At 38.3% G+C, this 60,948-nt stretch overlaps 4 protein-coding genes across 4 annotated transcripts in view; 2 read left to right on the top strand and 2 right to left on the bottom strand.

The window, feature by feature from the left end:
- Positions 1–2,075: 2,075 nt before the first annotated feature.
- Positions 2,076–15,700, bottom strand: LOC139741640 (uncharacterized). Its single transcript, XM_071652220.1, has 5 exons — positions 15,351–15,700; positions 12,855–13,098; positions 9,381–9,565; positions 8,605–8,704; positions 2,076–2,344 (listed from the first exon to the last, which is right to left on the bottom strand). The coding sequence occupies exons 1-5, from the start codon at positions 15,492–15,494 to the stop codon at positions 2,076–2,078; spliced, it is 942 nt and encodes a 313-aa protein (XP_071508321.1). The 5' UTR covers positions 15,495–15,700.
- Positions 15,701–17,046: 1,346 nt separating this feature from the next.
- LOC139741638 (centromere protein N-like) lies at positions 17,047–38,593 on the top strand. Its single transcript, XM_071652216.1, has 8 exons — positions 17,047–17,281; positions 21,481–21,526; positions 23,066–23,128; positions 24,205–24,281; positions 24,468–24,644; positions 35,311–35,488; positions 37,205–37,335; positions 38,199–38,593. The coding sequence occupies exons 1-8, from the start codon at positions 17,087–17,089 to the stop codon at positions 38,445–38,447; spliced, it is 1,116 nt and encodes a 371-aa protein (XP_071508317.1). The 5' UTR covers positions 17,047–17,086; the 3' UTR covers positions 38,448–38,593.
- Positions 38,594–51,184: 12,591 nt separating this feature from the next.
- LOC139741648 (uncharacterized) lies at positions 51,185–54,644 on the bottom strand. Its single transcript, XM_071652227.1, has 2 exons — positions 53,560–54,644; positions 51,185–51,943 (listed from the first exon to the last, which is right to left on the bottom strand). The coding sequence occupies exons 1-2, from the start codon at positions 54,513–54,515 to the stop codon at positions 51,733–51,735; spliced, it is 1,167 nt and encodes a 388-aa protein (XP_071508328.1). The 5' UTR covers positions 54,516–54,644; the 3' UTR covers positions 51,185–51,732.
- A 4,586-nt stretch (positions 54,645–59,230) lies between these two features.
- The window catches only part of LOC139741647 (E3 ubiquitin-protein ligase RNF166-like), a 13,203-nt gene continuing 11,485 nt past the window's right edge, over positions 59,231–60,948 (top strand). Inside the window, exon 1 of the mRNA XM_071652226.1 lies at positions 59,231–59,350. Within this exon, the coding sequence (XP_071508327.1) occupies positions 59,259–59,350 (92 nt within the window). The 5' untranslated portion in view covers positions 59,231–59,258. The remainder of the gene's footprint in view (positions 59,351–60,948) is intronic.

Raw genomic sequence — 60,948 nt, 5'->3', positions numbered from 1 at the left:
AAAACTTAACAGTCAGACCGCAGCACCCGATAATTCGCTAGTAGTTATTCAACTCGTATGCAAGCCCACTCGAGGCTTGCATACTAATGAGCTGAGTAAGGGGATTTTGTCCTTTGGCTTTCGGCAACAAAAACACACCTTATTTTCACAAATTTGGTATAAAATTCAAGGAAAATATGTAAACTATCGTCACATGTTACCCAAATTATTGTAAATGAAAAATATCATAGCGTAATTTGAGCTTGAAAAATGATGAAAAAAGTAATTCGTGCAGTACACGTTCAAGACATCAAAAGAATACCAAATTCACTTTGCATCTCAATGAAAATGCATTATTTGGTAGTCTATCTCTTAATCTTTCTATCCATGTAAATATCTTGACAATTTGTTGCTTAAACTGGTCAGGAACCAGTACAATATACATCGAGGTCAGTGCTGATCAGCTTCAAACCGTGCAATCTCAAGAGTAAGCTCTCTCATTGGACAGCACTTGCATTCAGCGCTTGCATTACGTCATTACGCTGCTACAAAATGGTTTGTTGCCACTTGCGGTTTCTTGGCACGCGTGTAGTTCAAGTAAAGTTCAAGTGCTGGATGCAAGCGCTGTTCAATGAGAGAGCTCTTTCGCGCCACTGTACACTTTGTGTGGAGCATACTTCCTGCTAAGGAGTGAATTTTACAGACATTTCAAAACAGAAAAACTAGTATAAATCATGTTTGCATCTCCTTGACTCCAATATATGATGAGTATCTAAGTTTCCTCTCTACGAAAAAGCCAAAATCAGAAACAACAGTTTCTTAATCCGGTCAGGAACCAAAAATAAACTTTAGACGACAAAATCTTCCGTGAAAAGCAGGTAAAATTTACGCAAATTCAAATGATTATATCGTCATGATAAGATCCGATGTTATACGCAAATTTAGTATCAAAATAAAGATCAAAGTCTGCAGAACAATTCAACGTGACTTGTAGCCATGACGAATGTATGCACAAGTCGCTACACTGTGAAAACCATAGCCCTGTCAAACTCTCGCAAAATCTCGCACGACGAGACACCTTTCGAACGCAAAGATCGTCAACGAGATTGCTGAATAAATCTTGCCGGATCGGCTCATTAGCATACATGCTGCGGTCTGACTGTTAAAGTGGAAGGAAATTCCAGCCAAGTAGTTCAAGTATACAGTATCAGCTGGCTCGCCCAATGCTCGGTTGCATCTCTGGGAACAATCTTGGTAACAAAAAGCTTCGTGCCTGTCAGTTTGGTGTACATGTACTGGTATATGTACATGGTAATCTTGGGACTAGGGACCAGGTATGCTTCTTTTAGTTGCTAGAAAAACATGCAATTGCAGGTACAGTACCCTGGGGCATTGACCGAGAATATGTAAATGACATGTATGTACTGTTCAATGAAACTAGTGATGATTTTGGCAAGGTGACTAAGGGACTTTACCCGGCTTTTTTATTACATGCCTCATGGAGGCATTATGCTCTCGTTATCTCTGGGTTAGATGTTCTATGTTGTTTTAAAACTACATGCCAGCTGAATTACAGTCCAAGTCTTGTAGACCATCCATGCCTTGTTATTCATTATATTCATACACAAAATACATGTAAGATGGGAAGACTTATCATGACATGTACCCAGCATGAATGCATACTTAACAGACACCTTGCCCACCTGACATTCTTTTTTAAATCTATTTTGTTGTGTGTGTGTGTGTGTGTCAGTGCAGTACCTCAAGTAGAAATTTCCACTGAAAATTTTTATTGGTGCTTTTTGGTTTCTCCAGCATTCTATGTGTATGAACTGAACACACATGAATTACAATGATTAAATTCATCATGAAATCATCGTCATTGCATTGTTTGGTTTGAGGAGCCCGAGACCGAGGCAGTAGACTCAATGTCAAACTTAATCCTTCTTCTAATACTGATGAAAAGCATAATTCTGTTTTCCTATGAAGTAGGTGCATAGTTTTCATCATATCTATGCAAAGTGTATTAGTTTATAGTGTTAACCTTTCACAACTTATACCAAAGATGAGCAGCATCCTGACTGGTAAACTATTCCTTATTTCTCCTGCACATCATCACACACAGTTTCACTCTTAGCTATTGCCTTGTCATCCAGTGTCACATCAAGAAGAGGTAAGTCTGGTGCATTTCTCAGGGCATCATAGCTGGCTTGATTGTCTGTCCTTGCACACAATGTGATGCCAGACTGGTAGGCAGCAGGAATCTTGACATGTCTGGTGAACAAGTGTTGCTTTAAGATTCTCAACATTTCTGATGGTGGCAACGGGATGGCTATCTCTTCATCAATCACATTGTAGACTTGGTCTGTTTAAACAGAATAAACAAATTAGGTCTATCATACAGGAATCCACAGTACAGATGTGCTACCATTATATTCACAAAGCAATGCAAGTCATGATTTAGCACATAAAACAAATAATGGAAAATATAGGCATCTAACGATAGCGCAAAGTCTCAGCTACAACATATTGAAATACGGAAGAAATTCACGGAAGGTTAAGTGAGCTAATGCTCGATAAAGACAATCATGTCAACTTTCACATCTAGAAAAATTCGCTCCCATAGAGATAACACGTCATAACGAAGATACAAAAAGAAGTACATATGACCTTTGACCACCACTTTGCACAGACAAGATGGCATCTGAGCAAAACGTGGTTATTTTGTGAAATGATCCTTGTAACATGGTCTTTGCGTGTGCAAAATATGGGAGAGATAGGACATGTATTCACCAAGATACAGGATGAAACATTTATGACCTTTGACCGTAATTTACATACCCAAGATGGTGTCCGATCAAGTAGTTGTTATTTTATAAAATAATGTATGTGACATGAACTATACATCTGCAAAATATTGGGCTGATAGGCTTTGTTTTTCTTGAGTTATTGCAAAGAAAGTTGCAGAAAGAAAGAAATATCGTAATACATCGAAGATAAGCTTTAATTTCAACCACGTTTTTTGACGTAATGCCGACACCATATGAAAAATAAAGGGAACACTAGCGATAGCGCAAAGTCTCAGCTACAACATATTAAAATCTGGGACAAATTCACCAAAGGGTAAGTGAGCTGGTGCTCGATAAAGACAATCATGTTAATTTTCACATCTAGAAAAATTCCCTCCCATAGAGATAACACGTCATAACGAAGATAAAGAAAGAAGTACATATGACCTTTGACCCCGATCTGCACAGACAAGATGGCATCTGAGCAAAACGTGGTTATTTTGTGAAATGATCCTTGTAACATGGTCTTTACGTGTGCAAAATATGGGAAAGATAGGACATGTATTCACCAAGATACAGGATAAAACATTTATGACCTTTGACCCTCATTTACATACCCAAGATGGTGTCAGATCAAGTAGTTGTTATTTTATAAAATAATGTACGTGACATGAACTATACATCTGCAAAATATTGGGCTGATAGGCTTTGTTTTTCTTGAGTTATTGCAAAGAAAGTTGCAAAAAGAAAGGAATATGAAAATACATCAAAGATAAGCTTTAATTTCAACCAAGTTTTTGGACGTGATCCCGACACCGTATGAAAAAATGAAGGGCACACTAACGATAGCCCAAAGTCTCAGCTACAACATATTCAAAGCTGGGAGAAATTCACCAAAGCATAAGTGAGCTAGTGCTCGAAAAGGACAGTCATGTCAATTTTCATTTCCAGAAAAACTGCACTCCCACAGAGATAACACGTAAACTGGTCAAATTTGACAAGATTACTTTCAATCAATTGTTACGAGGTGATGCCGTCATCCAATCAAAATGTTGTTATCACATTAATGAAAGAGCATTTAATAAGCTACAACATACTGAAAGCTGGGTGAAAATTGGCAAAGGATAAGTGAGATACGCTCGAGTGAACTTGAAATTTGATGACATCATTTTGAAAATTTACTTTTTTTACTTTATCAAGAAATTTGATATCTTTTCATCATTTTTCCATCATCGCCAACCCATGAAATGACATGTACAACTCATCAGCTTTTAGAATATGTCAAGAAAATGGGGGGTCACCGTCCATCCTGACGAGTAAAATCGGATTTAAAATTGGCGGTTTTTTGGCATTGTTGCACTGTATATCGCCATTGACGCGCGCGCGGAATTTCAACTTTGACGGGCCCGTATGACGTCATATTGAGTCGGATTAACTTGAAACTTGGTAGAAATATTCCCTGACATTTCAGAAATCAGATATAAGTGAAAAAACGGGAAATTTCTATTGCATATGAGCTGTGCGTGCGTATATGTGCGTGCGCGTACACGTCCGTCCAATTTTTTCAATTTTTCAAAAAATGCTCCAAATGGTCTGAAACGTGTGCAAAAAAAAATTTGAGCTCGATTGGAACATGTAAATATTTCAACGCGCGCGTACGCGCACGTTTTAAGAGTAGATATGAATTTTGAGAATATGAGTAGAATGCGCATAACTTGAAATATATGTGACGTAAATTTCATTGAAAAATTCCATTCCATTAATGAGATATGATTGAGAATGTGTTTTCATATAATGACGTCATAGTGACGTCACGGTCGACTGATCACATTGATACATTAGATTTGTTGTCTTTGGGACATGATACATACATGGTATAAGTTTGAAATTGATAGTCTCAGGACTTTCTGAGCTTACCTCTGCACAACTTTTGAGGAGAAAGAAGAAAAAGAAAAAGAAGAAGAAGAAGAACAAAGAATCAGTACAGATACAGAAGGTGATCCGAGAGGATACTCGGGATCACCTAATGAGCAAACTATGCACATATCTCTCATGGTAATGACAGTCAGATATCAAAAAGAAAGAAGAAGACAGAGAAAAAAAATATAGGCCCAGTATCACTTGATAATAGTTCAAAGTCATACAATTTATCAAATGATGACATAAAAGGTATCCCGGGGTACCATATAAAAATCAGCCATTTTGTTGAATTATTTATTTTCTTAAAAAGGTTGTACCCTGGGTTGCCAAAAAGTGGAAATTATTTTGGTGCCGAAGCTACCGCGCGCTAGCCACTGCACTGCACTGCACTGCACTGCACTGCACTGAAGCACACGCTATTGCTAGCACAGCGTGCCATGCATGCATAGTATAACATGCAGTGGTATGGGAATGACTATGTACACGCACACACAGAGCATGCATTTCTCTGCGGCTGTCCACGAGTGGACATGAGGTGGCGCTACACAATGTGGTACCCCGGGGTAATGCGTGAGGCATCATATATACCTTAAAAGCATATTAGCTAGGAAATGCTGGCAATGCAAGTCAATCATGCCAATGTTCCTAGCAGGATACATGTATGTCACTTGAACAAATCTGCATTTAGCACAAATGTCATAGTGATCAGCTGCTTGTACAAGGGGTATATCAGAATATACGTCCCATCTTGTTTGGTTCTGTTTTGTTTTGTTTTTGATTTTGTTTTTTGTTTTTTAAATTGACATCAGTCCTGGTAAGCAGAAGTTTCGGTGTGGTTTAAGTTTGGGAAACTTAAATACACAAACACTGCCTTTTTTCATTGTCAAAATCAAAATGAAACAAAATTCATACTTGTCTTGCATAATTGGAACAATTTTGGGTTGTCAAAAGGAAACCTTGCTGGTAAATATTGATATGCAACCTTGAATGACCAAGAAAACATACCAACAATCATTCCTTACCAACACTGCATGAAATAACTTCTGCCAGTAAGAGCTACGATAAAGACCTCAGACTAGAGACAAATGCATTGTTTGCTGACTGTATAATAAATGAAGTATATACAGTCAAACTCGGATACCTCGAATTCGTCGGGACTGAAGAAAATGGTTCGAGGTACGCGAATTTCGAGGTACGCGTATGTCGAATTTTCTTCGACTTATCCGAAGTTTATCGTTGTTCAACATGGTATCTGTTGTAGTGCCTACTGATTGTTTGCATGCTTGTCAATTGGAATTGAATCGACTTTTATATGAATGAATTGAATGAAAATCGGAATTGAAATTAAAATTTCAGAAATAAAGATTTTGGTGGCCCGATCGCGCCACCGAAAAAATTCGGATGTTTGCCTTTACTAACTTTTAAAAATGAATAGCGGTAACAATCGGCTACGTAAGATGCTAAAATAAATGTCAGATGTTTGCTTTTAATTTTGGAAATGAATGACGGTAATATTCGACTCTGTATGATACTAAAATAAATGTCGGATGTTTGCTAATACTTTTGGAAATGAATAACGATAAGACTCAGCTCTGTATGGTGCTAAAACTACTGTCAGATATTTGATTTTGCGTTCGAAAATGAACAAGGATAACATTCGGCTCCGGAAGACGCTGGAATAAATGTCTAATATTTGCTTTGACGTTCGGAAATGAAAAACTAATATTCAACTCCGTACGATGGTTTGATAAATGTCGGGTGTTTCCTTGTACTTTCGAAAGGAAATAGCAATAACATTCGGCTCCGGAAGATGCTAAAATAACTTTCTGATGTTTGCTTTTAAATTTCGAAATGAATAAAAGTAACATTCAACTGCGTTCAATGGTAAAATTAATGTTTGATGTTTGCTTTGACGTTCGTAAATGAGTAACAATAATATTCAACTTCTAACGATGATAAAATAAATGCAGGATGTTCGTTTTTACATTTGAAAGTAAATTGCAATAACATTTAGCTCCGGAAGATGCTAAAATAAATGTCGAATGTTTGCTTTGATGTTCTGAAATGAATTACAATACAGTGTAATATCAAACTCCGTACGATGATAAAATAAATGCCGTATGTTTGCTTTTACGTTAGGAAGTAAATGGTAATAACATTCAGCTCCGGAAGTTATTACAATGCATGTTGAATGATTGTTTTTACGTTTGGCATGTTTGGAAGTGAATGGCGGTAACATTCTGCCCCATACGATGTTGAAAAAATATTGGATATTTGCTATTACATTTCGAAATGAATAACGGTAATTCATCTATGTTTGATGGTAAAATAAATGTCTGATGTTTGCCTTGACGTTCAAAAATGAAAAACAGTAACATTCGGCTCCGTACAATGATAAAATAATTGTCAGATGATTCATTTCACTTTCGGAAGTGGACAGCAGTACCTTCGGCTCCGGATACGATAATGAAATAAATGTCGGATGTTTGAAATGAATAACCGTAAAATTCTGCTCCGGACGATGCAAAAATAGATAACAGATTGTTGCTTTTACATTTGGAAATGATAAACGGTATTAATCCACTCAGTTAGATGCTAAAACAAATAATGGATGTTTGCTTTCACGTTTGGAAATGGATAAGGATATAAAAAAGAATTCAGCTCCGCCAAGATGCTAAAATGAATGTCGGTTGTTTGCTTTTACATTTAAAAATGATTAACGGTTATATTCGGCTCTGTAAGGTGCTAACATACTAATATATGTTGGATGATTGCTTTTACAATAAGAAATGAATAACGATAACTTTCGGATGCTAACAAATGTCAGCAAATGCTCCCACTTTCTCATTTCAAACGTAAGTTTTAACCTAGTATAAGCATCAACTTTTGTAGTAATCTCTACGCCTTTGCAAAATTTGCTAAATCTTAAAACCCGATAAAGTCAGTGTGGAGCCCTGTCTATTCCATTCTTTATTATGCTTGGCCTATACTTCCAGATCATTATACGACACTACATGTATTTCCATAATCGCATTGCTGGAAAAAAAAATCCAGTGCTTGCGTTCTCGGGGAAGAATAAAATCATGAAACAAACTTCGTGAAAGGCCGAAAAAAATTGAAATATAGGCACTACGCAGGAGATTGATATTAGAACAGTGGACCGTGATTAATGCCAAAGATATAACTGTCAACACCTAAGCAGGTGCGCCCCGACGGTTAAGAAATCTACGCGCACGGTATGACTACTCGGTATCACCCACAATCAAAAATCAGAACACAGTGGTTAAAGAAAAGAGCGTAGTGTTAACGTAAGTACTCCATTGGCACGGGTGCTAATCGTGTACGTGTGTAGTAGGTAGGTGTTGGGGTTTTTTCTTGTCAGCTGTGTAGGCCTACTGGTTATGGTTATGGTTAGGGTTAGGGTTAGGGTTGGGGTTAGGGTTAGGGTTAGGGTTAGGGTTTGATGGTTAGGGTTAGGATTAGGATTAGGGTTAGGTTTAGGGATAGGGTCTCTGATAGATTTTTAGTTTCCCCAATCTGTGCCGTCTAAAAAAAAACATGCTACCGGGTACTAGTATTTCTTTGGGCGCGCGATTGTTAAGAATATTTACAGTCCAGTGTGAAAAGATTTGTGACATGTCTCCGCTGTCCACGCGCGCTTAAATCGGAGATTCTGAGTGACGTTGCAATTCGATTCGAGCAACATGCTGGGAAAAACAATAAGTTTATTAAGATCGGGACAGTAGATTTCACTTCGAGGTAACCGAACTTCGAGTTATTTTCTTCGAGCTACGCGAATTTTAATACACGGAAACTCCATAGGAACAATCGGGACTTTCATTTTGCACCCGAGGTAAGTGATATTCGGCTTATCCGACGTCGAGGTATCCGAGGTTGACTGTACATACACTCTTACCCACAACTTTCATCTCTCGCCATCTCACATCATGATGGGCTTCAATCAGCCTAAGGTCTGTGTCTGGTGAATATCTCTTCATGATGTCATCTCGCCTTATCTGTTCAGAAAATTCATGGAAAAATTACCTGACAATGTATTGCATTGGACAAACACAGTTACAGCTGTTTCTGTATCATCCCTAAAACAATTTTAACAATATTCCACCGGAAAATGATAAGTTTGGTCTACATCGGTTCCTAAATATCATCTTATGTCATAATCTTTACTCTCTCTACACTCAAGTGGCAATCTGGGAAATAGGATAACCTTTACTTTAATCATTTGTGCCCAGGTACTAGACTGTACCGTGCTGTGCATTTTCATCAGCAATCTGTTAATTCTCCGAACCTGACGTAATTGTGCGTGTAACAATGTACCTCAGACCAACAATAAGGTGAAGGTGACACAATATGGATAAAGGGATTAGGTAATCTGTATTCACTGACTTTTACTTCTAAACATCTGTTACATCTCTTTCTAAACATTAGGGCCTACTGTAATACTTTGAAAATGACAAAAGCAGTGAAATAATTGCTATGCTGACTAAATAGCATTAAAATGGGTATAGAGACACTGTATCTTGCCCTTGCAAAATGCAAACAGGATTAATAACAGGGTCAATGTGAATTAAAAAATGCTTTCTCTTCACCACAGACTTAACAACTAGCTCTGCAAACTATTTTGTCCTTTTGAAACTGGCTGTCTTTCTAAACAAGGAATGGTGAGCTTAGTACCAAGAGTTCAGAAGGACTGCACAGCTGCTCCATGATGTTGGCTATGGGTTCAGAGATGAGTGGATTGCACATGTACACCTTTTTATTATCCACACCATAGATCATCTGATGGTGCCAGGCATCAGGGATCTCATAACCTTCTGCCACTGCCCGCTGTAAGTTCAGAGTTGCCACTGGAACCACATCTGCAAAACGACATAAATATCAGCAGTGTTTCTTTGATTGTATCTCTGTCACCTGGGATTGATTTCATCTGGCATCTTCTACACATGATTTACTTTCAAACTGACCATGTTTTTTGTATAGGTATACTGCAGGAGGGGAGACAAATAAGACACAATGTACAAAAAAAAAGTACTACGATGTTGGGAAATGTGTGTGTGTGTGTGTTTCTTTTTTGTAAATGTTAGTTGAATAAAACTTATAATTAATGAAAAATGAGAAAAACAATTATGCTGTCCACTACAAACAAACAAGGAGCACAGCATAATGTAAAATATATCACAGGCCAAATACAAGGAGGGATATTTTTTATGAATAGGTGAACACAAAAATTTAGCTTGATATTTGACTGATATTAAATTGAATGCTTCTTTGATTCTATTTCTCTCTGTAAAAGTAGCCTAGGAGCAGGAGGCAAAAAAGAAAGAGGGCAGACAGGTTTGATACATAGAAGGCTATGCTTTACTGTTTACACGTATTCCTTATTCATTCAACTACAAAATAAGTAGGGCCTAATGCCTATAAATATGATTTGATGCTTATATTTAAAGGGAAAAATCTTCACAATGCTGGTAAAGAATATCTTAAGTTTGGTTTCAGATTACACTTGGAAGATTAATGGAAATATTATACTACCATAACTAACAGTCAAAGACCATTTGCCCTTCATACAATGTAGCTGTACTGTATTTCATTCTTTTGGCAGATAAATCTGATATTTGTTAGATTTAGATCAGAATGTTTTGCAAACATGAGTAAAAACAGAGCTCTGGCAATTAATTATCATGAAACAGAGCCAGCGTAAAAGGGGGGAGGGAGTGCACAGCCCCCCCCCCTTTTTAATTTATTATTTTTTTAACCAAGAAGTGACACCAGGGGGAAAAAAAAGAGTTTCCTCTGCATGATGCTCAGGACTGGTATCGTGAAACAAATTATGGGAAACTGTTTTTTTTTTTCCTGGTTTTTCTGTAACTTAAAACAAAAAATGTGACTGGGTATCTCCATGTTTTAAAGGTCCCTCTTCATTTTTTAAAAACCTTGTACTCACTGTTTAATTTCAATCCTTCTGACTTTTGAATGGACAATGCTACTGCTTTAATATCAGTAGGCCTGTAAGTCTTGGATAGAATGTGCTTACAGAGTGGGAAAAATTCAGCTTTTAAAATCTGAAATTCCCTTCATTTGGTTTACAGTATGATGGAGTTTTACATGCACCATGTTTTTTTATCACTTCATTTAAGCAGAGCACATCTCGTTGAGACAGATTGAATAGACCCTGAAGGCGGAACTTTGAAGCCTCTATTCTCAGTAAACACCTTCCAAGAGTGTGTACTTTCTTTCCGTTTTTTAGAAACCGGTACATGTAGGTTAGGTAAGTCCACTTATATCGACTTATACATCATTTCAAAACTTTTAGAATCTGCCCTTATCTAACAAGGCAAGTGCCAAAATGTGTCTCGTCCATTCGCGAAGAAGATATCAATGTTTTTCGAACTATCGGAAGTTCATTGACCCAGCCTATAACCTTGGACCGTGTGGTGACCTTCAACTCCCCAAGGGACATTTACCAGCCAAGTTTGGTCACAAACGGACATAGGGATCAAAAGTTATGAGCCATAATCAAAACACGGCGTAAAAACTGAACACTGGGTCCTAAAAACTCATTGCTCCCGCCTATGACCTTTGACCTTGTGATGAACTTCAACTCCCAAAGGGACATCTACCATCCAAGTTTGGTCACAAACAGACATAGGGATCATAAGTTATAAGCCATAATTGAAATGCACAGTAAGAACCTAACATTGGGCCCTAAAAGTTTGTTGACCCCTGTCTGTGAGCTTGGACCTTGTAGTGACCTTGAAATCCCCAAGAGACATCTACCATCCAAGTTTGGTCACAAACAAACAGACATATGGATCAAAAGTTTTGAGCCATAATCAGAACGCGCCATAAAAACTTAATGGGTCCTAATTGTTCGTTGACCCCTGTCTGTGACCTTTGACCCTGTGGTGACCTTCAAATCCCCAAGAGACATCTACCATCCAAGTTTGGTCACAAACGGACATACACATCAAAAGTTAGGAGCCATAATCGAAACGCGCCATAAAAACTTAATATAGGGCCCTAAAGTTCATTGACCCCTGCCTGTGACCTTTGACCTTGAGGTGACCTTCATGTTTGGTAAAATGTCTTAGTATAACCACTCTTCCCTCCAAGTTTGATTGAAATTGAAGTCCTCAGTAGAGAGTTATTCAAGTTTTTGTAGCATAACGGACGGATGACGGACGGACAGACGCCGCAGGCGATCCCTTAGTCTCCCCAAGGAGGTTCAAGAGAATGGAGTCACAACTGTCTTATTTCCTTTACTAGATGTTCGATGCCGCCGCTCAGAAATATTTGAAGCATGTGCCAAACAGGATCTGCCACGCAGATAGGAAGACAATTGACTCGTGTCTCATTGCATAATCACCAGCCACTTTCTAAGGAAGATATGTCTTTGTGATGGTAATTACTTTTCGCTATCCCTTCTTATACATACATCTACCAAGGAGGTACTAGGGGCCTAGTACCTCCTTGCTTTAAGGTAGGTGGTACAGACACGAGGATGTGCGAATAGAAATTGCGCAAAAAAATGCTGAAATAAAGATGAAAATTACTCGACTGGGCATACCTGGGCACTAATCTGATATATTTATCAATTGGGATAAAGAATTATATTTGAAGATTATTCCAGGTCAGTTTTATTTGTCGGAATTCAGTGGAAAAGTGATAAACCAGCCTTCCAGAATGGTACAGTTTTAAACATTTTCACATGATACAGCTCTGATTTACACTTTTGCACAAATTTCTGCACGGGATTGATTTTTGTTTTACATGCTTTATCATTAAGTGAAATTTCATTTCATTTAATAAATAAATAAGCAAAATATGGCCAATATTATGTTAACATTCAAAATGAATCTTCAGATTGCTCAGCAAGACGGCGGCTTCGAACATCGATCATCAAAGGCACAAATGCACAGCCTGTGAAATTCTTTAGTACATCAAAAGAAATCTGACAACTTTTTGAATAATTACAGCCAGTTGGAACCTCCTTGGTCTCCCCTCACCTCTGGTGGGCTTGACAAAAATCAATGTCTGGCAACATTTTTAATTTTTTTTTTAATGATTTTGTGATGCATGACCTCAGTGTGGAAAAGAAACAGAGAGAGAGAGAGAGAGAGAGAGAGAGATACAAGGGGGAAAATGTACCTCTTTTCATCCAGCTTCTGAGCCAGTCAGACAAGTCCACATCTCTACGTGGATAGAAGGAAAAGAACCTGGCAAACACCTTTGATTGTGTGCTGCCATCCAGACCAGCTATCAGATCCTCATGGGTGGTGCCAGCAACACTCCTGGAGTGCAGATACTCGGGGATCGCAGCATCTTGTGCTCTTAGACGTGTCTGAACATGTTTGCAGATGTCTTCCACTGCATTTGGGAGCTTTAGCACACTCTGAAGGAAACAATATTTCATATTATTCATGAATTCTTTGTCATTCTCCTGGTCGCAGCCATAGCTGTCAAAAGTCCACTTTGTGGCTTTGACAGTGACACTGTTGATCTATTGCCAAATATCAGTACCAGGCTTGTGTCAGGTGAATGTGCCGGCAAGCACCATCTATAAATATGACATGAATAATCATCACATCACAGATTCTTTGCTTGTTGGCTGTATCACACATGTGCTACAGCCCAATCACCCTCAGCATTCTTTAACATAGTGACCCTGCATCACAAAACCAACAAAGTCATCAGACATGAATTTTTAGTTAAAAGCAGATTCTGAAAGAGCACACTAATGATGTATAAACTCGATTCAAATGGACTCTCCCAACCTATCCTAATACAGCTGTATTGGAATGAAAGCACACACTCATGAAAAGTGTGAACTGAGAAAAGAGGCTCTGAAGTACCAGTACAGGTCTATTAAGTGCTTAATCCTTTACCAAGCCATGTGAGCTGTGCGATGAATGGGACCAAAAAACAACAACAAAACAAAACACTAAAAAACAAACAACAAAAAACAAAAAACAAAAACAAAAACCAAACAAACAAAAAACAGGCGTAAACCACTGGAGCAACAACAATGAAGGGATTATCAGATTAAGTTAGCTGAAATTGAGCATGCTTTATAAAACATTCTTTCCATGATTACTGCCAACTTTCAAAGTAGTAGCTGCTAGCATTATCCTTTCTAAAGTTATTAGAGTTGAAAATGAAGAGGATATAGAGAATCTTGAAGAAATGAAAAGGGGACTCACCAAATCACACTATTATACAAAAAGTGTTCAGAAAAATGGCAATTTCCTGTTCATTTTATGATCCCAAACTTTAGCAGCATAATGTAGAAGAAATTTAAAATCATGGGTGTTGTAATTCCTTTCCCAATTTTTTTTCTGGAATTTTCTTTTCTTTTTTTTTTTTGCCTAGCCAAAAGTGTAGGGCCCCCAAGCTCCCCCCCCCCAGGTTCCGCGGCCCCTGTATGTATGAGATAAGTGAAAAATGTTGGATATTAAAGGGATCGTATAGTTTTGGTTGAGGCCTAACTTCAGGTTTCTATCATTTTTTTTTTTTTTTTTTGTGAGATAATGAGAAACCTCTTATGAAATATGAAAGAGCATGTAATTCCAAGAGGAATTCAACGTTTATTTCATGAAAATTGGTTTTGAAATGGCTGAGATATCCAAAACAATGCGATCCTAATAACGGTGGGACCCATCTTTATTACGATCACTTTGTTTTACTTTGTTTTTGGATGTCTCAGCCATTCTTCATCTGATTTTCATCAAATAAACTTTGAATTCCTCTTAAAATAGTACACTCTGTACTAAATTCATACAAGTGGTTTCTTTCCCCAAAAGTTAAAAGCCCAATTATCATCTCCACCATTCTATACCATTTAACCTGTCCATGGCAGCCGGCCATCCGTCTGTATTTAGCCATTCTTTTCTTCTCCTTTGGATGGCTGCTTTAAAAAACAGACAGGTTCGACTGTAGATGTGTGGTGAATCTTACAGTTTTTGCTTACAAGTGAAAACTCCCCACGAGCATGTACCTGGTACTCGGCCAATCACTATGTAGCGTACCAGTATGCTTTTATGATCTCTGCTAAGAACATGCGTTTTGTCTTATTGCTCTTTGGTGGATCTAGTTGATGTGAAAGATTTTAACCTATCGAGGACGAGTCCAAGCATACTTGGCAGGTGCTCTATGGACTATGGGGAATGCGTATTGTAGCAAAATTAGTCCGACGGACTAAGTTTTGGAACGTATGACACTATTGACAGATGTGGATGATTGGCTAAAAAACTTAAATGGTGCTCTCTGGCAGCTAGCACTTGAGGGTTCTTGTTTTTGTATGTTTTACGGAGCAAGCATTTCCATGATGACTAATGGTTAGTTTCTAGACTCGGTTACATCAAAATGATTGACACAAGTAAGATCCCCGAGTGAGAGTGCATGTGAGAGAGACCGTCTAATACAAGGGCGGATTCAGAGGGGGGAGCACCAGGCGCTTGCCCCCTCTTTAATTCTGGTTAAAACAAGAGAAATAAAAAGAAAAAAATGGGAGGGGGTGCATGCGACCCCCTTTAATATTGCAAAGCGCCAAAGGCGCCTCCCCTTTATGAAATTCCTGGATTTGCCCCTGTATTAGAGTTGTCTAATCTAACGTTGATTATAATGATCAGTTAGCGACTGAATTACCAGAACATTTATAACGCCTGTAGCACCACACGCAGACACTCCAATCTGCAACACCTGTTTCTCTTCAGCTTCAGCAGGCGTCCAGAAGAAGAAAGAATCATCAACATTTCTTCCTTGAGCACCATCCTCGTCTGTTTCAGACATAGTGCATCAATTCTGAATTAGACCTCTATTCAGTTCAGTTCAGAGTTCACCAAACTGGGATACGACCCATTTTTGTTTCATTCAGTCACTGGTTGCTTCTACTCAATCTGCTGGTCCAAACGTTGACAGTTAGCTGACAATATTAGAATCTAAAGTCTAGTCAAAATTTAGTTCATGCCTTCCAAGTTCAAGTAAACTCCAGCGAAGAAAGGTGATGGAGACCAGTACTAGTAGTTACAGTAACCCCATCCCATAGTCTGACGAGATACTCCATTCCATAGCATAGGCATTTAACGTTACATGCCCCCGGCCCGGGCCCGGGGTGACGTGCAGCTAACATTCATAATTAATACATCTTGTATACTTGGGTGACCCGCACCTCGTCATAGTTAATGTTTGCCCATAATTGAATCACATTTCGCCACTGAAATTCTTTGAAATCCAACTCCAATACAGGAAAAATGCTGAAAATTCCATTGGAATCGCAAGTTCACTGATCGATATTGAAAATTTGCAGCTATCGTCGTCAAAGGCGAACGATGCGAAAAAGTTGCGCGCTAAGGAAGGGGCCCGCAACTCGTCACCCGCTCTCCCATAGACTTAGCACGTAAAAGACGTGTGCGGGTGACCGTGATGTTCCCATAGACATACACGTAAAAGATGCGTGCGGATGACATATAACACGTATTCCTATAGCCCTATTAAAATTTTAGATTTTCGCGAAAAACTGTTCGGTTTTCACCACAATTTGCTTGGTTGTGGTAATCCTGCCAAGTTTCAAGCGTACAGAACACAGTCCCGGGCATACATTTTTGTTCAGTGCGATCAAAACGATTTTAAGCGGGGTGACGGTATTCGGGCCCCTGACGAGGTGCGGGCACCTGGCTATACATGTACTTCAAAGGTTTCACATAGCCTATGCCAATACATCGCAAATAAATTCGACTCGTTAAACATAAAGCTAGTGTCCTAGTACACTGTACAGTGATTTGGTGATTTCGTACGGCTGTGTACCCGGTGGTATCACCATCAGTAGGCATACGCGATGGGTTGCTGCACGATCGGTGTACAATCGCAACCCACCATAGCAGTTACTTAGTACAAAGTCACGGGCGCGGCGTCCTCCAATATCGGGGCGGGCGGGCATACGGCTAGTTCCGGCGGTGGCGTCTCCGGGATGCGACCGGCGTGCACCAAGCGAGCACCAACTGTTGTGTGTGGGACATTAGGATTTTGATCATTTTCCGAACAGGTTATACCATATTGAGGTGGACAGTATTCATAGTAATCTATATATTTCTATCACATCAAAGAAATCATACAATTACAGGCACAAAAAAAAAATATATTATCCGAAGTTGATGAGTTGGAATTTTACACAAAAATGAATATACGCACCGTAAAATCTTGTAAAAATGAAGCTTTCCTCCCTGGCAAGTAATTTGGAACAATCCATTTCAGCGGCCGATACAAATTTCGGTCAACATTTCGGAGGCGTTAAACCGGACGGACACCACCAACACTTCACTTTCTAAAGTTTTTGACGATCCTGGTCATCTAGCCAGAGTAATGCGACAAGCAAAACTGTCATTATGGTTTCCTCAGATCTCAAAGGTGTTCTTAGTAGAGTTTTGGGATGTATAAAACGGGAGGAACTTGGTAGCATTCTGCAAGAATGGGCAGTGCTAGACGAAGACCGAACACGAGCGATCATCGGTCTCCTGGATCGAGGAAACCGGGCCGTGCCCCGTCGAACGATTGTACAGAAGGTCGTAGAAGAATGCTTGGTAAGATGTGTTTCAAAACACTGTTCGTGTTATGTTTACGACTCGATAACAACGGAGGTGACGCTGGAGCGCATCTTTTAATGTATCAAAATGATTGATAAATCTGTGTGATATCGTTCGTAATTCGTAATTCTTCACTGTTCTGTGAAAAAAAGGAGTTGGCAAGTGCTTTTGAAGAGCCATGTAAAATAGAGTAAATACTATCTACTCAGTATACTACTAGGTGTACGTTACTTCAGTCCCGGAAACCCGCTCGCTTACGAGGCCTGCTCTCCCGTACGAGCACTGCCTCGCCTCACGAGGTCTGCCGAGAGCCTCGCCTCACGAGGTCTGCCGAGAGCCTCAAGAAGCTCCCTATTCACTTTTTATTCATCTCGCATCTGACATATAAATTGTCGCAACTTTTGCACAGTGATTTTTTGTTACACACACATGTCCACTATCCATGATGAAAAGAAGAAAAAATTCTGTATGTTTTTTTTTTTCTTCAAAAATCGAGTTTCAATCAACCGATGCAGAGCGACCCATCAAAACATGGGCGCCAGCGTGTTCGCACAATGCAAGACTGCCGCACCTAGTGGCTTGATCCGACTTAATATTTACATCACATCATGCATCCAGCACATACAGACAGCGCGCAAGCTCGCTCTCAAAATCTCACAGCTTAGTTTGCGTGCTGTCTGTATGTGCTGGATGCGTGATAATGATGTGATGTGACGTCGCATTGCGGGATGATTCCAGAAAAAGTGCCCAAAGGTTAGCAAGCGGTAGAATTGATGAAGAAAGTGAACTCGTCATGCCTACAAAGTGATTAGTTTTCTAACAAACTGGAGAACCCACCTACTCTATCAGTGTGGAATAGTAATTTGGAATAGGGGGGCCTATATGCACAAGATCAGGCTAGTACTGATTTTATTTTTCCCGTTACGAATTTTTGTAAAAAGATGTAAGACTTCAGCTTCACGAGGCTGATTCGTGCGCGGAGAGGTGAGAGCCGCAGAAAAAAGCACCGAAAATATTTAGTCGGATCGTGGATCAGGCCGCTACGTGCGGCAGTCTTGCATTGTGCGAACATGCTGGCGCCCATGTTTTGATGGGTCGCTCTGCATCGGTTGATTAAAACTCGATATTTGAAAACAAAAACAGACAGAATTTTTTCTTCTTTTCATCATGGATAGTGGACATGTATGTGTAAAAAAAAATCACTGTGCAAAGTTGCGACAATTTATATGTCAGATGTGAGATGAATAAAAAGTGAATAGGGAGCTTCTTGAGGCTCTCCCCTGGGAGGCCTCATGAGGCTCTCGGCAGGCCTCGTGAGGCGAGGCAGTGCTCGTTTGGGGGAGCAGGCCTCATGAGCGGGTTTCCCGGACTGACTTTACTACTTATCAAGCTAGTTATCAGGTTGGTTCTATATGGAATGTATCCGTCTGTCCGGAGGAGTCTTTTATTTTTATCGACGTTATCACTCTCCGAGGGGATCCCCGAAGCCAGACGCAGTCTCCGTGGAACATACAATGTATCCCCGACGACCAGATACAGACCGATCTTTCGGTCAAGTATAGTAGCTTCGCTTCGGGTTGCCGAACCCCGGGGCGCTCTTTGTACACAGTATTTAAAATGCCGAACGTTGGTCGCAGTTATAGGTTGGTTGCCTCGTTTAGCCCGACCAGCTTCCAGACGCCTGTCACGACTGTTGTCACTAACGTTATGGCGACACAGGGGGTGTTTCACAAAGAATTTAAGTCGAACTTAAAGGTTAAGATCGACTTTAAATCATGGTATTTTGCTGGTTTCTCTTTTCAGATTTATCTAGTATTTTCAAAATCCTCTTCAAATTGTTAAAAGTTACCAAAATTGACAGAAAAAAAAACCCTTTGAAGTTTGACGTTTTTGTCATTGTTGTCCCTGTTAGGCTTAACATTAGGCCGTACTTTGTTTTGTTAGTTAATTAATAGGAGAGTGGATTGTATCAGCGGACGTTTTTTTTTTTTTTTTTTTTTCATTGCTCAGAATTCCGTACACAGAGAATGAAATTTTACACAAAACAGGCATTCACAAAGTCCTGAAAATTACAAATTTTGCAAAATTATGAAAATTGTTCACTCCGATTTTTGGAATATGGAATTCGAGTGTACCCCTCTACAAAAAGTTATTTTGTAGCACGGTGTAAATCGCATTATAATTCCGGTCACGATTTTTGTAACAGAATAATCGCCGCTTTCACATCTTGTAGTTATCCTTGCACCAAAATCACAATTCATACCCACGATTCACCATATGTCTTTAGACACATTCGTACTGAGCGGATGGCAAAGAGGAAATCGACAAATGAGGCTCAATTTTCGTATTTTGCGTTGAAAGGTCTAACCTGAACATTTCGAACAATTCACGTGATAAAACCTTGTAATAAATTGACATCTTCTAAATCTGAGGTACAATGTGAATTTCTTAGCGTTTTTAAATTTTTATGTTGCCTCCCCCCCCCCCCCCCCCCCCCCCCCCCCTCCCCGATTTCGGCCCATACAGCGTTCTGTGAGGCTACAAGGTCCGGCATGTATTGAATACATGTCATTAGTTTGCAGAGATCTGTGTGTCTGGAATTACCATGCTGTCCGGTAATACCATGGTCTGTAGCTCTATACCTGTATGAAAAAGTCTCCAAAATTTTCATTCTTGTATGAAAGTTAGAATACCGGTACCATTGAAGTCACACACAGCCTACCGTAATTTCAAGTCGAACTTAAAACTTTAATAAGTTCGACTTAAATTCTTCGTGAAACACCCCTGGGCTATGTATAGTTGTTGGGCTGAACGGAGCTCCCCGGGGTTAGATTATGTCTAGAGATAGTATCTAGTTTATGTTTTATTAGGTGATACGCTAACGGCTTAGAATTTTGAACAAACACAATAGGTGATACGCTAACAAACACAATAAGTGATAGGCTAACAAACACAATAGGTGATACGCTAACAGCGTATCTCCTATTGTGTTTGTTCAAAATTCCCATTCTTTCTGATGAATTTTGCGAACAAAATATCTCAATAACGACTTGACCAATTCACATGAAATTTTCAGTCATCATATCTCATGACAATATGTCAGTGCAGTAACATTTTCTTGACGATAATTTATCTGTGACGTCATCTAGGCGCGATTTTGTGATTTTAAATGATCGATCATAACTTCATATTAAACTAAATGCCATTTTTGTACCATTTTCGGTAGACATAAAGTTCAAGTTACGTCTGATTGTCCTGTACTATGCTAATTACCCAGGTCACCATGACGTGGGCGTACGCGCGCGTCAAAATTTTGAAATGCTCAAATCGACATCCCAATGGGTTTTCTCAAAGTTTCAGACAATTCTATATAAAGCATTTCAAAAAATTCCGCGAGTGTGCGTCCGTCTGCACGTTTTCGCGTGCACTGCGCGTAAGCAACATAAAAATACACTTTCTTTTGACTGATTTGGATTCCTGATACATCCAGTGACAATATCCATTGATTTCAGATCGATTTTGACCAATAACAAAGCAATGCACTTGGGTCTATTAAAGTCAAAATTCTGCGCACGCGTCTATGTGCAAATATAGTGAAAAAACATGTCTTTGTTTATTTTGCCAATTTACTAGCTCTTGAAAATGTCCAGCAACCCTATGTTTTTATTGCATATTACAAAAGCATATGAATTGTAAATAACATATTTCAAGTATCAATATTTCCAGGAAAACTTGATGACATCATTACCCTGTACATCGTCATCTGAAATAAAAAAAGTGGAATTGAATTTTTTGAGGTACTGTTTCTGACATTTATTTGCTGGAATCTTGGTAGATTTAGCTCAATATTATCCCAAATTCGGAATGTGTTTCATCAACGTTTGTCAGCGCTGACAACTTGAATCACCACATATAGTAACAGTCAGTGACCAGAGCATCTCAGCCAATCAAAACCAAGGATTTTGCTGAAATGGTCAGCACTGACAGTTGTCAGCGCTGACAAACGTTGATGAAACACCCCCCCAGATTGCACAATTTACCGATTGAAAATGTCCTTATTGTGGGTGGAGGTTAAAAAAGGGGGTCATTGAGTTATCAGTTTTGTGACTTTTATTTGGTGTATTCAAATTTTTTTGAATGTTTTTAAAATGAATATTGTATTTTGCCTTCCTTACATTTATTTCCACTAATTCCAGCGACAGCAGATCAGCAAGAAGCAAATATCACAGTTGGATCTGCTATGTGAGTATAATTTGCAGAGCATCATGTCAAAGATGACTGCATTTATACCACATTCTGTCATATTTCTGTCTGCCAGTTTATAACCCTCTTTGCCTGTACATGTATACTGCTTGCTTTGGTCCCAGTGCTTAGCATATCCTGAATTTATGTCAGTATAAATAGAAATCATTTAGTTCACCTTCTCACCACTGAATTTCTCAATGGCCTTAAGATACATTTCTATACCTGACATGGTTTGTCTGATCCATTTTGCTATATTTGTCTGTTTTGTTTTTGTTTTGCATTGTTCTTCTGTGGTGTTTTGCTTTTCAAACCCAGAGGATTACATTAATATACTTTATGTGTTTACCAATGCATCATTGGCAAAGAAAGTATAAAGTTTGAAGTCCTTACACCCATGAAACTATGTATCACCCTGTGTTACTTCTTTAAGTGTTTTTCCTTAACCGGTAATTAGGATGCAATTCTTATGAATCCTGCATGTAGATGTTAAGGCTTCAAATTCCACTGGAAATCATTGATAACATTCATCTGTATGGATACTTTGTTCAGTATCAATCAGGAGATCAGGAGATCAAGAGAAGAATTTTGAGCTCGATTGGAGCATGTTAAAATTTCAACACGCGTGTTGTATACAATGTACGTGTGCAATCACCATGTCATGATCAAATTTTGACATGAATGGATAGAGCTTGACATGACCTATTTGATACATGTATGTCATTTAAATTTCATTGAAAATTTCCAGTCCATTATTGAGATATGATTACGTATGTGATTTGAGATAATGACATACTGATGTTACGGTTGACTGATCACAATGATACATTAGATTTGTCATCCTTAGGACATGATACATGTACGTAGAAGTTTGAGATTGATAGTTGAAACACTTTTTGAGTTAACTTGTACACAAGATTTGAGGAGAAAGAAGTAAATAAACAAAGAATCAGTACAGAGACAGAATGTGATCTGAGAGGATACTCGGATCACCTAATGAAGCCGTTGAGGACGAGTCCAGAGTATACAGGTGTCTATTGGAAATGTGTGTTGTAGCAAAATCAGACTGTCCTCAATAGGTTAAGGCATCATGATAATCATAATGAGCCTGGATACACCTGCCTGTCTCTTAAAGCCTCTTTCTTTTCTCCTTTTGCTCTTTGTCACATTCTCTATCTGTGAGCTAGTAAATTTGATGTTTCTATTAACCATACAATGCCATTGATGATATTGCTGTGGTACATCCTGATGCTACTGCTGTTCAATATTAAAGTGGACTTTGGTGCAGTGTTTAATAATGAATACTGGTTAAAAGATGAACTTTTCCATATCCCAGCCAGCACTTCAGTAATCAATGTTCCATTAGCTGTGCTGAACATTCCCTCTGATGTATTGTTTCCTTGTTGAATTTGATGGGGATGATAACACTATCATCATTGGTAATTGCAGTTAGATTGAAGAGAGACAGGCAGAGGTAATAATATTGCTGCAATGATTTCAAGATTCTCTTCAATGCTATGACTTTTCCCCGAAATACAGGTAACATTACTCACCCAGAGAGAAAGAAATGGTCAGTTTACAAGCTCATGATGTCTGACTCAGGTAAGGGCTTCATTGTATTGCTGTATACGCATACTACACTGATCTTGGAGGTAGTTAAAAGATGTAGGGTCCTATAACTTACTACGGTACTTTCTATTGGGAAAATGATTGTGATTGCTGTGAAACCAACATGACTATCTTGACATGCTCAAAGACTACCATATTACAATGTATGTAATCATTTGAAATTGTTGGTAAGGTTTAAAGCTACTGGAAAAGAACCTGTAATGATTTTAGCACCCACAGCATTATGGTTGTCTGTTTGTAGATCGAAATACAATGAGCGAGTGCAATGACCCATGGATAATAAATCATAGTACACTGTATTCAATTTCATCTGCTCATTATTCATGGGATACAGTAAAACTCTTGAGTTTTGCCATCTTTCAGTGTTCATGAAGTGTGTGCTTACTGCTGGGTCATTTAAGTTTAAAGTGAGGCAGTCCTCACAAATTTAAAAAAAAAACATGTTGTTGTTGGTACCTCCAATGAACTACTTTCGCCAAAAACAAGCTTTCAAATCATCAAATACGTCTGGTAAATTTTGATTAAAAAGTGTGAATCTGCATGGTGAATATGCTAATGAGCAAGTCTTGGCGGAGAGTCAGACGTCACCGAGGCACAACTCTTCCCTAGTTATTCATAAATTCATGTTTACTATTCATTTTTATATTAATTATAGATATAGATAAGCTTGAGATATTTTTTTTTGAAATAATAAAACCACATATTGTCACATTTTATGACAAAATCAGATATGATCAGTTCGAACACTTAAATTGGTTTTCTGAGGCACGGCTGTCAACTTAGTGAGTTGGGCATCAATGACGTTGCACCTTTTTGCAGGCTCTTCCACGATCGCTTGCAGGAATTATTTTTTATAAATCGCGTACATAGACAGTGTTTGCTTTCCACGTGTATACATTGGTGAAAGGTTATGTCTTTTATTCTCCTAATTATCATACAGTGAAAATTCTCAGGACTGCCTCCCTTTAGATATGACTTCCATGTCCTATTTTATTGTCTCATGCACTTAATTTGATGTGTGATATTTGACATTTGCTTCTCTTGTTTAGAGACACAACAAAAAGCATTTGACACAAAAGTCTACTTCAGCAAGGTAACAACGTGCATGTCGGCCTACTTCAAGCACGTAAGTACCATCAATCCTGTGAAAAGTTAATTAAAAACTGCATACAGACTGATACTTTCTCTGCTGTCATGACTATCACATATTTTGCTATGCTCTGTGAAGTTCAAAGTATCATACAAAAATAAATTCCCAGTGCTTGTATAGATCTCACAGTCACTGTTTGTTTGCACTGTTTGTTTGTCACAGGATCTGTGCATGGATCAAAGAGATGATGCCATCTGGCTTCGCATTGGAGTCTGTGAGGGCATGAGAGATACACCTTCTTCTTTCTTTAGCAACAGTGTCTTTGTTGTCTACCACCCAGGCTCAGACTACATCATCATGTCACGAGCCAGGAAAGGACTGCTTGATTTCATCATGCAGGTATGACTTATTTTGATATTAAATGATTCTTTGCCTCTAAAATCATTGACATTCAAAACTATAGAATTACCTAGTGGTAGCTTGTTTAATAGTGAATTTCATTCTTTTAGTTCCTATTAAAGCTTAGAGTTCAATTACGTGTATTAAAGCTGTTGTGATTGCTTTTTGTCCATCTCATGTCGTCCATCACCTGCAAACTCTTTTAACTTTTATCTTTTTTTCAAAACTCATGATCTGATTCAACCAAACTTGTCAGAAATTGTTCCAAGTAGAATCAGATGCAAAGCTGGTCAGATGGTTCAAGTGTCCTCATGGGAGCCCCATGGGCATAGCCAAAAGAGCCATAGAAGTTAGTAAATATCAAACATCTTCTTCTCCAGATCCAGAAGAAGTATAACCTTGTATTAAGGTTAGATACTCTTAGAAGTGAACATAAGATGTTTATGACAGTGGATAACAGATAACAAGTTGGGGTGACAAATTACAGTGTGGCTCAAGGAATAGAATGAACATGTTCACCTTCAACTGTAAAATTATATGGTCAGATTTTCAAAAAAAAGTTTGCACTTATAATTCTTGTGGGTAGAAGATACAAAGTTGTTCAACAAGTGAGAGTTGGGGTGGGGGGGGGGGGGATCAGCTTAGCTGAAAAAGGCTACCAATTTTCATATACACAGCAAGTTAGTATTTGGCTGGTTAGTGATGTGGGTGTGGCCAGAAGGGTCATGAAGAGGAGCTCCCAAAGTTTGGCTAACTTTGCTGACAAAGTAAACTTGTTATACCCCCGCCACACATAGTGTGAAGGGGGTATATATAGGAATCACCATGATGTTGGTCGAGCGGTCGGTCGGTCTGTCTGTTGCAAAATCTTGCGTCGCGATCTCCTCCCACAGTTTTGAAGCAATTTAAATGAAACTTAGGGTAAATGATGATATTGAGGTATAGATGTGCAAGACATGTTTTTTGTGTTTGTCGGACAATGCGTTGCCATGGTAACCATAATTCTACCAAAACCTTGTGGATTGAATAACTTCCATAGTATTTAAGCAATCAATTTCAAAATTGGTATCTATGATGATCTATAGGTGTAGTTATGCAAGACACTCTTTGTGTTTGTACTTGACAAAGCGTTGCCATGGTAACGGCATGTTTTCTTCGAAATCTTGTGGAGTGAACAACTTCCACAGTTTTGAAGCAATTGAAATCAAATTTGGTAGACAATATGGCCTTAAGGCATAGATGTGGAACACATAATTTTTGTGTTTGTCGGACAAAGCATTGCCATGGTTACCATAATTTTACCAAAACCTTGTGGATTGAATAACTTCCCCATCATTCAAGCAATTAAGGTCAAATGTAGTATGTATGATGATCGGGAGGTGTAGTTATGCAAGACACCAATGTGTTGATATAAGAGAAATGTGTTGCCATGGTAACCATTCATTTTTGTATCAAATTGAACCATTTGATCTATGAAGGTGAAATTTGGTGTGTATGATGCTCTTTAAGTGTTGTTTTGCAAAATGTCCTTTGTATTTGTATCGGACAATGCGTTGCCATGGTAACCACATTTTTTTTTAAATCCTGTGGAGTGAACTTCTTCCACAGTTTTCAAGCAATTGAAACCAGATTTGGTAGGCATTATGGCCCTGAGGTATAGATGTGGAACACCTAATTGTCCCCGCCAAACGAGTTCGAGCAGGGGACTATGAAATGGGCTCCGTACGTGTGTGTGTCCGTGTGTCCGTCCGTGTGTTCGTCCGTCCGTCCGTCCGTCCGTCCGTCCGTCCGTCCGTCCGTGTGTGCGTCCGTGTGTGCGTCCGTGTGTGATCAAAATGTTCAAAATGCTACTCCTTCGCCATTTCTAACCCGATTTTGATTCTGTTTGCTTTATATGATAGCACTACATGGGAGCTTTGAAACTTCTATACAGAATTTCAGGTGTGACCTTTGACCTTGACCTTTGACCTATATTGTACATTTTGCTTCAAAAGCTACTCCTTCGCCATTTCTAACCCGATTTTGATTCCGTTTGCTTTATATGATGGCACTAGGTGAGGGCTTCAAAACTTCTACACAGAATTTTGACCTTAGACTTCTTTGACCTTTGACCTTGATTTTTGACCTATATTGTACATTGCCTACAAAATGCTACTCCTTCGCCATTTCTAACCCGATTTTGATTCCGTTTGCTTAATGTGATGGCACTAGGTGAGGGCTTCAAAACTTCTTCACAGAATTTTGACCTTTGACTTCTTTGACCTTTGACCTTGATTTTTGCCCTATATTGTACATTTTGCTACAAAATGCTACTCCTTCGCCATTTGTAACCCGATTTTAATTCCGTTTGCTTTAAGTGATGGCACTAGGTGAGGGCTTCAAAACTTCTACACAGAATTTTGACCTTTGACTTCTTTGACCTTTGACCTTGATTTTTGACCTGTATTGTACATTTTGCTACCAAATGCTACTCCTTCACCATTTCTAACCCGATTTCGATTCCGTTTGCTTTATGTGATGGCACTAGGTTAGGGCTTCAAAACTTCTACACAGAATTTTGACCTTTGACCTTGATTTTTTTACCTATATTGTACATTGGCTACAAAATGCTACTCCTTCGCCATTTCTAACCCGATTTCGATTCCGTTTGCTTTATGTGATGGCACTAGTAGGCCATGGGCTAGTGGGGGTCAACGTGCACCCCCTCTGCACCTAACATTCATTGTTGTTTCCATGTAGCCCTTGATCTGGAGAGTCAGAAAAGTGATGTTAACAAAAAAAAAGTTGGGTCCCAAGACCCGCCCCGTGACGTTTTGTGACGTCACTTCCGGAACGACCTTTTCGCGAATACGGGGGAATAGCATTTGGGTATTATCCTAATAAAGTGGTCCCCATGCCTTTATTTTTCATTGATAACCAAAGATTTTGGTATTTCTAGATTTCTGAGAAGATGGGAAATATGATGCAAAACAAAGTTTGGCAATATAGGCCCTCAGATTGTCGTCATCGACAACGAAATGGGCAAAGATGTCGACAAAATTCAACAAAATTTTACAAAATTTGGGCAATTTTTCAAGTTTCACCCTTTAAGTTTGTATATTTTTGTGAAGAATTTGTTAAATGACTTGAAATTTGGTCTGGATATTAAATGAATATCCCTTTTTACGAAAACAAAAGATTTTGGCCTAATTGTAATTCGATCTTCTTCTGTAGACATTCAAGCGCGCATGCGCGGTATCTGGAAATAAGCCTCCCAAATGCCTTTTTTGATGTCAGGTATCAAAAATGAGTTACAACGCGTCTCTTTATCATGTAAATTTACAAATTTAATCATATTTTGCAATCAGCAATCACCTGATTGAATAAAAGTTGCCTTAAAATGAGAAATCAAAGGTGACCATGGTTCTCTTTGATGATGACGTTGGTCACGACATCGAAGATGAAGACGACGTCAAAGACTATAGAAATACGACATAGCAGGGATTCGTTTCAAATCTCCATTTCAATTAATTGATTTTAGCGATAAATTTACAGTAAAGGAAATCAAGATAATGAATTTTCAATTCTACTGGCATTTTATTTCTTTGCAATAAACTCAAATCCTGCTTAAAGGGGAAATCCAGTCTAGAAATAAGTTAGTCTGATAAAAAAGAGTAAAATCTTACGAGTTTAACGGTAAGAATTTGACTCAAATCTGATGAAAAATAAGGAAGTAACTATTTTTTTTTTGCTAATTTCTGCAAAACATTTCTTGTACAGTGGATAAGAATATGTAAATGAGTGACCTGACCATGTCATAACCTCACAATTTTCTATTGATCGTGTACAAAACATTAAAAAAAATCAATGTTTCAGTCATTGAAGTCTGACAAATGATGATATTCCTGGTTGCATAACTTGGTTATAGTGATGTTAGATATATCAGGATTTGAGCCTCGAGCATAATTGCGTTTGAATGAAAAACTGGAAATGTCAAAATTTTATGTACAAACTATATGGCAAGATGTGAGGGGATCACATGCTCACTTTAATATTTGCATATTCATATTGACCGTTCAAGAACTATTTCCTCAAAAAATAGCGAAACTTCAAAATGTCGTAACTTCCTTATTTTTCATGCGATTTCGATCACAATTTTACCATTGAACTCGTAATATATTACTTTTTTGTTATCGGACTAACTTTAATTTGGACTGGATTTGCCCTTTAGATAAAGGCTTATAACTAGTTTCACAATTAAAACACTTATCTCAACTACGTTGCACTCACTGGCACAATTCTAAATACTGTACCAGGCATGGATAATATTTTGACATGATTTTTCCTCTATTTTCTTCAGAAATTGCATCTACATTGAACTTGTCACCGAAATGACACTATACATGATGCATAATAGAGACAATGGACTTTTAGGGACCTAAATTGTTTTAATGTCTGGGTTTTTTTTTACTTGGGAATGCTAACCTGTGGGTTCTTGGCGGTTCTGTGGCATAGTGGGTAAAACTTTCGACTCCCGATTGGAGGACCCGAGTTCGAGTCACGATTCAATTACGATGTACATTTCTCGATGGTAATAATTATATTAACATCATTATCTAATTTTTTTTTATTCTTATTTTTCATTTTATTTCGAAAATTTGGGAATATGGACTTGCAGGTCATCGACAATGAAGTGGGCATACATGAGATTGACAAACTTAAAAGTCCACGCAGTTTTTTACAAGTTCTCACGCTAAAACATCTAAATATCCATTATTTGTGTTAAATCATTAAATGAAATTAAACCTAGTCTGGATATTAGATAAATAACCATGTTTGATGAAAAAAGAAAAACAAAAGAAATAAGGCATTATCTTAATTCAGGCATCTTCTGTGGACATTTAACTTAAAGTCAACACATTTGTTAGATCAGGCATGGTGCCTTATGTGGATGTCCAGAAGCTGACGCTGATTCACCGGGTGCACTTCACGAATTCGACACCCACGAATCATACAACCCATGAGTCAGAGAGCCCGCGAGTTACACAGCCGGTGAGTCCCAAAGCCCATGAGTTCGACACCCTTGAGTCCGACACTAGGCAAGCCGGGCTAACGAATTTGACACGTAATAAATGAGACCCACGAGAAAAACATATTTCCGGCCTTGCGATGTAATATCGAACTTGTGGATCGTTTTTAACTTTTTTCTTCTTTTTTTTTTTTGGGGGGGGGGGGTGGGGAGTTGTTGCTTAGAAAAGTGTCAAACTCGTGGATCTTGCTTGCCTAGTGTCAAACTTGCGGGCCTTGTTTGCATACTGTCGGACTCATGGTCCTTATTTGCCTGCTGTCGAAGTCATGGGCTGTACGACTCGTTTGCTGTATAATTCTTGGGTGTCGAACTCGTGGGATGACAACTAATCACTTTGCCATCCTTTCAAAGTCTGAAATTCTTTTGAGCTCTGAATCGAATTCCAATGTCACCATCATTGTCATTTTCTGAGTGTATAGGTTTAATGAATTCATTTTTTGCTCCTGTCACTGCTTTTATGCCAGTATCGGGCTTTGATACATCAGCCATGGTGCCTTTCAGGACGTCCACAAGCTGATGTGGCATCACCTCCCCTGAGGTGAAGTCAACAGAGGTCGCATAAGATCTTCATCCTTCGTTTATCCATGATCTTTATTTTGGTCCGTTGGTAGCTTCCATATTCTTAGTTTGATAATTGCTACGGAGGACGTGCTGTTCAGAGACGTCTCTGAGAAGCCAGATCAAAAGTTTTTGCCTTTGTGACATAAATCATTTTACCGCACTTATAGACTGTATTGTCAAGAATCGCAGAGCATTCACCTCTAAATTCTTCTGTTACCGTGCAAAGCACAGCAAAATATTTTCAGTTCATCCATCACCTCAGCTGTCCTATTTCATGATTCAGCCCTTGTATGTACATCATTTCTAGGACTCCACGCATTTACTGGCTGCAATACCACTAGTGCCTTTTAGGTATAAAGGGGAAGGTAAAAACAATGTCGAGGCTGATGAGTCATTTCATGCTGCATTTCCAAAGTTTGGTGAATCTTGAAATGTTATAGCTGAGATGATGATGAACTGGAACGATTTACCTGTGCATGCCTTGTATGGTAACAGAAGAATTAGGAAGGTGAATGCCCTCCAAACTCTTTACAGTCCAAGTGCGGTGAAATGGCCAATGTCACAAAGGCAAAAACTTTGATCTGACTATGATACCGCCCTGCTGAAAGGTGTTAGAGCAGCATGTCCTATGCAATTATCAAACAAGAATATGAAAGCTAGCAACAAACCCAAACGAAGAACATGGATGGACAAAGTATGAAGATCTAATGCGACCTCTGTGGACCTCAAGGGAGGTGCTGCCGCGTCAGCTTGTGGACATGAATCCTGGAAGTCACTCTGGCTGATGAATCGGAGCCGATACTGGTATGGCAACAGTAACATGAGTAACAATGGTTTAATTCAACATATACCGCACTCAGAAAATGACCATTATGGACATTGGAATTTGATTTGGCTCAGAACTCATGCGCAAATGAATATCAGACACTGACAGGATGGGGAAATGATTCCGCATCAGCTTGGGGACATCTCTTTAGGCACCATGACTTATGAATCGGAGCCCGATACTGATAGTGACAGTGAAAGTAGTGAAAATGAATTCATTCAACCAATAGAATCACAGAGTTACAATGATAGTGACATTGGAATTTAATTGTAACAGTGTTCATGGGCAAACGAGTGTCAGACTTTGAAAGGATAACTTAGAGCTGGTAGATGACTCCATCAATTTCAAACATATCGGTATTAAGCCAGTGGTAATCATTTGAAGCATTTCGATGTTGGACTCTCAATAATTTCATCGGAAGTAAGTAATGCTGTAAAAATACATAATAATTAGCAAATAACTTTTATGAAACATCATATAACCAATAATTCTACTGTGAACAATGTTACATTTAAAAAGTTTCTTTATACTTTCAGATGGAATGAAAATTTTAAAAAGAGGTATCACACATATAATCGTTTAGTGTTGACTAAGTATGAATGCTAATAATATTTTCAAAGCATAAGTTACGAAACCTGACTAAACAAAAGAATACTCTTGAAAAAAAGGCTGGGAATTTGAGTATCTAACAGCAACCAACTTTTATCAAAGTATGAATGTATTATATGCCTCATATGATCTATGACTGAACTATCATTGTCTAATAACCATGTCAGATAATGTCCCATGAATTGGGGGATTGCTTATAATAAACATGCCTCTATAGTCACATTAAACGATTTGTCGCGGTAAATTATGATAGAATTATGTTGTCATTATGATCATCAGAAATGGTGACAAGAGTACTGTATAGTTGCCTCTAAATTTCTCATTTTAAGCCAAATTTCTCTTAGTTATTTTCTTTCATATTTTCGTTAATACAAATAATAATACTTGAAGTTTCTGATCTTTGATGAAAAACTGATTGCTAGACAGCAGAAAAGAACTCACGGCGGCTTGTTTCACACACCTTGCATGCACACTAAACATCTTAAAAGACTTCAGGATTATTAAAAAAACACATACTAAATTCTCTTTAAAGGATTCGAGTTTGTTGACAAGGCAAAATGCAGATGTAATCAAAATCTTCTTTTCCTCGTAGCTAATGGTGTTAATCTTTAAGGGTCGTCTTAAACTAATTGCTAAATTCAGTTGAATTTGGTATTTAGACGAAACTCCAATGTGAATTTTGTCATCGACGTCACTGTCTTTGCCGTCATCACTGAAGTCAATGTATTTCAGCAGGTGTTTGATGATTTAAACAAAATGATTAAAGTTCCGATTTTACTTGAAATATACGAGTTAATATATCACTTTACTAGTCACCAAAAGGGACATTTTGTTGGTTCTTATTTCGCACTCCTCCTGCCCTCTTGAACGTCCACAGAAGAAGCGAGGATTAAAATAATGGCTCATCGGTTCCTTGTTAGTCAAAGATGGCTATTTATTTAAAGGACAAGTTCAACTTCACAGATTTGTGACATGTGGATTGAGTGAATACAGCAATACTAGTAGAACACATGAGTGAGAGTTTGAGGAAAATTAGACAATTCGTTTAAAAGTTATGAATTTTTGAAGTTTCTGCTCGCTCACTGCTGAATGAGAAGACTAATACAGCTTGTGATGTCACAGTCATGTGTAGAACGATATAAAGAAAACAATATAAAGAAAATTCAACATATTTTCACTTTTCTTACAAAATAAAGAACACTTGACTTGTCTCTGTCAGAAGGCAGGAAGAATAACATCCTTAATATAAGTCACTGACATGTCGAAGAAATATGCACGTTTTGCAAAAAAAAAAAAAAAAAAAAAGATTTTGTAGAATTCTCTTAATATTTTCCTTACATTGCATATATCGTTCTACGCATGTGCCATCACACACTATAGTAGTCTTCTCATCCAGCGGTGACAGTACAGATACTTTAAAAATTCAAAACGTTTGAATGGATTGTCCGCTTTCTCCAAACTCTTACTGATGTGGAATTCTACTACTTGCCGCATTTACTTCACCTACATGTACACGAAGCTGGACTTATCCTTTAACATCCAGACTAAATTCCAATTAATATAGTGAATTAACCACAAAGTAATGAATATATAAATTAGCATAAGAATTTGTGCTGACTTAGTTTGTCGACCTCACTAATGCCCATTTCGTTGTTGATGACCTGCAAGGCCCTTTTGCCAAATTCTCGAAAGAAAATAGTAAAAAAAATCAAAATAGTTTTCGTCATACTGCGTATTAATCAAATGAATATCAGTTCAGTGAAATCAACGGAATAAACAAACAATCAGATATTGACATTGATGAAGTCATTACCAGCAAGGAAATGTACATATTTGACTGACCCAATTACAAACATGACTTATAATATTTTCCGAAATTTTAAAAGAGACTAAAAGATATCTAAAATAATCTCTCCCATGTCGTAATTCTAGTCTTTGACGTCGTCTTTATCTTCGATGTCGTGACCAACGTCATGATAAAGAAGAACCATGGTCACCTTTGATTTCTCATTTTAAGGCAACTTTCATTCAATCAGGTGATTGCTGATTGCCAAAATTGATTAAAGTTGTGAATTTACATGATAAAAGATTCGTTGTAACTCATTTTTGATACTGGACATAAAAAAAAGGCATTTCGGAGGCTGATTTCCAGACACCGCGCATGCGCACTTGAATGTCTACAGAAGAAGATCGGATTACAATTAGGCCAAAATCTTTTGTTTTCGTAAAAAGGGATATTCATTTAATATCCAGACCAAATTTCAAGTCATTTAACAAATTTTTCACAAAAATATACAAACTTAAAGGGTGAAACTTGAAAAATTGCCCAAATTTTGTAAAATTTTATTGAATTTTGTCGACATTGTTGCCTATTTCGTTGTCGATGACGACAAACTGAGGACTTATATTGCCAAACTTTGCTTTGCATCATATTTCCCATCTTCTGAGGAATCTAGAAATACCAAAATCTTTGGTTATTATTGAAAAATAAAGGCATGGGGACCACTTTATTAGGATAATACCCAAATGCTATTCCCCCGTATTCGCGAAAAGGTCGTTCCGGAAGTGACGTCACAAAACGTCACGGGGCGGGTCTTGGGACCCAACTTTTTTTTTGTTAACATCACTTTTCTGACTCTCCAGACCAAGGGCTACATGGAAACAACAATGAATGTTAGGTGCAGAGGGGGTGCACGTTGACCCCTACTAGCCCATGGCCTATAGGTGAGGGCTTCAAAACTTCTACATAGAATTTTGACCTTTGACTTCTTTGACCTTTGACCTTCATCTTTTTACCTATATTGTACATTTTGCTACTAAATGCTACTTCCGGCGGGGACATATATTACGCACCGCGTAATTTCTACTTTTCCTTGTTTTTGTGTTTGTCACACAAACCGTTGCCATGGTAACCACAATTTTACCGAAACCTTGCAGATCGAATAACTTTTCCATCATTCAAGCAATTAAAGTCAAATTTAGTATGTATCATGATCTAGAAGTGTAGTTTTGCATGACACCAATGTGTTAGTTTAAGGAAAATGTGTTGCCATGGTAACCACTCATTTTTGTATCAAAATAAACCATTCAAGCTATGAAGGTCAAATTTGGTGTGTATGATGGTCTTTAAGTGTAGTGATGCTGGCGGAAAGCATGTTTCCATTTGCTGTAAGTTTTATACTCAGTGTCAACTCTGTAATTGTACAGTAAACTAAAATTATTCTGTTTCCAATTCGACAAATGCACAAACTTGGTATTAACGTCATTGCCCTCATGACATCACATACTATAAAGCAACACTAGGGGCGGGGGTATTAATCACCTTCAGTGATAATTCTAGTTAAATTTGTGGGATATTATCAGGTAGCCCAAGATTAAAAGGCAAAGTGTTATCATACAAAACAACGTACATTTACATTGCTTAATGGGTTGACATACATTTGTATTGTGTAAAGATATAGGACTATTTGTGTGACAAAGTTTTTGACTGTTTTTGACATTTGTCTGTCTCAATGTTTATTTCTGCTACTGTGAAGTGAGAGTAACCATGGTGTCTTGCAATGTTTGGTCACAAAGACTTTTTTTGGTAATGACCCTGATAGGCTCTGATCCAGGCCCTGGGCTGTACTGGTACCAAGGAAAGCAAGCTGTCTGGATACCACCTGGACTCTTTGTCTGATCTTAGTCTACACCAAGCATCTCAAGGATGGTTCTCCAAATTCAGTCTCAACCAGGTTGACCCTAACCCTCTTGTCAAGACTCAGTCCAGGAAACGAAGAGGTACGTGTATGGTGGACACCTTTAGTATAAAGTGTAGAAAACTGCAAATGGATAATGAAAAGCATGTTCTATTTCTATTGAGATACTTTTATTTGTCATTCTCTCTTCCAACCACCTTTTCAACTTGATATAAACTTTAACAATAGTTACAGATACTGTGAAGTGTCACCATCATCGTTCTTTCCATGAAATAACTGTACAGTCATTTCAAGATTTGCATTTGGACATACCAGTTTATATTAAAAAACAAAACAAAACCAAACTGTGTCAGCATGCTCATTTTGCTTTATATGGAAAGATTGCTGTCTCGTATGACTAGTTTAATCATAAGACAGGACTTGTGATTGTCAAGAGATAGCAGCTCTGACAAGTCAAAAGAAGTTTACAGGTTCTGGAAAAATGGGGGAAGAGTATCGTTGCTAGAGGTATTTCCTATTCCTATTTGATGCCTTTAATTGTAGGTGGCAATGAAAGTATTTCAAAATAGTAATTATTTTATCATTTCTTGAAAGGATTTACCTCAGTGTCATGATATGAATCTATACAGATGCCTCACCAGAGTTGGACAAGAGTGAACTGATCAACATGTTCCTCCTTTGTGACATTTATATAGCACTACTTTCAGGAATTCTCTCAAGAGTTGGGGGGGGGGGGGGGGGGGGGGGACTCGGAGGCCCCCCCTCAACATTCTTCGCAGTGTGTTACCATCACAAAAAGCCATCAGCGCGATGTTTCATGACTTTTTTCTTTCAAGTCTCCACCATCTTTTGACACTAAATTTGCGACCCCCAGGCACATGGTTCCGATATTACGCATAAATATGTACATGCATGTCACACCAAAAAACAATAAAAAATGTGAATTCCTGTACAATTTTGATGCAAATTGCGCTTACAGTCAAACTTCAAAAAAGCATGATTATTTTATGGTTGTATCGATTAAAATCAATTAATAACACATTTTCATGCTTGCAACAATGTCGTGGACAAATTTCATCGAAAAAATAATGAAAACCAAAAGGTCAAAAAACACAGAAATACATAAAATATTCTGAATCAAATCTTAATAAAATACTTAAGAAATTTTTGATGGTACAATTTTTCATACCTACATTTGCTAAGGACACTAGAAAGAATATATACACAAAAAATGTGCCTGTTTGGAGCTTTATTTAGTGATTTATAGGAAAAAGTCTGATTTTGTGCATAAATTAGCATAATTTAGCATAAATGATAATTTTATTAAAAATCAACATCACATTTTTTTACATTACATCACAGGCAATGTCTATGTGTCAATTTTCATCGTGCTCGTGCAGTTGACAGCCAAGATCTGAAGGGGGGTGGGGGTGGGGGCTGGGAGGCCCCCCTCCGGCTTTATCGTCTACTTGAATAGATCAGCCTAGTTGTTACAAACTTTGCACAATTTTCAAACATTATTAAAGGGTTGTTTTGTTTTTTTTAAGTCAAACACAGTAATGTTAAATGTGCTAGAGAAGTAAAGCAGGAATGGAAAGGAAAAATATATGCATTCTCCTTCGCTGTAACCTCAAAGAAACATATCCGGTACATGTGACTGCCTCTCCCTCACACTCTCTGTGTGAATGTGCAAAATCTCTATGCGTTTTATCACAATAGTTACCTCATGAACACCATAAAGTTGGAGATTACTGGTGTAGAGGATTTATCATACTCTTCGTGTTTTCACTTCTTTAAGGTGACTCTTTGGATCTGGAAGAGAAGTCGCTGATTGCTGAAAATGATGCAGAGTTAAGGAAATATGAGATGGAGCTTGAAGAATCCTGTGGACCAAATAAACTTCCAAAGCTGGAAAAAATATGTTATGAGGTATGAAACTTTCCTTTTCCTGGCTTGTGCTAAACATGCCTTGTAGAGGCAGTAGAGCTATTGCTTGTCTCAAGTATTATTTCCTCTGTGGCAAGGTTAAGATTGGAGCAGTCCATTTGAACAAAATACTGTATACGCCATATATTTAGCGACCTTAAATTTTCGCGAATCGGGATTTCCTGACGATTTTGCGAGTGGTTAAATTCACGATGGTAAGGTACTGAACTGAATGGAGAAATGTATACGTGTACGTCGCATTCATATTGGGATCAGAGTCAATGTTTTCGCGTGTCTTTAATTCCGCGATGACTTATTTGGCATATACAGTACAGTGGACTCCCCTCATAATGAAGTCCTCGGGACCGGCAGTTTTCTTTCGTGATGTTGAAATTTTGTTATAACCGAACAAATAAACAATAGAAATACATAGAGTCAGTGGATAATGTGGCCTGAATTTTTAATTCATTGTAACTGGAATTTCGTTATAACGGGAGTGCACTGTAGATGGTCCCAGTTGCATATTTCCAAAGCAGCTTTTGGTATTTCATGTGTGTTTGTAGATGTTGGAGTGTACCAGTATTGCTGTGTTTGATACATTATTACCCTTCAAATTTTTTTAATTTTTTTTAATTTTTTTTTGTTTTAACATGCCAAGCCTAGCAATGGCGCATTGAGAAATTGGGGTTTGACATCCTGTGGAATAAAGTGTACATTGACCAATGTACCTTACTATTTACATTGCATGATTCTGGAATAAGGTGCATGCTGTACAGGTATATACAGTAATCATGTATGGAATGAGCAGGTTGTTGCTTTGAGGGGCTACTCTGGGATGTCTTCCTTTCTCATTTATTTATTCCCAGATGGAAACCAAGTTTCGTGGCACCCATGCTGCTCCTGACATGATGTTGCGTGAGGAGCCCTTTCACTGCACTGTTAAATTTGAAGGACCCAATGTGTTGGATGGCCTTAAGCAGCTACGCCCCCTGGGAGCAGCCTCAGCTACATTTCCACACCTCTTTGAGCAGGTCCTCAAGATGGGCAAAAACCATTTCAAGATTTATGACAAATCTCATCAAGCAGGCAAAAGCTCTCAAAAGGAAATGGTTTAACCTTACATGTTGGACTAAATATCATTTCTACAGTGTCAAATATTTTCTGATATGCTTGTTTGTATTAAGAACAGGAATTGCAGTGTGCAGTGCCTCGCAATATGACTGTATGATATTCTATCACTTTCATCAGTGACTTCAACCTTTAGGATGATACATTTCAATATTCGCCCACAAAGACTGTGAAATGGTCAGCACAAATAACACACATCTCTTTGCTGTAACAGGAATACAACAATTTGTTACTTCTGGTATTAAATTTATGTTAGCCTGCAGAAGTTACTCCTTTGAAAAGACATGAAAGACTGTTAACAGGTAGATATACATGTATAAATGAGAATATTCATTCTAGTGTAAGTCTTGAATGATGTTTTTCAGGCCCGAGATTCAGAGTCTGGGGATTTGGTCAAACAAATTGAAGAAACGAAAAAAAAAGAAAAAAGAAATGATATTACCCTTAACATGTGTTTGTAGCAAGTCGAGGATTATGGATACGTACTTTCATAAAAAATTAGATTACGAAGATTGAGTTCGGTTCACCATGTGATAAGTCCTGAAAAGGACTGTTGGAAGAGGAGAAGGTGAAGAGGAGAGGTGAGATGGAGAGTATGCGAGAGTAGAAATATTCTTTCTTGAAAAGGTGTGAAGTCCTGAAAAGGACTGTGAACCAGAGGAGAGGCACGGAGAGAAGGATCGACGTTCCGGACAGCTTGACTGTCTGTCATCGGTCTTCTACTTTCAAGAAGAATACCTCTACTCTCCCTTACTCTCCATCTCGCCTCTCCTTTTCTCACTTTTCCCTCTTCACTTTATCTCCTATCTTCTCTTTCAACAGTCCCTTTTCAGGACTACCACATGGTGAACGGTAAACTCAATCTTTGTTATCGACACCACCATGCAAACCTCCACAGTCAAAGATCACAAAATTTGATTTCGTGGTATTGTCTGTACATTTTCTTTATACATGTATGGTCCTGCAGTGACGTTATGAACTGTTGTAGTCTTCTCATCTAGCGATAGTGACACCGAAACTTTTAAAGTTCATAACCTTTAAACAGATTGTCAAATTTCCTCAAACTTCACTGATGTGTACTACAATGTGTACTAATTATTGCTGGGTTCACTATTTCAACATACATGTAATACATATGGGTGTCATTGCCCTATATTATATGTGTACCATCATAAACTATGGTTGAGCAACACAGATGTTTATATGTGTGACATGTCAAACATCAGGGATCTGAAAGTTGGAGTCACTGTAATACTGGCTGGGCACCCATTTTTTTTTTAATTGGATGAAAGATTACTTTGACAATAAAAATGTTTGGAAAGTAAAATGCTTGTGAAAGCAACGAGTCAGTTGTCTCCAAATGGATTTCATTCACCTGTTACAGAGGTAAATGGTAGGTTTTTCTAGGTGATTTATGGAAAAATCTTGCTGCTTGTTATTGTAATGACAGTCTCCCACTGTGTGCTTAATTTCAGACCACAGATTAATAATGCCCTGTAGGTTCCATCCCTCCAATAAAATCTTTATATTTGTGTTGGAAATCATGTTGGTCCAGGAATTACATTTTTATTGTGTAGCCACAAACATTTAACTTGTTATTACTGTATATAAATTCTTACCGGTTTTATGTTTAATCCAGATATTGATACATGCAGAAGCTCGTATCTGGCAGAACAAGATCTGAAGCGTTCCTACTGACTGATGTACACATGTCAGTGACGGTCATTGTTCCTCTTCAACCCAGTCTGAAAATTGACTGAGGTCCATAGTCTGGCTTCACTCACTTGATCACTCACTTTAATATTCAGACTACAGTAGGATGTAGAGGAGACTCAAGAAACTGGAGATCAGTCATTGCCAACCAACTGGCTCTGTCCACTGCGCATCGCAACAGTGTGGGGCTGTAAAGTCATTTCCATCTTTCGATAATGTCCATCCAGCATTTGGGCCGTCTACCTCTGCATCTGCCACCTTTCTTGTGTAATTGTCATGGAAAGAGTGTTGTGGTGGTATACATGACCAGCAATGACAGTTTCTTCCCCTTATGATTGCAGTTCAAGGGGAGAATCTTGAGGACCTCCCCAGAGTGTGATTTGTTTGTTAAAACAAACTCATTTGTTTTCCTTTTTGTCCAAGAGATGCCAAAGAGATGCTTGAAACTCTCATTTTTAAATGACTGAATCCTCTTGGTAGACTCAGCTGTCAAGGTTCAGCCTTTGAAGCTGTACAGCAAGAAAGACACAACTTGACTTTAGTAGAATAGAGCTTCTGTTTGGTTGTGAAACTAATGTTCTTGCTTCTCCATATCCTGGTGAGTTTAGCCATAGCTGATGTTTCAGGGCCAGCCTGATCTTGACTTGAGCTGCCATCCTTTGTGAGTGTAGCACTGAGGTACAGTATTCTGTCTTCACCAACAACAAACTACAAGTAACTGTATATTGTATCAGAGAAATTTGATGTAAATCACTTTGAATTAACGCTATTACAAACTGATAAAAACTAGATCAGTAATACCTGCATCATTCCAAGATGGTACTTGTAGTATGTATTCCATATAAATATGTTACTTCATGTACAGGCAAACCTGTCTATAGCAGCCACCCAAGGGAAACGAAAAAAAATTGGTTGATACAGTGCACTCCCGTTATAACGAACACGGTTATAACGAAATTTCGTTATAACGAAGTAAAATTTCTGGTCCCAAAATTATCGCCATTGAAGTCTGTGGTACAAAATTCGCTCATAACGAACACGGTTATAATGAAATTTCCATTATAACGAAATCTTTTCTGAGCACCACTGACAAAGAAAAACAAAAGAAATGTGCTCTGTTATAACGAAATGCGAATCGCTTCTGAAAATACGTAGCGGAATAAGCATTGTGTACGTGTTCGCTTCTTGTGTTCTGCACAGTTTCCGAGAGGGAGTTGCATTATTGTAATACAGTACAATAATCTGAAATTAAACAAGGTTCGTTTTTTATTGTTCCGAAGGTACTTTATTACAAAACACACAGATTCTTATACACCTAAATGTCCGTTGGTTCGGAAATGAAATAGGGTTTGTTATTACGAACATTTTGGCGTTATTCAAACAGTTCGTTATTACTAAAGTTCGTTAAACCGACAATGAGATATAGTTCTTATTACGACGGTTCGTTAGTCAGGAAATGATAGGAATTCTAAACTTTCGTTAATCGCAACATTAAAAAAAGTTTCGTTAGTCCAAAGGTGAAAAAAGGTGTGTCCACTGACAAAACTTGGGAATCGCAATCTTCATAATCGTCTTAAGATAACCGAACCTATGAAATAACTAACCTTTCGCATTTTTTTTTTTCGATTTACAAACCTTCTTCGGAATAACAAACCTTATTTCATTGTCGGATTAAAAAACCTTCGGAACAGTGAACCATTCTCATTTTTTCATTTACAAACCTTTGGAATGACGAAACTCATTTCATTTTCCGATCAACGAGCCTTCGGAAAACGAACAATAAAATATTTATCTCTAAATTATGAACTTTCGAAATAACGAATCGTCGGAAGAGCGAAGCTTCAAAATAATGAACAAACTTTTGGATTCCCGGGAATGGCGAAACTTCGGAACAACGAGTCTTTAGGAGTAACGAACTTTAGTAAGAAACGAATCTTTGGAATAGCGAACTGTAACGGAATCCTATAAACTATCATTTTCTATACGACTTATTGTGTGACAAAAACAACTTTATGCTCTCTTTTAAATGTAATATCCAAACGAAACTAAAAAGGTACCATCCCATTTCACATAGCTTTCCAGTGTATGATGAGTATTCAACAAACATAATATTATATATGCGTGGTTACCTTGTTGTTATATATTGTATTTTTTCGGTTATAAAGAAATTTCGTTTTAACGAAAGAAAACGGCCGGTCGCGAGCATTTCGTTATAACGGGAGTGCACTGTATAGACAGGTGGCCGCTATAGACAGGTTATCTGACTTTTGTGTGCATTGCCTACATGTACAGTACATGTATCATCGTTGTAATCGCCTACTTGTATAAGTACTTACACAATATTGTACATGTACATTCGTATATGCACACATGTATTTCATGCATTGACATCAAGTTGTTGCAAGTAGCATGTGTACAGTCGTGAAGAAAGCTTAACACTACAAGTAGTGTATTATTATGACTGAATGAGTGATGAATGCAGCAGTGGCGATCACTGAACATTGCCCATGAATGACTGGCACGACTACAAAGCAGAAAAACATGCTGAATTATCAGCTTGGTTACAGCTCCATGTTGGTCTGTTGCCGCTTTAGACAGGTTAAAATCTACAGTGGTAAACAAAATGTGTGGCCGCTGGCCGCATTGGACAGGTGGCTGCTATACACAGGGTCTTTAACAGGGCTGTTGTCTGGAAGGGGTGGGGGTTTCAGTGGCTGCATATGGCAGGTGGCTGCTATTAAGGCAGGTTTGACTGTACATGTACAATGTACTGTATTTGACTGAGACAATACACAGTGTGTGTAATACATACTTGCCCCAATACAGTAGTGCTTTACGTTTTTCATTCATTAGGATGATGAGGTAGATCACATTTTTTCTTCACGAGTACTGTAAATCTGAAGATTGGAGAATTGATAGTTTATCTTTACACAGAGTTGATAAGAGGAAACTCCGATATAAAGAGATTTGAAATGACAAAATACATAATATAACAAACTAATTTCTCTGGTCCCGATGAATTTATTTCCTTTGTTTTGTATTATTGACTACTGATATAACAAAATACATTGTATCTGATATAGAGAACACACTGTCTTGGTCCCAAGGATCTCTTTTACCGAGTTTCCACTATGATACACTATAATGACTTACGCTCTGTTTTCATTTTTCACTATTCAGTGAACATTTTAAAAATTTTAGTACATTATGTTTTAAAGTGCATATTTATAGCAAGAGATGTACAATTCTAATTCTTTGTGTAAATAAAACTTGTGTAAAGTCAAACCACTGTATGCATTAGTTTAATCCTTGCTGTGAGGAGTCCAAAGATAGTACATGTACATGTAGTTGCAATTCTTGACTACACTGGTAGACTACATGATGATCATAAGCAAGCCAATTAGCCATTGAAGTTATTCCCTTGTTTGATGCATGGGCAGCCACTTTCAGACTTCACATATACTTCACTTTTTTTTTTGTACCGTTACACATACACTCACACAAGATCTGATTCTGAACTTGTGTCTTCACCTTTTTCTCATCAAATAACATACTTGGCCATCAATAATTCAGATAAATGCTCAATGGAACCGTTTCAGCTCGACATTATTTCCAATGTAAACACAAGTACCAAGTTGAAACTTTTGACACACAAGTGCTCACATCATATGCAGGCCCGAATGCTCACATGTGAGTTTATTACTGGAACTGCTATGTGCACAAGGTGTTGTTTTTAGCAGGGAAAATTGATGGCTCTCAACTATATTACACAAAGTATCCAAAATACTAGTAAATTGATGAATTCTTTGTCTTCATCTTGGGTAGCTGGTTTTCCTGGAACAGGGAGCGATTATGAACATAAATATATTTACCAGTAAAGATATATTGATCATAGTCAGCAGAATTCTGAACTTAGAAATGATCAATGCCAAGCAGTAGGTATACTGTATACGCCGAATATTTCGTGAGGTTTTCGCGAATTTCGCGAGTCAGGTGCTATGTATTCGCGAAATTAAAGACACGTGAAAATATTGACTCTGATCCCGATGTGGATGTCACATACGTGTGTACATTATCTCCGTTCAGTACAGGACTCCACGATCCTGAATTTAACCACTCGCGAAATATATGGCGTATACAGTATTATATACATGTATAGTATATAAATGTATATATTTATATATACATATATATATATATATATATATATACATTACCAAGACCAACTTAAATGATCCTCCTATCAATATTTAACACCCCACAAGAGTCTCGGCTACTGATTTGCAGGTGACCCTTCTGTGGCGTATGTTCAACTATACAAAGTTATTGTCGGCTAGTACACTGTCTTTTTAATGAAAGTTCATGACTTGAAGGGTTTGTTTGCCAAAACCAATAAGTCCATTTTTGAAGATTTTGAAGTACGATCTCTGTCATAATGTACAAAATAATACCTTTTAAATGATATATTGGTCACTACATATAAAGGTATATTTTTGAAGTTATGGTCAAAAGAAGCAAAAATTTTCTTATTATTCTCTTTATTTTCCTTGATCATTAATCGCAAATATCTCCATTTGGCAAATATGGACTTATCGGTTTTTGCAAACAAACTCTACACTTTTAGTCCAACAACCTAGGTCTGATGTGATGCATTTAAGACCTTCCACCATGACATCATGAGCTTTCTGTGCCAGGTACTCTGGAGAGTGCATACAATGCTTGGGGGTTTTCTGGGCCAATCAGCACTCAAAACACAAAGGTTTAAGGTTCAAGAGGTTTTCAAAGTTTGTTTGTTTTTTTCATAGTAAAAGTTCATTGACCCTTTGACATTTGTTGAATTCCTAGTAAACTTGGGCCTACATGACATCTACAAGGGAAAACCCCATTAAGACTAGCTATATAATGAGGTATTGCTTTTAATGAGGTAAATCCCATGGTCCGATTTTCCATCACTGTGTTAATAAGTTTGCAAGGCGCATGTTTTACCACAAGAAGGTAAAATCAGTAGCCTTCATGGTAACCTCATTATAACATGGTTTTCCTGGGACGCTATTCTGCACAAAGTTATTGCAACTAGCATGCCTTCAAGAAATTCCTTAGATCTTTTCCCCTTTACTACAAAGCTGCACATGACTAATATTCATTCTTGCCCTATGCCTTTAGGAGAAGGCGTGACAAGATTTTTGGTAACCCCATCTTAAGGTTGTGAAAAGTTAATGTATCTAGTGTTTTTAAAGAGAAGTTTACAGACACTTGAAGCAGTCTCCTTGGGCTGAGACTCATATTCTTGGTTGGCCTGCACCTATACACAGTGCACCTGTTGCTTGTAAGCAGTTATTGTAAATAGACTGCTTTTCAGGGAAAGGTCATTCACAGTAACATTTTCCATATGCTTGACAGTCTAATTTTACTAAAGTACATGTTGTAATACCAGTAATAATTAAACACAGTGCTGCTTGTTATATGCCATCACTCTAGTAACCTTAGGAGGTGCAGAGGGACATGTAGGCCTACTGAGTGAATGAAGGCTTTGTACATTAAAGTGAAAAGGACAAGGGTGAACCGTAATATGTCATCGCCTGTGAACCAGAAGGGCGCAAATGTGTTCTAGAATTTGAGTGTAAATAAGGGGGGGGGGGGGTATGGCCTTTTTGGCCCCCCCTTCAGATCTCTGTCGTGGATGGCGCGATCCTTGCAAAAATTTGCACTAAGATAGAGGCTAATGTAATCTACAAGACTGTATAGTTAGATTTTTCAAATTTTAATGTTTGTATTTTATATTAATTTATGCTAATTTATGCAAAAACATTTTGCCTATAAATCAAACAAGAGCCAAATTGTGTCTCGCCCATTCGCGTAGAAGAAATTAATGTTAATCTAATTCCCGGAAATTCATTGACCCGCCTATGACCTTTGACCTGGTGGTGACCTTCAACTCCCCAAGGGACATTTACCATCCAAGTTTGGTCCCAAATGGACAAAGGGATAAAAAGTTAAGAGCCATAATCGAAATGTGCCGGAAAAACTTAACATTGGGCCCTAAAAGTTTGTTGAGCCCTCTGTGACCTTTAAACTTGTGGTGACCTTCAACTCCCCAGACATCTACCATCCAAGTTTGGTCACAAATGGACTTATGGATCAAAGTTACGACCCATAATAGGAACGCGCCATAAAAACTTAACATTGGGCTTTAAAAGTTCGTTGACCCCTGCTTGTGATCTTTGACCTTGTGGTGATCATCCACTCCCCAAGGGACATCTACTATCTAAGTTTAGTCACAAACGGACCTATGGATCAAAAGTTATGACCCATATAGAAACGTGCCATAAAAACTTAACATTGGGCTCTAAAAGTTTGTTGACCCATGCTTGTGACCATTGACCTTGTGGAGACCATCCATCCCCTCGGTGGGAATAGTCAGTTTTGGTTGAGATGGGGCTTGACATTTCCAATGTCTTTTGATGATGATTTTTTTGTTGTTGTTGAAATAATGAGAAACCTCTTATGAAATCACATGAAAGAACATATAATTCTATGAGGAATTCAAAGTTCATTTTATGGAAATTGGTTTTGATATGGCCGAGATATCCAAAACGAAGCGATCCTCATTAAAGGTGGGACCCACCTTTGGGTCGCTTTTATTTTACTTTGTTTTTGGATGTCTCAGCCATTCCAAAATAGATTTTCATCAAATAAACATTAAATTCTTGTTAGAACTGTATGCTTTTCAACATTTCATAAAGTGGTTTTTAAGTACATCCGTATCCACGAAAAAAGTTAACACATAATTCTCACCTTCACCAATACTATACTATTTCAGGGTCAAAATAAATTCCAAGATTGCTACAACTTTATGCAGATTGTACATTAACACGTCCTATGGGCAATGACTGACTGCAGGCTTTAGCTACCAGATGTTTTGAGGCAATATTGTTATCATTCATCTGAAGTTTGTTTCATATAGTCCATGATCTCGTATCATCGATACATGCTTCAAGTTTATATATATATGGTAGAGTCCTCACTACTGGATCAGATGGATCAAACGATGTGTATAGTTGGGTATCATCATCAGCGTAGAGATGTATATGGATGCCATGGGTCCATATAATCTCGGCAAGAGCACTGACATAAATACTGAAAAATTATGGACTCCAAACAGACCCCCGGGGGACACCATACACAAGTTCAGCGGAGGTTGACATGTATTCACAATTGTGTCTGACTGCCTGTGAATGGCTGCACAGATAAGAAGGTCTGGATGCACGAGCAGATCCTTCACACCTATTGAACAGAACCTTGTGACAAGAACATTGCTGTTAGTCTGGGTGCCAAAGGCTGAACCTTGTTTTACCGTCCACCCAATGTTTTTTGAAAGTTTCACCCTATTTTGGGGGTGCTGAATCCGAATCTGCATGATGCAGCTCTTACATCCTTGAGGGTTTTGAGATATTCAAGATGGCCGCCAAAATGGCCGCCCAAACCGGAAATTCCCACATATTTCCTTCTAAATGGTGAGAAATTGAAAACAATTCATGGTTTTACCCTATTTCGAGGGTGCTGAATCCAAATCTGGATGATGCAACTACTGCATTCTTAAGGATTTTGAGATATTCAAGATGGCCGCCAAAATGGCCGCCAAAATTGGAAATTCGTATGTATTTCCTTCTAAATGGTGAGAAATTGAAAACAATTGATGGTTATAAGCTATTTCGAGGGTGCTGAATCCGAATCTGGCTGATGCGACTCTTGCATCCTTGAGGATATTGAGATATTCAAGATGGCCGCCAAAATGGCAGCCAAATTACCCGGAAATTCCTATGTATTTCCTTCTAAATGGTGAGAAGTTCAGAACAATTTATGGTTCTAAGCTATTTCGAGGATGCTGAATCCGAATCTGGCTGATGCGACTCTTGCATCATTGAGGATTTTGAGATATTCTACATGGCCGCCAAATTGGCCGCCAAAATGGCCGCCCAAACCGGAAATTCCTATGTATTTCCTTCTTAGTGGTGAGCAATTGAAAACAATTGATAGTTCGAAGCTATTTCGACGGTGCTGAATCCAAATCAGGATGATGCAACTCTTGCATTGTTAAGGGTTCTGAGATATTCAAGATGGCCGCCAAAATGGCCGCCAAAATGGCCGCCAAAACCGGAAATTCCCTTGTATTTCCTTCTAAATGGTGAGAAATTGAAAAACTATTGATGGTTTTACCCTAGTTCGAGAGTGCTGAATCATAATCTTCATAAAACTCTTGTATCCTTAAGGGTTTTGAGATAATAAAGATGGCCAACAAAATGACCGCCAAAAATGGAAACTCACATGTAGAGTAGAGACCCCCTTTTTCCTTCTAAATGGTGTAAAATTGAAAACAAACTGATGGTTTTACCCTATTTTGAGTTTGCTGAATTTGAAGCTGCAGGATCCAGCTCTTGCATCCTTAATGGTTTTGAGATGATAAAGATGGCCGCCAAAATGGCCCCCAAATGGCCGTCAAAAACGGAAATTCCCATGTACGCCCCCTAATTCGGTCTAAATGGTGTAAAATTGAAAACAATTGGTGGTTTTACCCTATTTTGAGGGTGCTAAATCCGAACCTGGTTGATGCAACTCTTGTGTTTTGGGGTTTTTTGAGAATTCCAAGATGACCGCCAAAATAACTGTCAATATTGAAATTTTTGAGACCCTATTCAGCACCCTCGACATTTTGTTGTTGCCACTTTTGCGTTCCTTAGGGTTTTGAGATGTCCAAGATGACCGCCAAAATAATTGGCAGAAATTGAAATTCCAATGTTAATATTTTTTACTTAGTGGTGAAAATTTGAAAATAAATTGATGATCCCTCCCCATTTCGAGGGTGCTGAATGTTTTGAGATATTTGCAAATGTCCTGTATAAACGGAAATTCCTTGATATTTTCTTATAAATTGTGGAATATTGTGCTATCACGTGAAACGAGTGATTAAAAGCAATAATCCGTATTCTTGAATTCAACTCGGTTGAGCAAATTTGTCAAATCAGCCAATAATTAATGGCATCCAAAATGGCTGTCACAATGGTATTGTAATATACTGAGATATTCCGATATGTCTCAAACGGAACTTTAACACGTAATGGAAAGAAAAATGATATTGACATCATACTGAAACGTACAAACACAAAGATAAGACTGAAAATTTCTTTATGCACAATTGTTATAAATTATATGCCTGTGGTAGCCAATAAGGACTCCACAGACTGATGTGAAGTTAATCCTTTTTGGTTATAAGAGTAATATTAAATTATGGCCTGCTGGTATTTGGTGTTCAAATTTGTCTTGTATTCGTATGAGTCTCGCCGTGTACTCTTATGAAACTTGTGGCATATTCTGATTACGTCACTAGAAATGGTTGCATCCATGACCACTATAGTAGATATCAATATAAAGGTAATTTCAAAAGCACTCTGCGTGATTATGATATTCGTAAGTACTGGACTATCAACTATTACCTTACATGTTGTTGTTTGTTTGTTTGTTTGTTTGTTTGTTTTACTGCGCGTTACCTGTGATTTTTCCATCCCCTCGTGTGTATATATGATATCGTCGCTTGGGCGACAAGACCCTGTATCTGAAATTTTTAGTGAAAATGACATTTTTGAATAAACAGATAATCAGTTAATGATGTCCTGTCCAAACCTTTGCTGTCTTACCCAAAAAATGAAGCTACCATGGCATGTCAAAGGAAAGGTTCTCTCATTTGTTATATAAAAGTGCTTTGGCTACCATGTTTGTTTACTTTTGTTTTTGTTTTTGTTTTTCTCTCCTGAACATGTGACATTTTGTAGATACGAGGTTTGTCGCCCCATATATATATAATATTACATCATATTGAAGAAAAATTTGAAGCAGAACTATAAAAATGTCCAACTCTTGTCTTCGACAATGTCATCAAGACCACCAGTGAGTGTTCACGGATGAAACGATTAAAACTGTTCATGGATTAAAACAGGTAATATTGGGAATCTCAATAAACTTCTCTACATCACTATCACAATATGATCGAGATAGGTATGTCTTGTCCACTGATTGTTAGTGTTCAAAACATATCCATGATATGTAGATGAAACAGTATAATCTTTCAAATATTCAACCTCATCTGTAGTCTTGCAGGATTCATTCCTGGCACAGCTGTATCTTACAAACTCCAAGATATCCGGTAAAATTGGTTTCACTGTACAGCAAGTTCAAACTGGGATGTACAATATGCATTCGTTTATCAGCAGAGTATGGTTGGGTTTAGATTTTGCCATTGATGAAAACCTGAAATAGGGTAAAACCATCAATTATCAATTTCTCACCGTTCTGGCGAGCATTTTGGCGGCTATCTTGAATATCTCCAAACTCTCAATGATGCAAGGGTGGTTTCGTCCAGATTCGCATTCAGCACAGTGATCAAAATAGGGTAGAATCATCAATAAAATTGTTCTCAATTGCGAAACATTAACATTGAAATACGTGGAAATTTCCGGCTTGGGCGGCCATTTTGGAATCGGAATAGGATAGAACCATATTGTTCTCAATTTTGAACCATTGAGAATGAAATACGTGAGAATTTCCGGTTTTGGCGGCCATTTTGGCGGCCATCTTGAATATCTCAAAATCCTCAAGGATGCAGGAGTTGTATCATCAAGATTCGGATTCAGCACCCTCCAAACAGGGTAAAACCATCAATTGTTTTCAATTTCTCAACATTTAGAAGGAAATACATCGGAATTTCTGGTTTTAATTGGCGGTTATTTCGGCGGCCACTTTGGCGGCCATCTTGAATATCTCAAAACCCTCAAGGATGCAAGAGTTGCATCATCCAGATTCGGATTCAGCACCCTCGAAATAGGGTTAAACCATCAAACAACATTGGGTGGACGGTAAAACAAGGTTAGGCCCAAAAAGTGGCTTTGGCACCCAGACTATGTCAATTGGAGTTGAAAACTGCTGACAGATCAAGTAGCACCAAGAAAACAGTCTGCCTTTGGTCTGTACTTGATGGATATCACTATGGACTTTAATTAGGGTAGTCTCAGTGCTATGATGTCTCTTATAAAACACTTTACATAATAGGTATCTCCTATGATGACCAGTAACACAAAGTACAGTCAACCTTACCTATTAAAGTGGAATCTATTTGGACTAAAGAAATAGCTTCAACTTACAGAAAATTTGACTTATGAAAAATTATGGAGTACTGTAAAACATGATATATTCGCGGCATGAAATTTTCGCGAATTGCCACTGGTGTTCAATGCATGTAGTGTAGACAAAAACTTTCGCGTGCATTTTAATTTCGCGAATTTTGGCGCTCGCGAAATTCGCAAAATTAAAATGCACGCGAAAATTTCTCGTTTTACAGTATTAGGGGAAGACTTGACAAGACATTCGACTCAGGTGATTATCCAACTTAAGCGAGGTCGACTTAAGCAAGGTTGACTGTAACTCTCATAGGGCAAGTACATGTACTAGTACCTTATTGCATAGTAATTTCAATTGCAAAGTAGAGGTCTATTTGTGATAGCTTTACAATCAGTAAAGCAGAGAACATCGTTTATGTCTAGAGCAGTAGCAACTGGATTTCAAGGCTTCTTCTAAATTTGCTGTGACTGATGACCTCCACTCCTGAGTCAATACACAGTCATTGTAGCGTCGTAGATTTGGAGCTCCAACCTTGAGAATATTATGGAGACAGGACACCTGCAGGGCATCCCGTGACAACATTGGACCATTCCATTTGTTCCTTGTAGAGGAAAGGTGAAGAGAAAATAAATGGCAGTAAAAACTAAATTAGAGGTTCAAGAATTCAAGACAAAACATTTTCATGATACAACAAATACAGTGCACTCCCGTAAACGAAAACTTCAGTACAAACTGGCTGTTTTCTTTTGATGAAATTCCATTATAAATGTTATAACCGAACAAATACAATATATGGTGAAAACAGGTAAAACATGGATGTATTGTTTCAACATTGTTTATTGAGTACTCACCATATGCTGGAAAGCTATGTCAAATAGGATGCTATTTCATCAATTTCATTTTTTTTTTTTAGTTGTTTGTACTTTCATACCTAGTTAGAAAACACATGTATAAAAAGTGATGGTTTAGGATTCTGTTTACAGTTTGATATTCCAAAGGCCCATTATTGGCAAAATTTGCTAAACATATTCCAAAGGTTTGCCATTCCCAGGATTTGCTAATTCCGAAGGTTTGTTAATCCACAAGTGAATGAAAAATAATGTTTGTTATTCTGAAGCTTCATTCTTCTGAAGATTTGCTACTCAGTATTTTGAAAGCTCGTAAATCCACAAGTGAGATAAGATCTGTTGTTCTGAAGATTCATTTATCTGCAAAGAAAATAAGGTTTGCTATTCTGAAGCTCTGCTCTTCCTATAGTTCGTCATTCTGGAAGTGAGACAAGATTTGTTGTTCTGAAGGTTCATTATTCTGAAGGTTCATTCACAGAAGATGACGATTTGTAATTTGGAAGTCTTGTAGTGTACTCACCATTTCTTTTTCTATTTCACTTTTGGATTAACAAACCTCATTTCATGTTCCGATTTTAAAATGAACATTTGGAATACCGAAGATTCCTATTCTTTTGGGATTAAGAAACCTTCGTACAGTGGACTCCCGTTTTAGCGAAGTCCTTGGGACCTGCAGTTTTCTTTCGCTATATTGAAATTTTGTCGTAACCGAACATGTAAACAATAAAAATACATAGGGGATAATGTTGCGGCCAGAATTTTTACTTCTTTGTAACCGCAATTTTGTTATAACTGTGTTCGTTATAATGGGAGTGCACTGTGATTAGAACTTGGCCATTCTAGATTAACGAACCTTCAGACTAACACCACAATGCTCATAATAACAAACCCTATTTCATTTTTGAATTAACAAACATCTAGGTATATCAGTATTCATGTGTTTCGTAATAACAAATCTCATTTCATTTCGGATAAACTGTGCATGACACAGGGATGCTCCGTAAATGCGAGTTCTGCTACGCTAGATGTATTTTCGTAAGTGATCTGCATTTTGCTGTAATGGAGCACATTGCTAAAGCTTTTTTTTTTGTCAATGGCACTCTGAAAGACTTTGTTGTAGCAAAAATTTTGCTATAACCATATTCTTGTGCAATAGACTTTGATGATGATAATTTGGGGACCTAAATTTTTACTTTGTTATAACAAACTTTCTTTTGAACCGTGTTCATTGTAGTGGGAGTGCATGATAGGCAGTCGTTTACCTTGTGTTACAGTTTTAGTTTCTTAGTTCTTTACATGCAACATTTATAACAAAATATACACAAGACTGAATGGATTGTCCTGCACATTGTTGTAAGCACAATCATACCTTGCAGTTGTGAATGCTGTCAGTGATGGTAAATCAACACTCTTGAGGAAAAAACACGTACAGTTTGAAATGTCCAATACTTCCAGTGATTTTGAGCTGACCTTGTATTCAGGGAAAGACAGCGTACCCAGAAGAGGCACAAACACTGTGAGCTTGAATCTCTTTAGGCGAGGGAGACTGTCCAGCAGCTCATTAAGGTTCTCTTGGCGAAAGAGAGCAAATACCCAGTATTTGTCCAGCTCCAGTGTGTGCAGATGTTTGAACTTGCAAAGGAGACTAACAGTAGGTTCTGACCAGTCACAAGGTGTGTAGAGCTCTTCAATAAGAGGGCTTGTCTCACTAAGAGTTATCAGAAGGCTCAGGAAGGATTTGACCCGGGCTGATTTCCAATGATTCTCCTCTCCACTGATAGGCATGAAGTCTGGAGACTTGGTCCATTTTGCATGAACCCTTTGTAGTTCACGAGAATTAGTCATTTTGAGGCAGTATATAAGGAACTTTAGCCATGTCTCATCCCCATCAATGATGTCTAGCTCAAATATCAAGGAACGCAAGAAAGCACCTCTGGACACCAAGTGATAAACATAATTCTTAGCTCTCTCTTTGATGCATGAGATGGCTTTACAGTCATCCTTTGGTAACACTCCCCTGGATAGCCCATAGGTGAAATCAGCTACTTGCCATAACTGCGGAGTCCTCATAATGTTTGCCCAACTTGAACACACCATTGCAGCTCTGCATTTTTCTGTGTCATTCAAGAATGAAAAAATGTGCACTTTGCATTCAGCTGGTAGGCTTGAAAATAAACATATGGGACTCTCTCTGGTTGCAGATTTCTGCAGCATCACAGGTCCAGCTTTGCAGTGTTGATCTCTCTTTAGAAATTTCCTTTTTTTCTTTACCCCAAGTAAATCTCCATAGTTCCAGTTCTTCCTGTTTTTTCTGGAGCATGACATATTGTCAGGGTTAGCTGTCTTCTAAATTCATCACTTCTCACTGCAATGAATCACTGAATGACAAACATGAGCCATGACTATGAAAAGCTTTCCAACAAATTGGCAGTGAGGACAACTTGACAAGGCTGTCTTCACTATGCTCTCTTGGTTGATGGACCCAGATGTCCAAGTTGCAATCAGCTGTTGTATGGGAAATGGTAAAAATCAATAAAAACATGTTATACACATTGTAGCTGCAATAGTGTAATTTACTGACTGTGACAATGACTTGATCAATTGTTATTACATACAATGTACTGTATATGTACACTAAAACCTTTTCTACAAGAGATAAGATACAAAGTTCCACAAAGACATAACAAGATTAAGCTCAAGTTCCATTATTTTCATGAAATAGTATGCTTTGGAATGCTAAGATCTACAAAATGCTAGTTGTATTGTACTACTGAGATAATTTGATTACAGGTATTTCATCCATTAATATATTGCCACTTATACTAGGTTCAAGCATGGAATCAACTCCATTTTAGAAGCCAGTAGTCCAATGTTCTAAATTCAAAGAGATATGCTTGACATACAAGTGCCTTGGGAAGATCCTCTCAATAATATCTTGACTCAGTTCCTCACAGTTACAGCTGTACACAACATGGATTTCAGTGATTGGTATTTAATTCCAGACTTGAAGTAGAACATTTTTGATGCATCCGATTATAAAATCTGTCAGAAAGGTGACTTGCTGCAATTGGTGAACAAAAAATATATTTCACTGATTATAACAAATTTATGCCAGCCAGTACAACATGAGGCAAGTTATCAATAATATTCAAAGAAGTAAATCCATTACGATATCAAAAAGTCAAATGATAGATACAGACACTCCAACCCAAAGCAATTTCTGATCTGGAGATTCTCCCGTCTGAAACCCCTAGCAAACGGGAGACTCCAAGTTGATGTGTGAGAAGCACCAAGTTCCTAGGGTTCTAGATGCTCTCTGGTGCTATCTAAGGCTTATCTTTTCAACATACAATAGCAATAAGTAAGAAATCCTTTCCAACGGGAGACACAGAGCCAGGGTGGGAGAAATTAAATCTCAAGCGGGAGAACGGGAGATTTTGCAAACATTGGTTTTCGGAGGGAGATCTCCCGTCGAAAATGGGAGAGATGGAGTCTCTGTAGGTACAGCACACTCACATGATAAGAAACTGTTATAACAAAATTTGATCAGAATTAGCTGCCCTTTTAAAGTGCCCTTAACATACTTTTGAATGGCCTTGATGCTACAATGCCCCTTGAAAATTTGGGGATCCAAGGCCACTTTGCCCCAAGATAAAAGTACCTTTTTAAAAATGGCCATGACCTTATAGTTCAAGAATCTTATTTTGAGCCCTACGAGAAATTCTATACACAACAAACCCCTTCAGTACTATCCTGGGTTTTCTTTTTACAATGGAATGTAGTCAATGAAATCAACTGGTTTGAAATGGCGACTTGGGGAATCCATCGCTGCAGTGCACTCCCATTACAGTGTACAATGAACATGATTATAACAAAATTGAGGTTTCAATGGAGTACAAATAGTCTGAAACATTATCCACTCTATGTATCTTTATTGTTTATTTGTTCGGTTATAACATTATTTCAATATAACAAAAGAAAAGTGCCGGTCCTGAGGACTTCGTTATAATGGGAGTCTACTACATAAATACATGTACAAGGTGGAGACTTGTTGTACAATTGTATAAGTGATGGCATGGCATCATGTATGGGGAAACAAAGAGAAATGAGAAGACACTGGAAGCCCTCTGTCCACAACATCTTCACAGCCGACATCTGTCATTTGCAGCAAGTGTAGCAGAGACTGCCATTCAAGAGTTGGCCTATAAACTAGTGACTGGTGTTTTATGAAGGGTGTATATACCATTGTCTCATGAGACAGATAATAAAATAATACTAAGGTATTATTTACCCAGTGCAGCCTCTTCAGTGTTGACACTGCTTAACAGAGGGCTCTGCTATTATTATTATCCTAGTGTTGCCAGGTACCCATTTATACACCTGGGTCGAGCTCGAGAGGGACACAGTGGGTAAAAATATCTTGTCCAAGCCAAGGACGTAATCTTCGTAGTAAGTACCGGGCAGTAAATTTGATAATTTTCGTAATTTTGCTAAATTCGTAATTTTTTGGCCGAAATTTCATCCTCTCACTCAGTACGAAGTTAAGAGCTACGAAAAAAAGCGTCCGGTGTGTGATACAATCCACTCTCCTAATAAAAAATACATGTAATGTATGTAGAGTATTTATACATCTATGACTATAACTAATGAGTACCGGTAGTCTACCTCTATGATTAATATGACATCGGGCATATTCAAAGGCAAAGCCAAGTATAAGTTACTATAACGTTAGACAGAAAGATCCGTCTGTCAGGAGGAGTCTTTTATTTTTTTTACGTTATCGCTCTCCTCCTTAGACATAGGAGGGGATCCGTGAAGCCAGACGCAGTCTCTGCGGAACATATACCCGACGACCAGATACAGACCGATCTTTCGGTCAAAGCCTAACCGCACCAGCGACCCCAACCCACACTACTGGTTACAGCGCCTGGGCCCCGCGCCAGGGTTAGTCAAAGCCAAATACTATTAAAGAGGAAATACACTCCAAATAGAAGTTAGATCCAATCTAGTCTGTTAAAAAGAAAAGTAAAATTTTATGATATCAACTGTAAAAATGTGACTGATATTGGATGAAAAATAAGGAAGTTATGATATTTTGAAGTTTTGCTAATTTCTGCAAAACAGTTCTTGTACAGTGGATGTGAATATGTAAATGAGTGAGCTACAAGGTGTAACCATGTCATACCCTCACAATCTTCCATTGATCATGTACCATTTACCAGTTGTGTAGTAGGGTTGGGGGTACCACGTATCGTCACCCTAAGGATCTGTAGCTTGTTTATTCTAAAAATATAACACAAATCCGCCTAATTCTTACCTCAAATATGCCATAAATACTGCAGTTTTGAATGTCGTGACCATCTCGTTGATTATGAATCTCCGTTTTAAAATAGCGCAATTTTAGTGCGTGCGTTCCGTTTTCTTCGCGCAGCTAAAAAGGGAACCTTGCGATCGGCACCCCCTCCCCTCCATAGGTATACACGTGAATTTCACAGCATAGGTAATACACGTGAATTTCACAGGCCATAGGTAATACACGTGAATTTCACAGCCATGCGTCGTTACTGAGCGGATGTGTAATTTTTAGCTTGGTTTGTTTGAGTTTGATTTTAGTTTCTTCGTTTTTATTGTCTTTATAGCTAATGACACTTAATCCCGCGCGTACCTTTTCGTTCTATACGCAAACAGCCATGATACGCAGGGTGCCGATGGGAAGGTGCCCTGCCGATAGGTGGTGCCCCAACCATACAAAAAAAAAAGTGATGAAAATTCATTGTTTCTGTCATTGAAGTCTGAAACATGATGTCATTCCTGGTTGAATAACAGTCTTCAGAAAATAGTGATCAGTTAGATACACTATAATAATAGGATTTAATTGAGCCTTATATGGGGCATATTTAATTGCGTTTGAATGAAAAACTGGAAATTTCAAAATTTTATGAGGTAGGCCTACATTGCATTGTAACTAGAGTAGATCTACCGGTATATATTGGTAAGTTGTGAGGGAATGACATGCTCACTTTGGCTTTGCCATAATTTTGCATAGGGGTCTATAGGTCTACTCAAATTGACTGTTCAAGAACTGTTCCCCCCCCCCCCCCCAAAAAAAAAAAAAAAAAAAAATAGCGAAACTTCAAAATGTCATAACTTCCTTCTTTTTCATTCAAATTCGATCAAAATTATACCGCTGAACTCGTTATGTTTTACTCTTTCTTATCAGACTAACTTAAATTTGGACTGGATTTCCCCTTTAAATAGAAGGATGAGGCGAGGAAACTCAAAGTTAAGTGCATGGGACTAAACAATCATGACAATTGTGGGTTTAAAGGGTGCGCGGTGCGGTGTTGGAACAAAAGCATTTAGCAGGGACGGGGTAGAATCAGTTTAAAACCAATGGTTGCCTTATCGTGTTATAAACAAAGCAAAATATGGTAAGTCCAACTTACTTCTACAAATCGAAAATTTTTCTCACCACTCAACAGTGCAGTGTAGACTAGTGTAGTACTAGTATTACAGTGGTAACAATCCTCTGCCGCTCCGCACCGCTCAGCTCAGCTCAGAGCATTTAGGAGAGCGTAGCGAGACACGGTCGCCACTCACCGGTCGTGTGTGTGAACACAACACAAACACTTTACTGAGTACGTAGTAATACAGTGGAGTATTGCTATTGTGGCGCACTGCTGCGTGTGTGCGTGCGCTTCTTCGGATCGCTCTCTTTGTATTGATGTAAACATCGACAACAACAGCGAAACAGCTGAGCTTTGATGTAACTTTCACATAACACTGTAAAATGTAGCATTGTACTACTCTGTAGCAGTCATTGACAAGAATACTGAGCTTGTTGCACAGCTTATCACGTTCTCGCTGTCTGTGTCACTTTTGGAGAATCGGGAGAGCTACGGAAAGTCGAAATTATTTGTCCCATCTACGCATTTTATACTGTCAATTAAATCTACTCGTCCTACACAGTACACAAAAAATCCAATCCACCATCAGTGCAGCTGCAGAGCGAGAGCCGCGCCGCGCCGTAAAGTGTGTGTTCACTCCAAAGCACCAAGCCCGAATATTATGGCGTCGTCTTCTGATTCAGACGAAGTCTACAAATGCTCCATTTGCCTCGAACTCTTTCAGAAACCCACAAGGATACCTTGCAATCATGTGTGAGTGAAAAATTGTTTGTCTTTCTGAAACCAAATTTTGATTTTACTCGACTCTAGACTATAAATTACTGTTCTTTTCCCTGTCTACATGGTCTATAATTTAATTATATAAATTAACAATTTCAGCCAAAATGCAGCCAGGGCCAGGCCAGGTTATTAGAAAATAGGGGTTCCTTTAGACATAAAGGTCCGTCTGTCCGAAGGAGTCTTTTATTTTTTTGACGTTATCATTCTCCGGAGACATACAGTAGTAGCTTAGGAGGGGATCCGTGAAGCCAGACGCAGTCTCCGCGGAACATATCCCCAACGACCAGATACAGACCGATCTTTCTGTCAAGGCCAAGCAAGGGTTCCTTATGCCCCCACTAATTTTGCCATACCACTCTGCATAGTGAGATCTACATGTAGGGAGAGATCGTGGCCATAAGGTCAAAGGTCAAAGGAAACATTCAAATGTTTTCCCACATTTTTTCCCACATTTTGGGCAAAATCGTGAAATTGGCCCCACTACACCAAGTGCGCGTGCACCCGTGCGTTAGCAAGCAAGGTTAGGTTAGGGTTAAGGGTTTAGGGTTAGGTTAACCCCCAGGGGTTGTATTTATGATTAAATTGGCCATTAGATTAGTTGAGGAACATTAGGGAGTCCTTCCGAGACTAAAAAGTTGAAGACCGAAGAAAAAAACGGGAGGATGAAAGGTACTATGCTGTGGAAATCAGCCCCGCCGCTGTATCAATCTTGCGTAAATGCCATTTGGTGGGGTCGCATTCATGAGTATTATAATTATACTGTGGAAGAAAGCCCCTCCGCCGTGCTAATGTACTAATGAACGCCACATTGTGGGGCTGAAGGCGAGCCGCCGTAGTGTAGTAGGGACACACAGTGGTGGGTCCTATTCCACGAGTATGCCACATTTTGAAAATAGCACAAAGTATTGTCTTGAAATTAGATGTTTAGTTACCAGAATGATTATTTTGAAGAATTGTAGGCCATGGGGTCAAAGGGCAAGGGTCAAAGGTGAAGTGAAAATGCTCAAATCTCCAAATACCTGCTCTCTTAAAAGCCATCCATCCAAATTTAACCTTCAATTGTACTTGTTACAGTAGTTGAAGGAAAGTAAACACTTGCAGCAAATTTGTGCAGAAAACTTCATTTTACATTTTTGCCAATATGTGAAACTGTTGCATCACATTGTAGAGACGTACACATTATGGCCAAGGCATACCAGTCGTCATAGCGACATAGCTTGGCCGCTGAGAGACGTTAGACTGTACATTAGAAAGTGCTGTGAACGCTGCATGGGAGCAGCATTGATGTGTTCATGTTTGCAAATGTAAATGTTGATGAATAGGTACATGTAAGTCATTCGTGCACAATGTGTGCTGTGAAGAGTTTCATTTATTGCTGAACCCATAATGCCACCCATTTCAACAATAGCACTGCAGATTAGCTTGGGGGGGGGGGGGGGTGGAAGGTGGGTTTTGAAGGTTTACAAGTTTTACTTTATAGTGACTTTAGCTTTCTAAATGTTAGGGTCTGTACAATGTATGTACTTCTTGATAAAATATATATATTAATGCAGTTTTATGTTCTAATTACC

This window comes from Diadema antillarum, unplaced genomic scaffold, assembly GCF_040938485.1.
Source record: "Diadema antillarum isolate AM-2024a unplaced genomic scaffold, OU_Dant_1.0 seq00000942_RagTag, whole genome shotgun sequence".
Taxonomy (NCBI): Eukaryota; Metazoa; Echinodermata; class Echinoidea; order Diadematoida; family Diadematidae; genus Diadema; species Diadema antillarum.
The sequence above is the reverse complement of the archived record's forward strand: the minus strand, read 5'-3'. Positions and strand labels throughout refer to the sequence as shown.

Excerpts from the sequence above, each read along its gene's own strand:
- LOC139741638 (XM_071652216.1), top strand. The coding sequence starts at position 17,087 with ATGGTTTCCTCAGATCTCAAAGGTGTTCTTAGTAGAGTTTTGGGATGT. Across the intron at positions 23,129-24,204 it reads GCTCATGATGTCTGACTCAG|AGACACAACAAAAAGCATTT; the intron begins GTAAGGGCTTCA and ends TCTCTTGTTTAG. Across the intron at positions 24,282-24,467 it reads TGTCGGCCTACTTCAAGCAC|GATCTGTGCATGGATCAAAG; the intron begins GTAAGTACCATC and ends TGTTTGTCACAG.
- LOC139741640 (XM_071652220.1), bottom strand. The coding sequence starts at position 15,494 with ATGTCTGAAACAGACGAGGATGGTGCTCAAGGAAGAAATGTTGATGAT. Across the intron at positions 13,099-15,350 it reads CAGGCGTTATAAATGTTCTG|AGTGTGCTAAAGCTCCCAAA; the intron begins GTAATTCAGTCG and ends TGTTTCCTTCAG. Across the intron at positions 8,705-9,380 it reads GCAGTCCTTCTGAACTCTTG|ATAAGGCGAGATGACATCAT; the intron begins GTACTAAGCTCA and ends TTTTCTGAACAG.
- LOC139741648 (XM_071652227.1), bottom strand. The coding sequence starts at position 54,515 with ATGTCATGCTCCAGAAAAAACAGGAAGAACTGGAACTATGGAGATTTA. Across the intron at positions 51,944-53,559 it reads ACAGCATTCACAACTGCAAG|GAACAAATGGAATGGTCCAA; the intron begins GTATGATTGTGC and ends TTCCTCTACAAG.